Below are 60948 nucleotides of genomic sequence, written 5' to 3' on the forward strand. Positions count from 1 at the left end.
AGTGAATAACGAGGACACAGGGGTGCCGTCTCTTTACCTTTACTAAAGGCTTCAGCATCCACAGTCCAGGGTAGGAACCACGTGGTAGGCAGAGTCCGGACGGTCTGAAGGCAATATCCAGAGTCCCCTTATCCAGGAGGAATTCAAAAGCCTTCCCCTAGCGCACAGTAACTCAGTATGTCCCTAATGTCACGGGGAGCCCAGGTAGGCTAAAGCTAATAACCCGGGCCCCTGCGATATCCCTCAGACTAGGGAAACCCTGTCTGACCCTCTCCCAGAGATTACACTGATGGTGTGCTTGTCTGGGCCACCAGGCCTGATCCTGACTCCTGTTTCAGTACTAATCTGAAACCTCCACCCTCCACCCAGTGATAATTCCTCACACCAACCCCTACAGAAAGCACAGACAGGGAAAACCAAAAACACACCGCGCCGCAAACACACTCAGGAAAACACTATAATGTGCACAGGGCAAAACAAAACACAAATATAGGAAGGAGAAATATGACAATAATAGGATCATACACCACCAGATATGGTATTTCCACTCCAAGACCACCACTCCGAACCGAGATCACCAGGCACAAGACACAAGCTATAATCGGCGACGCCCAAAGTTCAGAACTATTTAAAGGCCGTGGGCGTGACCCAGCCTCCAATCCGAGTATCAGCTAGATTAACCGCGGACAACCTAGATAAAATCTAGCCGGCGCCACTGAGCGCATAGTGGACGAATGCAGAATTACCGCTGTCTGTTGGACGCCCTAGTGTGAATAGCGTCCGACATGACACCTACTTGCATAAGCTACCATAAGGTCATCACTGTTGTTACTCCTCTCTGTCCCCCAGATGGTACAGATAGGACAAAACCCGTATGACTGATGGCCTGAGGCTTGTTTATAGGGACCCTAGAGACGCCCCGACCCCCACAAGTTACTACCGTGTCTTCTTAGGTATAAAGGTCGGACAGCCAACTTGGAATTAACTGTCCTGCCAGTCTCTGAAGTAACGGCATAGAGCTCTTTACTCCCTCGGTATTCTGGCCAAGTGCTTGACAAAGGTCTTTTGACCGAAACGTTGCCGTAGGAGGCAGAATAAAATGTGAGCTGCTTTTTCACTATCTGGTGTGGTGCTGTCCCTTTCTTCAATTTGGGTCTGGACCTTTTATCTGGGATGGACCCCCTGGGAGGACGTGCGCCCTGATGTCCATAGAGACGATGTAATTATAGGGTGCGGCCTATTTTCTTTGATGCAGGATCCTATCATGTATCTCTGTATACAGGGAGCTCTCCCTAGTGGTGGCTGCAGACAGGATCTTATCATGTATCTCTGTATACAGGGAGCTCCCCCTAGTGGAGGCTGCAGACAGGATCTTATCATGTATCTCTGTATACAGGGAGCTCCCCCTAGTGGTGGCTGCAGACAGGATCTTATCATGTATCTCTGTATACAGGGAGCTCCCCCTAGTGGTGACTGCAGACAGGATCTTATCATGTATCTCTGTATACAGGGAGCTCCCCCTAGTGGTGGCTGCAGACAGGATCTTATCATGTATCTCTGTATACAGGGAGCTCCCCCTAGTGGTGGCTGCAGACAGAATCTTATCATGTATCTCTGTATACAGGGAGCTCCCCCTAGTGGTGACTGCAGACAGGATCTTATCATGTATCTCTGTATACACGGAGCTCCCCCTAGTGGTAACTGCAGACAGTATCTTATCATGTATCTCTGTATACAGGGAGCTCCCCCTAGTGGTGGCTGCAGACAATATCTTATCATGTATCTCTGTATACAGGTAGCTCCCCCTAGTGGTGGCTGCAGACATGATCTTACCATGTATCTCTGTATACAGGGATCTCCCCCTAGTGGTGACTGCAGACAGGATCTTATCATGTATCTCTGTATACAGGGAGCTCCCCCTAGTGGAGGCTGCAGGGAGAATCTTATCATGTATCTCTGTATACAGGGAGCTCCTCCTAGTGGTGGCTGCAGACAGGATCTTATCATGCATCTCTGTATACAGGGAGCTCCCCCTAGTGGTGGCTGCAGACAGGATCTTATCATGTATCTCTGTATACAGGGAGCTCCCCCTAGTGGTGGCTGCAGACAGGATCTTATCATGTATCTCTATATACAGGGAGCTCCCCCTAGTGGTGGCTGCAGACAGGATCTTATCATGTATCTCTGTATACAGGGAGCTCCCCCTAGTGGTGGCTGCAGACAGGATCTTATCATGTATCTCTGTATACAGGGAGCTCCCCCTAGTGGAGGCTGCAGAGAGAATCTTATCATGTATCTCTGTATACAGGGAGCTCCTCCTAGTGGTGGCTGCAGACAGGATCTTATCATGCATCTCTGTATACAGGGAGCTCCCCCTAGTGGAGGCTGCAGAGAGAATCTTATCATGTATCTCTGTATACAGGGAGCTCCCCCTAGTGGTGACTGCAGACAGGATCTTATCATGTATCTTTGTATACAGGGAGCTCCCCCTAGTGGTGGCTGCAGAGAGGATCTTATCATGTATCTTTGTATACAGGGAGCTCCCCCTAGTGGTGGCTGCAGACAGGATCTTATCATGTATCTCTATATACAGGGAGCTCCCCCTAGTGGTGGCTGCAGACAAGATTTATCATGTATCTCTATATACAGGGAGCTCCCCCTAGTGGTGGCTGCAGACAGGATCTTATCATGTATCTCTGTATACAGGGAGCTCCCCCTAGTGGAGGCTGCAGATAGAATCTTATGTATCTCTATATACAGGGAGCTCTCCCTAGTGGTGACTACAGACAGGATCTTATCATGTATCTCTGTATACAGGGAGCTCCCCCTAGTGGTGGCTGCAGACAAGATTTGTCATGTATCTCTGTATACAGGGAGCTCCCCCTAGTGGTGGCTGCAGACAGGATCTTATCATGTATCTCTGTATACAGGGAGCTCCCCCTAGTGGAGGCTGCAGAGAGAATCTTATCATGTATCTCTGTATACAGGGAGCTCCTCCTAGTGGTGGCTGCAGACAGGATCTTATCATGCATCTCTGTATACAGGGAGCTCCCCCTAGTGGTGGCTGCAGACAGGATCTTATCATGTATCTCTGTATACAGGGAGCTCCCCCTAGTGGTGGCTGCAGACAGGATCTTATCATGCATCTCTGTATACAGGGAGCTCCCCCTAGTGGTGGCTGCAGACAGGATCTTATCATGTATCTCTGTATACAGGGAGCTCCCCCTAGTGGTGGCTGCAGACAGGATCTTATCATGTATCTCTGTATACAGTGAGCTCCCCCTAGTGGTGACTACAGACAGGATCTTATCATGTATCTCTGTATACGGGGAGCTCTCCCTAGTGGTGACTACAGACAGGATCTTATCATGTATCTCTGTATACGGGGAGCTCCCCCTAGTGGTGACTACAGACAGGATCTTATCATGTATCTCTGTATACAGGGAGCTTCTCCTAGTGGTGGCTGCAGACAGGATCTTACCATGTATCTCTGTATACAGGGATCTCCCCCTAGTGGTGACTGCAGACAGGATCTTATCATGTATCTCTGTATACAGGGATCTCCCCCTAGCGGTGACTGTAGACAGGTATAACTTTATTGGAGTTCTCTGTAAAAAAAAAAAAAAGCAGTAACTACTGTAATGATATATATGTAAATTTATAAGGCCAGTCGGAGACCCTTTATGGGAAAGGTTTCTGTAAGCACTTATTCGGTTTAAGCACATACACTTATCGATTTTCTCGAGCTTTGCAATTTTAAGATACAGGCTGCCCAAGCTTTTCAAAAATTGTAAATCAGCAGTCTCAGCATCCATAGGATAAACAATAGTGCTGGTTACATGAGACTACCCATGTGAATGCTTCCTCGGCTATCCTTGGCTGCGTCAGATGCACTGGACATGTTTGGCTACAGTTCCCCATATGCCCAGAAGTGGACACCACCTTAGGAGCTAATGAATTCATCACATGGGTCATTAATGGAAACCAGGACACAGGAGGGAACATAGTCTATCTGGACAATGCTGCTTTTGTTGTAGTAATGAAAACTTGGGACATAATTACTTAACCTCTAAGCAACTGACGATACGCATTAAAAAGTTGGCTGATAAGGGTACTTATTCCCTCATTGCCAGGGGTGGCCGAGACCCAGGAGGACATGGTCAGGGCCGGATCACGTGATCGACGTTATTCAGTGAATAATGGCCAACTGTTTCATTGATTTCTCTCTCTTCTATCATGATATACATGTCAGAGGACAGAGAAATGATGCCCCCCGAGACACCCCGGTAACTTGGCCATCCCCGAGCCCTCCTGATCTGTCCCTCGACCCGTTGTCATCTTCCTGGGAAAAAAAATGTCGGGGACATGCGCAGTGCGCCCACCGAGATCTGCCGGCCGGTACCCAGCAACCATAGGAAATGTTTCCTATTGGTTCCTTTTGATCACTGTGATCGACCCTATCACAATGATCAAAATAAAAATAAATAGTAAATTAAACCCCCCCTTTGTCGCCCCCTTAGTTATATAAAAAATATAAAATGTTTTATATTTCCCATTCTTTGCAGGTGGGGTTAGGGTTCTGTTAGGGTTGGGGTTAGAAGAGTTTTTTCTCAAAATAAAGATATGACGGTTTTACGCACAAGTGCTCCCTACTCAAGTTTGCATCGGTGCTCGGGTATGGATGGAGTATCACATATCCCTTTATTTGGAGGGCATTTAACAGCTGCACACATGCGGGGCAGGGACTCGAGCGTGTCACTCAAGCACCCGCAATATTCGGTGCATACCCGAGCACCGGATGCAAACTGTAGTAGCGAGCACTTGCACTAATGACGACATATTCAATATGACGACCTAATATCAAATTCTGTGACGTACCTGTGGGTTAAAAATGCTCATTATACCCCTGGATAAGATTCTTGGAGGGTGTGGTTTACAAAATGGTGTCACTTGTGGAGGTTTCCACTGTTTAGGCACATCAGGGGCTCTCTGAACGCAACATGGCCTCTGCTAATTTTTCCAGCAAATTTTACATTCCGAAAGACAAACCGCGCTCCTTCCCTTTTGAGCTTTGCCGTGCGCCCAAACAGCAGACCTCCCTCACAAATAGGGTATCGGTACTCAGGAGAAAATGCACAACAAATTTTGGGATCCATTTTATCCTGTTACTGTTGTAAAAATAAAAAAAGTTTGACTCTAAAGTTAATTTTTTTGTGATAAAAATGAAAAGTTCATTTTTTCCTTCCACATTGCGTCAGTTCCTGTGACGGACCTGAAGGGTTAATAAACTTTTTGAATGTGGTTTTGAGCACCTTGAGGGGTGCAGTTTGTAGAATGGTGTCACTTTTGGGCATTTTCTGTCGTATAGACCTCTCAGAGTCACTACAAATGTGAGGTGGTCCCTAAAAAAAATGGTTCTTTTAACCCTTCTAACAAAAAAATATGTTCCAAAATTGTGTTGATGTAAAGTAGACATGTGGGAAACGTTATTTATTAACTACTTTGTGTGACACAACTCTCTGATTTAAGGGCATAAGAATTAAAATGTTGAAAATTGTGAAATTTTCAACATTTTCACCCAATTTCCATATTTTTTCACAAATAAACGCAAGTCATATCTAAGACGTTTTATCATTATCATGAAGTACAATGTATCATGAGAAAACAATCTCAGAATCAGTGGAATCCGTTGAAGCGTTCCAGAATTATGACCTTATAAAGTTGACAGTGGTAAAATTTGGCTTGGTCATTAGGGTCAAAATTGGTTTGGTCATTAAGGGGTTAAAAGAAATGACATCTACAACATAAACTACATGTTGTCATGATCCAGTTCGGAGTTTGTGTTCAGCTGTCTTATCTCTGGACTGGTCATGTGGGAGTTAATCCTCTCTGCCTCACTTTGAAGCTGGCTGAGCTATTTAAGTCCTCTGCAGCCTGTGGGCTAGGGTCAGCTATAGTTCATGCTGCACAGTTTGAGCACCTGACCTGGATACTTGTACTAGTGTTCCTTTTGCCTCTGACTGCCTGCACCCTTTATGACTTGTTCTGACCTCTGGCTTGTACCCCGTCTCCGTCTTATGTCTCACGTTTTGGTTACCACATTCCCGGTAGGCTCTGACTTCTTGCTTGGCCCTGACTATGCTCTGCTCGCCCCTTCTGTACCGCGCTGCTATCTCCGTGTATGACCTTGGCTTGTCTGACTTCTCTTTTATTACCTGTGACACCTGTGTTGTTGTTCAGTGTTGCTGCACTGTGTGTACAACCTCTTTTCCTTAACCAGAACCCCCTGGTGGAGGTTGCTCTATACTGCACTGCAGCAGCACATTAGACATGTGTAGCAAAAAAAAGCTGTGATCCAGAGAACCAAGAAGTTTTCAAACATATAATCTCTTTACCACAGACACAAATCCCATGAGATTCAGGACTTTATTATATCTTGTATTTTCATAATCATAGACTGTTGAGCATATGATACACAAGTCTAGAATCCCTCATCACTGTCACTTTGCTCCATCTCGTTGTCGGAGGAGAAGATAAGAGGTGGTGGATTATAATTGGGGAAGTTCTCCAGATTGACCTTCAGGAATACAATGTGTTCCATCCCCTCCATGACATCTGGTCGACGTTGAGTGTCTATGAAGTTCCGAGGAGCTTTAAAGACTGATTCTGCAAACACACTTGAAGGAGGACATGTCAGGTACATAATGGCCAATTTCGTTAGTGATGGCCAAACACATGAGCGTTTTTGCCAGTAGATCAAAGGGTCAACCTTTGCTCCAATGGTTTTATTGTCTTGGAAATATCTCTCCACCATGACGCATGCAGAATGGCTCTCGGTTGACAAGGAAGCCCCAGTGGACTTGGAGGCCAAGAGGCCAACACTCTCCAAATGTTCAATTAATGATTTCTCCTTGTGGATTAAAGGTGGAGACCCCATGTTTTTCCTCCACTGTGGAGCCATAGTCATCCCACTGGACTCCAAGTCAAAATGTTTACTGGTTAATAGATGAGACTGACTCTCTTCTCTACTTTGAGAGGCTGAGTGATTTACCTGGGAGGACGAGTAAATAGAAGATGAAGACATGACCTCTTTTACTTTCTTAACAAGAACTTGCTTCCAATGGTCAATATCTGAGTCGGGAGGCAATATCGCTTCAATTCTTCCCTTGAAACGTGGATCCAGCAAGGTGGCCAAAACAAACTCTTCCTTTTGGAACATTTCATTGATACCATAGTCCGTAGAGAGTTTAAAAGCAAAACTATCAGCAAGAACAACCCCGTTAGCATCTCCTTTGCTTTCAAAATGTCCTCTAATTTGTTTCAGAAAGATATGAAGATACCGAAGTTCTGGCAACACCTGACTGATTGACGAATGACTGGCATTGACTTCTCGTATGGCCATCTCGAAGGGTTGTAAAAGATCCACCAGTGATGCCATGAGGTTCCAGTGACAAGAACTTAGATGAATGTCAACAGTTTCCACTTTATGCATCACTAAGTATTCCTGGACAGTTCTCTGCTGCTCTAGGAGTCTCTGCAACATGTAGAAAGTAGAGGTCCAATTAGACAGAGTTTCAAATTTGAGAGAATGCTTGGGCAGATTATTTTGGAACTGGAGATCACTAAGAATTCTTCTTGCTCTGGATGAGTTGCTAAAGTGGCTGCACACTTTTCTGGCCATGGTGAGCATTCCTGCAATGTAGCGATTATTCTGTAGGAAATCCATAACCAACAGGTTTAGTGAATTGGTAAAGCAAGGTACATATGTGTAATTTGCTCCTATAATTGCATGGATAACACTAGAATCTCTGCTGGAGACAAAGAAACCGGGGCAGAGAGCATTGGGCGCAAGCCACAAACTAACTTGTCGAACTAATTCCTGTTGGATATTGCCCTCGGTATATTCCTTGGGAAAGCGTTTAATGCATATGACAGCATACATCCTCTCTGTAGACTGATCGGCATCTGGTCTTAAAATCACCCAGTGGGCTGTTAGGGCTAAATAATTCATGGTAAGGTCACTGGACCACACATGGGCTGTGATGTGGACTTGAGGACATCCTGACATCTTTAAATCACTAACTATCCTCTCACACACTGCCTCATAAAGCTGAGGAACGGCCTTTCCAGAGAAGAAGGATCTCATAGGAACTGAGTAGTGAGGGTCTGCCTGTGCCATAAACTTCTGAAAAGCTTTAGAGGTAATGAACGAATAGGGGAGGGTCATCTCACACATTAGTTCAGTGATATTCCTGTTCCAGGATTGTGCCTTGGGGTGATCGGAAGGGTATTTTCCATTTGCTTTCAGAATAATGCTAGTTGGTTCCAGAATTGTTTCCTTAAAAGAAATGCCATTACTACTTGACCTCTCGGCATCTTCGTTTTCATTGTCAAACACTATGGGCACAGTGTGGAGCATTGGGTTAAGGTCTCCCGACATCTCGGGAGGATACATACTGAAACTAGTTGACCCAAACTGACCAAAAGATGGTTGAGGATACACAACTGTATCATCCGCCTCTTCATCCTCATCTTCAATCACACTGAAGCTCTTAGGCTTATTAATTTTCCCTCGGCTCCACTCTAACGGATGTTTTCCTTCAAGATGTCTCATAAGAGCTGAAGTTCCAAAATGACCTCCTAGTTTTCCACGACCAACACTTGCTTGGCACATATTGCAAATAGCTCGGCAAATATTTGTACGGTCAAGGGAGAAGAACCGCCATACAGCGGAAGCAGACTTTCGTCGACGAGCTCCTGCTGGGACAGGAGAATAATCTGTAGAGCTGAAGGTCCGTGAAACTATGTGTTGTGTCTTCTCTAGCCCAGGTGAGGGGTTGGAAGGATTTCTGGTATCAATAAGAATATTGGAGTCAGAGTCAAAATTGTCAAAGCTGGTAACCTGCTCAGCCTTCCTCTTTTTACTGGTCATCTCTTCTCCAAATTCCACCATAGTGCTTTCTCCTCTTTCTTTCTCCTCTTCCTCATCGCTAGAGTCAATAATCTCATATGTTTTGGGGGAGCCATGAGCTTCAGGCCACACCAGAGGATTTTTCCCACTTGACATACGCCTTTGATAAAGTAATTGCGCAATGCCCACACTGAACAGGTTTTGGTAAGACTCTTCTTTTTCATCTTCATCCTCATAAACTTCCTCTTCTTCTTCTTCTCCATCCAACTTTTGGATTTTCATAGACCTTCGTTGTGCCCATTGTTGGGGATGTTTACTCTCCAAGTGGCGTTTTAGAGCAGTGGTGCCAAACCTGCCCCCAAGCTTACCCCGGCTGACACTCATACGACAGAGACTACAAATAGCCCTAGAGATAATGGTAGGGTCGCGGCAGAAAAATTGCCAGACTTCAGATGTGGACTTTCTCTTCCTGGTTGGCCGGACCACTAAAGGAGTAGAGTACTGAGAACTACTGATCATATTCAGAGACCTTTCATCCTCGCCATGACATTTCTCGGGATCAGCCCTCAAAACCAAAGCATTTAGGTTTGCTCCTTTTCTTTTCCTCGGAAAAGATATTGACCATGAAGAAACATCATCATCGCTGGATTCTAACTTGATTTCGATTTCAGAAACCGTTTCCGTTTGTGATTTTTTCATTTCACTTATTTCACACTCTGAATAATCTTTATCCAAAAACTCAACAGTGTCTGCATCCATTGCTTGAGGGAGCGGGTCTTGGACAGAGTCACGCTCTACAAGGCGTCCTCTAAGGTCTTCTGACATGACGACACTAACAGTGGATCTACTACACAGCTCTATATGGACTGCAGGTTTGTTGGGGTATCATTCCGGTTTTGTAAGTTCAAATATAGTTGTTCACGATGATTATTCTGGAAGACATGATTCCTCACACTCAGACGGACACTGGAATTTTCAGAATTATTTTGATGAAATGTTTAGAAGAACAAAGCTGTAAAAAGAGAAGCAACTGTAATAAATACCACTAATGTTATAATTAAAAGACACAATCACTTTTATACAAACAGTGGCGCAGTCACTGTGTACATACATGACATTACTGATCCTGAGTTACATCCTGTATTATACCCCAGAGATGCACTCACTATTCTGCTGGTGCAGTCACTGTGTACATACATGACATTACTGATCCTGAGTTACATCCTGTATTATACTCCAGAGCTGCACTCATTATTCTGCTGGTGCAATCACTGTGTACATACATGACATTACTGATCCTGAGTTACATCCTGTATTATACTCCAGAGCTACACTCACTATTCTGCTGGTGCAGTCACTGTGTACATACATTACATGACTGATCCCGAGTTACATCCTGTATTATACTCCAGAGCTGCACTCACTATTCTGCTGGTGCAGTCACTGTGTACATACATTACATTACTGATCCTGAGTTACATCCTGTATTATACCCCAGAGCTGTACTCACTATTCTGCTGGTGAAGTCACTGTGTACATACATTATGTAACTGATCCTGAGTTACCTCCTGTATTATACTCCAGAGCTGCACTCACTATTCTGCTGGTGCAGTCACTGTGTACATACATTACATTACTGATCCTGAGTTACATCCTTTATTATACCCCAGAGCTGCACTCACTATTCTGCTGGTGCAGTCACTGTGTACATACATTACATTACTGATCCTGAGTTGCCTCCTGTATTAAACTCCAGAGCTGCACTTACTATTCTGCTGGTGCAGTCACTGTGTACATACATTACATTACTGATCCTGAGTTACATCCTGAATTATACTCCAGAGCTGCACTCACTATTCTGCTGGTGCAGTCACTGTGTACATACATTACATTACTGATCCTGAGTTACATCCTGAATTATACTCCAGAGCTGCACTCACTATTCTGCTGGTGCAGTCACTGTGTACATACATTACATTACTGATCCTGAGTTACATCCTGTATTATACCCCAGAGCTGCACTCACTATTCTGCTGGTGCAGTCACTGTGTACATACATTACTGATCCTGAGTTACCTCCTGTATTATACCCCAGAGCTGCACTCACTATTCTGCTGGTGCAGTCACTGTGTACACACATTACATTACTGATCCTGAGTTACCTCCTGTATTATACCCCAGAGCTGCACTCACTATTCTGCTGGTGCAGTCACTGTGTGCATACATTACTGATCCTGAGTTACATCCTGTATTATACCCCAGAGCTGCACTCACTATTCTGCTGGTGCAGTCACTGTGTACTTTCATTACATTACTGATGCTGAGTTACATTCTGTATTATACCCAAGAGCTGCACTCACTATTCTGCTGGTGCAGTCACTGTGTACACACATTACATTACTGATCCTGAGTTACCTCCTGTATTATACCCCAGAGCTGCACTCACTATTCTGCTGGTGCAGTCACTGTATACATACATTACATTACTGATCCTGAGTTACATCCTGTATTATACCCCAGAGCTGCACTAACTATTCTGAAGGTGCAATCACTGTGTACATACATTACATTACTGATCCTGAGTTACATCCTGTATTATACTCCAGAGCTGCACTCACTATTCTGCTGGTGCAGTCACTGTGTACACACATTACATTACTGATCCTGAGTTACCTTCTGTATTATACCCCAGAGCTGCACTCACTATTCTGCTGGTGCAGTCACTGTGTACATACATTACTGATCCTGAGTTACATCCTGTATTATACCCCAGAGCTGCACTCACTGTTCTGCTGGTGCAGTCACTGTGTACATACATTACATTACTGATCCTGAGTTACCTCCTGTATAATAACCCAGAGCTGCACTCACTATTCTGCTGGTGCAGTCACTGTGTACATACATTACTGATCCTGAGTTACCTCCTGTATAATACCCCAGAGTTGCACTCACTATTCTGCTGGTGCAGTCACTGTGTACATACATTACATTTTCTGATCCTGAGTTACCTCCTGTATTATACCCCAGAGCTGCACTCACTATTCTGCTGGTGCAGTCACTGTGTACATACATTACATTACTGATCCTGAGTTACATCCTGTATTATACCCCAGAGCTGCACTCACTATTCTGCTGGTGCAGTCACTGTGTACATACATTACATTACTGATCCTGAGTTACATCCTGTATTATATCCCAGAGCTGCACTCACTATTCTGCTGATGCAGTCACTGTGTACATACATTACATTACTGATCCTGAGTTACATCCTGTATTATACCCCAGAGCTGCACTCACTATTCTGCTGGTGCAGTCACTGTGTACATACATTACATTACTGATCCTGAGTTACATCCTGTATTATATCCCAGAGCTGCACTCACTATTCTGCTGGTGCAGTCACTGTGTACATACATTACATTACTGATCCTGAGTTACATCCTGTATTATACCCCAGAGCTGTACTCACTATTCTGCTGGTGCAGTCACTGTGTACATACATTACATTACTGATCCTGAGTTACATCCTGTATTATACCCCAGAGCTGTACTCACTATTCTGCTGGTGCAGTCACTGTGTACATACATTACATTACTGATCCTGAGTTACATCCTGTATTATATCCCAGAGCTGCACTCACTATTCTGCTGGTGCAGTCACTGTGTACATACATTACATTACTGATCCTGAGTTACATCCTGTATTATACCCCAGAGCTGCACTCACTATTCTGCTGGTGCAGTCACTGTGTACATACATTACTGATCCTGAGTTACATCCTGTATTATCCTCCAGAGCTGCACTCACTATTCTGCTGGTGCAGTCACTGTGTACATACAGTACATTACTGATCCTGAGTTATATCCTGTATTATACTCCAGAGCTGCCCTCACTATTCTGCTGGTGCAGTCACTGTGTACATACATTACTGACCCTGAGTTACATCCTGTATTATACTCCAGAGCTGCACTCACTATTCTGCTGGTGCAGTCACTGTGTACATACATTACTGACTCCGAGTTACATCCTGTATTATACTCCAGAGCTGCACTCACTATTCTGCTGGTGCAGTCACTGTGTACATACATTACATTACTGATCCTGAGTTACATCCTGTATTATACCCCAAAGCTGCACTCACTATTCTGCTGGTGCAGTCACTGTGTACATACATACATTACTGATCCTGAGTTACATCCTGTATTATACCCCAGAGCTGCACTCACTATTCTGCTGGTGCAGTCACTGTGTACATACATACATTACTGATCCTGAGTTACATCCTGTATTATACCCCAGAGCTGCACTCACTATTCTGCTGGTGCAGTCACTGTGTACATACATTACTGATCCTGAGTTACATCCTGTATTATACTCCAGAGCTGCGCTCACTATTCTGCTGGTGCAGTCACTGTGTACATACATTACGTTACTGATCCTGAGTTACATCCTGTATTATACTCCAGAGCTGCACTCACTATTCTGCTGGTGCAGTCACTGTGTACATACATTACATTACTGATCCTGAGTTACCTCCTGTATTATACCCCAGAGCTGCACTCACTATTCTGCTGGTGCAGTCACTGTGTACATACATTACTGATCCTGAGTTACATCCTGTATTATACTCCAGAGCTGCACTCACTATTCTGCTGGTGCAGTCACTGTGTACATACATTACATTACTGATCCTGAGTTACCGCCTGCATTATCCTCCAGAGCTGCACTCACTATTCTGCTGGTGCAGTCACTGTGTACATACATTACTGATCCTGAGTTACCTCCTGTATTATACTCCAGAGCTGCACTCACTATTCTGCTGGTGCAGTTACTGTGTACATACCTTACATTACTGATCCTGAGTTACATCCTGTATTATACCCCAGAGCTGCACTCACTATTCTGCTGGTGCAGTCACTGTGTACATACATACATTACTGATCCTGAGTTACATCCTATATTATACCCCAGAGCTGCACTCACTATTCTGCCGGTGCAGTCACTGTGTACATACATTACTGATCCTGAGTTACATCCTGTATTATACCCCAGAGCTGCACTCACTATTCTGCTGGTGCAGTCACTGTGTACATACATTACTGATCCTGAGTTACATCCTGTATTATACCCCAGAGCTGCACTCACTATTCTGCTGGTGCAGTCACTGTGTACATACATTACATTACTGATCCTGAGTTACCTCCTGTATTATACTCCAGGCTGCACTCACTATTCTGCTGGTGCAGTCACTGTGTACATACATTACTGATCCTGAGTTACCTCCTGTATTATACTCCAGAGCTGCACTCACTATTCTGCTGGTGCAGTCACTGTGTACATACATTACATTACTGATCCTGAGTTACATCCTGTATTATACTCCAGAGCTGCACTCACTATTCTCCTGATGCAGTCACTGTGTACATACATTACATTACTGATCCTGAGTTACCTCCTGTATTATACCCCAGAGCTGCACTCACTATTCTGCTGGTGCAGTCACTGTGTACATACATTACTGATCCTGAGTTACCTCCTGTATTATACCCCAGAGCTGCACTCACTATTCTGCTGGTGCAGTCACTGTGTACATACATTACATTACTGATCCTGAGTTACATCCTGTATTATACCCCAGAGCTGCACTCACTATTCTGCTGGTGCAGTCACTGTGTACATACATTACATTACTGATCCTGTGTTACATCCTGTATTATACTCCAGAGCTGCACTCGCTATTCTGCTGGTGCAGTCACTGTGTACATATATTACATTACTGATCCTGAGTTACCTCCTGTATTATACCCCAGAGCTGCACTCACTATTCTGCTGCTGCAGTCACTGTGTACATACATTACATTACTGATCCTGAGTTACATCCTGTATTATACCCCAGAGCTGCACTCACTATTCTGCTGGTGCAGTCACTGTGTACATACATTACATTACTGATCCTGAGTTACCTCCTGTATTATATCCCAGAGCTGCACTCACTATTCTGCTGGTGCAGTCACTATGTACATACATTACATTACTGATCCTGAGTTACATCCTGTATTATACTCCAGAGCTGCACTCACTATTCTGCTGGTGTAGTCACTGTGTACATACATTACATTTCTGATCCTGAGTTACCTCCTGTATTATACCCCAGAGCTGCACTCACTATTCTGCTGGTGCAGTCACTGTGTACATACATTACATTACTGATCCTGAGTTACATCCTGTATTATACCCCAGAGCTGCACTCACTATTCTGCTGGTGCAGTCACTGTGTACATACATTACATTACTGATCCTGAGTTACATCCTGTATTATACTCCAGAGCTGCACTCACTATTCTGCTGGTGCAGTCACTGTGTGCATACATTACATTACTGATCCTGAGTTACATCCTGTATTATACTCCAGAGCTGCACTCACTATTCTGCTGGTGCAGTCACTGTGTACATACATTACATTACTAAACCTGAGTTACATCCTGTATTATACCCCAGAGCTGCACTCACTATTCTGCTGCTGCAGTCAGTGTACATACATTACATTACTGATCCTGAGTTACATCCTGTATTATACTCCAGAGCTGCACTCACTATTCTGCTGCTGCAGTCACTGTGTACATACATTACATTACTGATCCTGAGTTACATCCTGTATTATACTCCAGAGCTGCACTCACTATTCTGCTGCTGCAGTCACTGTGTACATACATTACTGATCCTGAGTTACATCCTGTATTATACCCCAGAGCTGCACTCACTATTCTGCTGCTGCAGTCACTGTGTACATACATTACATTACTGATCCTGAGTTACCTCCTGTATTATACCCCAGAGCTGCACTCACTATTCTGCTGCTGCAGTCACTGTGTTCATACATTACTCTATAGTTGAGCCCTGGTCTCCCCCTATTATCACCGCGGTTTATGATGACATGTTGTTGTTGTTGTTACCTGGGAGGCTCAGGGCTCAGTAAGCAGCCATTATCCTTCCTTCAGGCCACACCCTCCAGTGGATTGTACCATCTTCCGTGAGAAGATGGACGTTTTCATAATAGTTTGTGTGTTACATCAGCATTTCCTATTCCTCCCCTCACTGCTCGGTGTAATGGTATAACCCTTAACACTGAATGTAAGTAACCATTTCCTCTCCTCACTGTTGGGCTGTAATGATACGATCCTTTACCCTTACTGCAGACCTCCCTACACTGGTGGCAATAATGGTACAGCCCAGCAGCCTCATTTGTGGCTGTGCTCCGCATCTATCAGAACACCCCCATATCTAGGTATAGTGGCATATTCCTCCATTCTCTTATTAACCAGTTCCTCCCCAGCAGAGAATTAGGAAATAACTTGTACAGGTCCTTCTCAAAAAATTAGAATATAGTGTTAAATTTCATTATTTACCATAATGTAATGATTACAATTAAACTTTCATATATTATAGATTCATTATCCACCAACTGAAATTTGTCAGGTCTTTTATTGTTTAAATACTGATGATTTTGGCATACAACTCCTGATAACCCAAAAAACCTGTCTCAATAAATTAGCATATTTCACCCATCCAATCAAATAAAAGTGTTTTTTAATAACAAACAAAAAAACCATCAAATAATAATGTTCAGTTATGCACTCAATACTTGGTCGGGAATCCTTTGGCAGAAATGACTGCTTCAATGCGGCGTGGCATGGAGGCAATCAGCCTGTGACACTGCTGAGATGTTATGGAGGCCCAGGATGCTTCAATAGCGGCCTTAAGCTCATCCAGAGTGTTGGGTCTTGCGTCTCTCAACTTTCTCTTCACAATATCCCACAGATTCTCTCTGGGGTTCAGGTCAGGAGAGTTGGCAGGCCAATTGAGCACAGTAATACCATGGTCAGTAAACCATTTACCAGTGGTTTTGGCACTGTGAGCAGGTGCCAGGTCGTGCTGAAAAATGAAATCTTCATCTCCATAAAGCATTTCAGCCGATGGAAGCATGAAGTGCTCCAAAATCTCCTGATAGCTAGCTGCATTGACCCTGCCCTTGATGAAACACAGTGGACCAACACCAGCAGCTGACATGGCACCCCACACCATCACTGACTGTGGGTACTTGACACTGGACTTCAGGCATTTTGGCATTTCCTTCTCCCCAGTCTTCCTCCAGACTCTGGCACCTTGATTTCCGAATGACATGCAAAATTTGCTTTCATCAGAAAAAAGTACTTGGGACCACTTAGCAACAGTCCAGTGCTGCTTCTCTGTAGCCCAGGTCAGGCGCCTCTGCCGCTGTTTATGGTTCAAAAGTGGCTTTACCTGGGGAATGCGGCACCTGTAGCCCATTTCCTGCACACGCCTGTGCACGGTGGCTCTGGATGTGTCCACACCAGACTCAGTCCACTGCTTCCTCAGGTTCCCCAAGGTCTGGAATCGGTCCTTCTCCACAATCTTCCTCAGGGTCCGGTCTCCTCTTCTCGTTGTACAGCGTTTTCTGCCACATTGTTTCCTTCCAACAGACTTACCATTGAGGTGCCTTGATACAGCACTCTGGGAACAGCCTATTTGTTGAGAAATTTCTTTCTGGGTCTTACCCTCCTGCTTGAGGGTGTCAATGATGGCCTTCTTGACATCTGTCAGGTCGCTAGTCTTACCCATGATGGGGGTTTTGAGTAATGAACCAGGCAGGGAGTTTATAAAAGCCTCAGGTATCTTTTGCATGTGTTTAGAGTTAATTAGTTGATTCAGAAGATTAGGGTAATAGGTCGTTTAGAGAACCTTTTCTTGATATGCTAATTTATTGAGACAGGTTTTTTGGGTTATCAGGAGTTGTATGCCAAAATCATCAGTATTAAAACAATAAAAGACCTGACAAATTTCAGTTGGTGGATAATGAATCTATAATATATGAAAGTTTAATTGTAATCATTACATTATGGTAAATAATGAAATTTAACACTATATGCTAATTTTTTGAGAAGGACCTGTATTTGGAAAGTTGGTGTCTGAAAATGTGCAGACCGATGCGCAGTACGGCCCCCAGCATAGGGCCTGTCACCCAGCTTTCCTAGATCCTGAATGGTAAGCCTACACAGTGATAATATAGTCGCTCTTAGGCCTCTTTCACACTTGCGTCAGTACGGGTCTGTCGCTAAGCGTCGGTGCGACGTACTGACGCACGTTGTGAAATTTGTCACGACGTGCGCAGCGGATGCTTTTTTTCAACGCGTCCGCTGCCCATTCTGAAGTCCGGGGAGGAGAGGGCGGAGTTCCGGCCGCGCATGCGCGGTAGGAAATGGCGGATCCGACGTACGAAAAAACATTACATTGAATGTTTTTTCGTGAGAACGGTCCGTCACATACCGACGCATCCAGTGCACGATGGACGGCCATACGTCGCAATCCGTCAGCAATACAAGGCTATGGGAAAAAAACGCATCCTGCGGGCAAATTTGCAGGATCCGTTTTTTCCCCGAAACTATCGATTGCGACAGACGTCACACGACGCAAATGTGAAAGATGCCTCAGGCCTTCCATCTTTCAGCTCCCGTCACAATCCGTCGATTTCCCGCATTTTCCCATAGACTTGTGTTAGCCACGGATTGTGGCGGATGGCCGTCCGTTTCATCCGTCTTTCCCTGGATCCTGCATAAAAATAACGGTCCGTCAGGCGGAGACAACGTTCAGAGGAAAGTTTTTTCTGCGCGTCGGAAAATCGGTCCGCGACGCATCCTGCGCTGCCCGTCACTGGCTACAATGGAACCCTATGGGCGCAGGATGCGTCGCTGCCTGTGAAAAGCAGGAATCCGGCGATGGGTCCCGTCTTATCAAAGGGAGCATGCGCGGAAGAATTTCCCCTCAGGGAACTTCTCGCTCGCTCTCTTTATATTTATACTATTGATGCTGCCTATGCATCATCAATAGTAACAAGATAAAATGTGAAAAATAATAATAAAAAAAATCGCAATATTCTCGCCCGCCGGCCTTCCCACGCAGACCGTGACTTCTCGTGAGTTTTCGCAATGTAGTACTAGGAGTGCTAGCTGCCGGGAGCATCGCTGCGCGGGAACGCCGGTTGGTGAGACTACTGCGATTTTTTTAAATTTTTTTTTATCCTGGTTTGTGTTGTGTATGCGTTTTCGCAGGGGAAAACGGCTGGAAAGACGCATACACAACAGGTGCACATAGCCTCGACGGGTCCGTCAGAAAAACGGGCCCAGTGCACGCGTTTTCCACAATCTGCACAGGATCCGTCATTTCAACTTCTTGACGGATCCTGTGCAGATTTGGAAGACGGAAGTGTGAAAGTAGGCTAAGGCTCTGTGCACACGTAGAATTGATAAATCGGCAGTGCAAAAACACTGCGTTTTTACTGTGGATTTACCGCGGTTTTTGGGCGGTTTCCACTGCGGTTTTCTGTTATGGATCAGGTGTAAAACCGCTGCGGAATCCACAGAAAGAAGTGACACGCTGCAGAATATGTTGGCGCTATATAAATAAAAAATGATTATTATTACAGTGCCTGCAGACAGAGAAACAGCGCCCCCTGCCTTCATAGGGTCCTCACTGCTGATGGATCTATGAACTGTCTCACCTCGTCTTCAATTTATTGTCCGCATATGTCCTAATGGTAAAGAGCTGCGGAATATGATTAAAATGATCATCATTATTATTATTATGGGGTCAGTGCGCCGAGGATTCAGTCATCGGTCTGAGAATATAGAGCGGTCGCTGTTAGGCTATGTGCCCACGTTGCAGAATATATGCAGAATTTTCCTCATCAAAACCGGACTCCCTCGCCAGGAAATCCGCTTGCGTTTTTCTAGCCTTTTTTTGCGGTTTTCATGCATTTTTTTTCCATGCGTCCAAATACCATTCTAAAGCAGCAAAATCGCCGATTTTCCACAAAATTAACGAACATGCTACGTTTTTTCTGCAGAAAAAATATGCAGAATGGGCACAACAACTGCAAAATGCCATTAAAAATAATGGGATCCTTTATGTAAGCGTTAGTGATGAGCGAGTGAACTCATGCACGCTCAGGTGATCTCCGAGTATTTTTTAGTGGCCGAAGTTTTAGTTTTCATCGTCGCAGCTGAATGATTTACAGCTATTACCCCGGCAACCAGGCGACCCCCACATGTACTCAGCCTGGCTAATAGCTATAAATCAGCTGCTGGCAATGAAATCTAAATCTCCGAACACTAAAAAATACTCGGGAGATCACCTGAGCGTGCACTGAAAAACCCGAGGAACGAGTATACTCGCTCTTCACTAGTAAGCGTTTCCACAGCGGAAAAACACTGCAAAAACGCTTAAAAAACGCAACGTGGGCACATAGCCTAACCACACACCCGACCCAACTGACAGCCACAATGTTTGGGGAGTGTCAGGTTTTTTTGGTGACAGGTTCCCTTTAACATAGAATCTGACTATATGAATACATCCCCCTAGTGGTGGCTGCAGACAGGATCTTATCATGTATCTCTGTATACAGGGAGCTCCCCCTAGTGGTGGCTGCAGACAGGATCTTATCATGTATCTCTGTATACAGGGAGCTCCCCCTAGTGGTGACTGCAGACAGGATCTTATCATGTATCTCTGTATACAGGGAGCTCCCCCTAGTGGTGACTGCAGACAGGATCTTATCATGTATCTCTGTATACAGGGAGCTCCCCCCCCCCCCTAGTGGTGGCTGCAGACAGGATCTTATCATGTATCTCTGTATACAGGGAGCTCCCCCTAGTGGTGGCTGCAGACAGAATCTTATCATGTATCTCTGTATACAGGGAGCTCCCCCTAGTGGTGGCTGCAGACAGGATCTTATCATGTATCTCTGTATACAGGGAGCTCCCCCTAGTGGTGGCTACAGACAGGATCTTATCATGTATCTCTGTATACAGGGAGCTCCTCCTAGTGGTGGCTACAGACAGGATCTTATCATGTATCTCTGTATACAGGGAGCTCCCCCTAGTGGTGGCTGCAGACAGGATCTTATCATGTATCTCTGAATACAGGAAGCTCCCCCTAGTGGTGACTGCAGACAGGATCTTATCATGTATCTCTGTATACAGGGAGCTCCCCCTAGTGGTGACTGCAGATAGGATCTTATCATGTATCTCTGTATACAGGGAGCTCCCCCTAGTGGTGACTGCAGACAGGATCTTATCATGTATCTCTGTATGCAGGGAGCTCCCCCTTTTGGTGACTGCAGACAGGATCTTATCATGTATCTCTGTATACAGGCAGCTCCCCCTAGTGGTGACTGCAGACAGGATCTTATCATGTATCTCTGTATACAGGGAGCTCCCCCTAGTGGTGACTGCAGACAGGATCTTATCATGTATCTCTGTATACAGGCAGCTCCCCCTAGTGGTGACTGCAGACAGGATCTTATCATGTATCTCTGTATACAGGGAGCTCCCCCTAGTGGTGACTGCAGACAGGATCTTATCATGTATCTCTGTATACAGGGAGCTCCCCCTAGTGGTGGCTGCAGACAGGATCTTATCATGTATCTCTGTGTACAGGGAGCTCCCCCTAGTGGTGGCTGGAGACAAGATCTTATCATGTGTCTCTGTATACAGGGAGCTCCCCCTAGTGGTGACTGCAGACAGGATCTTATCATGTATCTCTGTATGCAGGGAGCTCCCCCTAGTGGTGGCTGCAGAGAGGATCTTATCATGTATCTCTGTATACAGGGAGCTCCCCCTAATGGTGGCTGCAGACAGGATCTTATCATGTATCTCTATATACAGGGAGCTCCCCCTAGTGGTGGCTGCAGACAGAATCTTATCATGTATCTCTGTATACAGGGAGCTCCCCCTAGTGGTGTCTGCAGACAGGATATTATCATTATCTCTGTATACAGGGAGCTCCCCCTAGTGGTGACTGCAGACAGGATCTTATCATGTATCTCTGTATACAGGGAGCTCCCCCTAGTGGTGGCTGCAGACAGGATCTTATCATGTATCTCTGTATACAGGGAGCTCCCCCTAGTGGTGACTGCAGACAGGATCTTATCATGTATCTCTGTATACAGGGAGCTCCCCCTAGTGGTGGCTGCAGACAGGATCTTATCATGTATCTCTGTATACAGGGAGCTCCCCCTAGTGGTGGCTGCAGACAGGATCTTATCATGTATCTCTGTATACAGGGAGCTCCCCCTAGTGGTGGCTGCAGACAGGATCTTATCATGTATCTCTGTATACAGGGAGCTCCCCCTAGTGGTGGCTGCAGACAGGATCTTATCATGTATCTCTGTATACAGGGAGCTCCCCCTAATGGTGGCTGCAGACAGGATCTTATCATGTATCTCTATATACAGGGAGCTCCCCCTAGTGGTGGCTGCAGACAGGATCTTATCATGTATCTCTATATACAGAGAGCTCCCCCTAGTGGTGGCTGCAGACAGGATCTTATCATGTATCTCTGTATACAGGGAGCTCTCCCTAGTGGTGGCTGCAGACAGGATCTTATCATGTATCTCTGTATACAAGGAGCTCCCCCTAGTGGTGGCTGCAGACAGGATCTTATCATGTATCTCTGTATACAGGGAGCTCCCCCCTAGTGGTGACTGCAGACAGAATCTTATCATGTATCTCTATATACAGAGAGCTCCCCCTAGTGGTGGCTGCAGACAGGATCTTATCATGTAATCCCCCTACTGGTGACTGCAGACAGGATCTTATCATGTATCTCTGTACACAGGGAGCTCCCCCTAGTGGTGGCTGCAGACAGGATCTTATCATGTATCTCTGTATACAGGGAGCTCCCCCTAGTGGTGGCTACAGACAGGATCTTATCATGTATCTCTGTATACAGGGAGCTCCCCCTAGTGGTGGCTGCAGACAGGATCTTATCATGTATCTCTGTATACAGGAAGCTCCCCCTAGTGGTGACTGCAGACAGGATCTTATCATGTATCTCTGTATACAGGGAGCTCCCCCTAGTGGTGACTGCAGACAGGATCTTATCATGTATCTCTGTATACAGGGAGCTCCCCCTTTTGGTGACTGCAGACAGGATCTTATCATGTATCTCTGTATACAGGGAGCTCCCCCTAGTGGTGACTGCAGACAGGATCTTATCATGTATCTCTGTATACAGGGAGCTCCCCCTAGTGGTGACTGCAGACAGGATCTTATCATGTATCTCTGTATACAGGGAGCTCCCCCTAGTGGTGACTGCAGACAGGATCTTATCATGTATCTCTGTATACAGGGAGCTCCCCCTAGTGGTGACTGCAGACAGGATCTTATCATGTATCTCTGTATACAGGGAGCTCCCCCTAGTGGTGGCTGCAGACAGGATCTTATCATGTATCTCTGTGTACAGGGAGCTCCCCCTAGTGGTGGCTGGAGACAAGATCTTATCATGTGTCTCTGTATACAGGGAGCTCCCCCTAGTGGTGACTGCAGACAGGATCTTATCATGTATCTCTGTATGCAGGGAGCTCCCCCTAGTGGTGGCTGCAGAGAGGATCTTATCATGTATCTCTGTATACAGGGAGCTCCCCCTAATGGTGGCTGCAGACAGGATCTTATCATGTATCTCTATATACAGGGAGCTCCCCCTAGTGGTGGCTGCAGACAGAATCTTATCATGTATCTCTGTATACAGGGAGCTCCCCCTAGTGGTGTCTGCAGACAGGATATTATCATTATCTCTGTATACAGGGAGCTCCCCCTAGTGGTGACTGCAGACAGGATCTTATCATGTATCTCTGTATACAGGGAGCTCCCCCTAGTGGTGGCTGCAGACAGGATCTTATCATGTATCTCTGTATACAGGGAGCTTCCCCTAGTGGTGACTGCAGACAGGATCTTATCATGTATCTCTGTATACAGGGAGCTCCCCCTAGTGGTGGCTGCAGACAGGATCTTATCATGTATCTCTGTATACAGGGAGCTCCCCCTAGTGGTGGCTGCAGACAGGATCCTATCATGTATCTCTGTATACAGGGAGCTCCCCCTAGTGGTGGCTGCAGACAGGATCTTATCATGTATCTCTCTATACAGGGAGCTCCCCCTAGTGGTGGCTGCAGACAGGATCCTATCATGTATCTCTCTATACAGGGAGCTCCCCCTAATGGTGGCTGCAGACAGGATCTTATCATGTATCTCTATATACAGGGAGCTCCCCCTAGTGGTGGCTGCAGACAGGATCTTATCATGTATCTCTATATACAGAGAGCTCCCCCTAGTGGTGGCTGCAGACAGGATCTTATCATGTATCTCTGTATACAGGGAGCTCTCCCTAGTGGTGGCTGCAGACAGGATCTTATCATGTATCTCTGTCTACAAGGAGCTCCCCCTAGTGGTGGCTGCAGACAGGATCTTATCATGTATCTCTGTATACAGGGAGCTCCCCCCTAGTGGTGACTGCAGACAGAATCTGATCATGTATCTCTATATACAGAGAGCTCCCCCTAGTGGTGGCTGCAGACAGGATCTTATCATGTAATCCCCCTACTTGTGACTGCAGACAGGATCTTATCATGTATCTCTGTATACAGGGAGCTCCCCCTAGTGGTGGCTGCAGACAGGATCTTATCATGTATCTCTGTATACAGGGAGCTCCCCCTAGTGGTGGCTGCAGACGGGATCTTATCATGTATCTCTGTATACAGGGAGCTCCCCCTATTGGTGGCTGCAGACGGGATCTTATCATGTATCTCTGTATACAGGGAGCTCCCCCTAGTGGTGGCTGCAGACAGGATCTTATCATGTATCTCTGTGTACAGGGAGCTCCCCCTAGTGGTGGCTGGAGACAAGATCTTATCATGTGTCTCTGTATACAGGGAGCTCCCCCTAGTGGTGACTGCAGACAGGATCTTATCATGTATCTCTGTATGCAGGGAGCTCCCCCTAGTGGTGGCTGCAGAGAGGATCTTATCATGTATCTCTGTATACAGGGAGCTCCCCCTAATGGTGGCTGCAGACAGGATCTTATCATGTATCTCTATATACAGGGAGCTCCCCCTAGTGGTGGCTGCAGACAGAATCTTATCATGTATCTCTGTATACAGGGAGCTCCCCCTAGTGGTGTCTGCAGACAGGATATTATCATTATCTCTGTATACAGGGAGCTCCCCCTAGTGGTGACTGCAGACAGGATCTTATCATGTATCTCTGTATACAGGGAGCTCCCCCTAGTGGTGGCTGCAGACAGGATCTTATCATGTATCTCTGTATACAGGGAGCTTCCCCTAGTGGTGACTGCAGACAGGATCTTATCATGTATCTCTGTATACAGGGAGCTCCCCCTAGTGGTGGCTGCAGACAGGATCTTATCATGTATCTCTGTATACAGGGAGCTCCCCCTAGTGGTGGCTGCAGACAGGATCCTATCATGTATCTCTGTATACAGGGAGCTCCCCCTAGTGGTGGCTGCAGACAGGATCTTATCATGTATCTCTCTATACAGGGAGCTCCCCCTAGTGGTGGCTGCAGACAGGATCTTATCATGTATCTCTGTATACAGGGAGCTCCCCCTAGTGGTGGCTGCAGACAGGATCTTATCATGTATCTCTATATACAGAGAGCTCCCCCTAGTGGTGGCTGCAGACAGGATCTTATCATGTATCTCTGTATACAGGGAGCTCTCCCTAGTGGTGGCTGCAGACAGGATCTTATCATGTATCTCTGTCTACAAGGAGCTCCCCCTAGTGGTGGCTGCAGACAGGATCTTATCATGTATCTCTGTATACAGGGAGCTCCCCCTAATGGTGGCTGCAGACAGGATCTTATCATGTATCTCTATATACAGGGAGCTCCCCCTAGTGGTGGCTGCAGACAGGATCTTATCATGTATCTCTATATACAGAGAGCTCCCCCTAGTGGTGGCTGCAGACAGGATCTTATCATGTATCTCTGTATACAGGGAGCTCTCCCTAGTGGTGGCTGCAGACAGGATCTTATCATGTATCTCTGTCTACAAGGAGCTCCCCCTAGTGGTGGCTGCAGACAGGATCTTATCATGTATCTCTGTATACAGGGAGCTCCCCCCTAGTGGTGACTGCAGACAGAATCTGATCATGTATCTCTATATACAGAGAGCTCCCCCTAGTGGTGGCTGCAGACAGGATCTTATCATGTAATCCCCCTACTGGTGACTGCAGACAGGATCTTATCATGTATCTCTGTATACAGGGAGCTCCCCCTAGTGGTGGCTGCAGACAGGATCTTATCATGTATCTCTGTATACAGGGAGCTCCCCCTAGTGGTGGCTGCAGACGGGATCTTATCATGTATCTCTGTATACAGGGAGCTCCCCCTATTGGTGGCTGCAGACGGGATCTTATCATGTATCTCTGTATACAGGGAGCTCCCCCTAGTGGTGACTGCAGACAGGATCTTATCATGTATCTCTGTATACAGGGAGCTCCCCCTAGTGGTGGCTGCAGACAGGATCTTATCATGTATCTCTGTATACAGGGAGCTCCCCCTAGTGGTGGCTGCAGACAGAATCTTATCATGTATCTCTGTATACAGGGAGCTCCCCCTAGTGGTGGCTGCAGACAGGATCTTATCATGTATCTCTGTATACAGGGAGCTCCCCCTAGTGGTGGCTGCAGACAGAATCTTATCATGTATCTCTGTATACAGGGAGCTCCTCCTAGTGGTGGCTGCAGACACGATCTTATCATGTATCTCTGTATACAGGGAGCTCCCCCTAGTGGTGGCTGCAGACAGGATCTTATCATGTATCACTGTATACAGGGAGCTCCCCCTAGTTGTGGCTGCAGACAGGATCTTATCATGTATCTCTGTATACAGGTAGCTCCCCCTAGTGGTGGCTGCAGACAGGATCTTATCATGTATCTCTGTATACAGGGAGCTCCCCCTAATGGTGGCTGCAGACAGGATATTATCATGTATCTCTATATACAGGGAGCTCCCACTAGTGGTGGCTGCAGACAGGATCTTATCATGTAACTCTGTATACAGGGAGCTCTCCCTAGTGGTGGCTGCAGACAGGATCTTATCATGTTTTTTTTGGTGACAGGTTCCCTTTAACATAGAATCTGACTATATGAATACATCCCCCTAGTGGTGGCTGCAGACAGGATCTTATCATGTAACTCTGTATACAGGGAGCTCTCCCTAGTGGTGGCTGCAGACAGGATCTTATCATGTTTTTTTTGGTGACAGGTTCCCTTTAACATAGAATCTGACTATATGAATACATCCCCCTAGTGGTGGCTGCAGACAGGATCTTATCATGTATCTCTGTATACAGGGAGCTCCCCCTAGTGGTGGCTGCAGACAGGATCTTATCATGTATCTCCGTATACAGGGAGCTCCCCCTAGTGGTGGCAGCAGACAGGATCTTATCATGTATCTCTGTATACAGGGATCTCCCCCTAGTGGTGGCTGCAGACAGGATCTTATCATGTAATCCCCCTACTGGTGACTGCAGACAGGATCTTATCATGTATCTCTGTATACAGGGAGCTCCCCCTAGTGGTGGCTGCAGACAGGATCTTATCATGTATCTCTGTATACAGGGAGCTCCCCCTAGTGGTGGCTGCAGACGGGATCTTATCATGTATCTCTGTATACAGGGAGCTCCCCCTAGTGGTGACTGCAGACAGGATCTTATCATGTATCTCTGTATACAGGGAGCTCCCCCTAGTGGTGGCTGCAGACGGGATCTTATCATGTATCTCTGTATACAGGGAGCTCCCCCTAGTGGTGGCTGCAGACGGGATCTTATCATGTATCTCTATATACAGGGAGCTGCCCCTAGTTGTGGCTGCAGACAGGATCTTATCATGTATCTCTATATACAGAGAGCTCCCCCTAGTGGTGGCTGCAGACGGGATCTTATCATGTATCTCTGTATACAGGGAGCTCCCCCTAGTGGTGACTGCAGACGGGATCTTGTCATGTATCTCTGTATACAGGGAGCTCCCCCTAGTGGTGGCTGCAGACGGGATCTTATCATGTATCTCTGTATACAGGGAGCTCCCCCTAGTGGTGGCTGCAGACGGGATCTTATCATGTATCTCTGTATACAGGGAGCTCCCCCTAGTGGTGACTGCAGACAGGATCTTATCATGTATCTCTGTATACAGGGAGCTTCCCCTAGTGGTGGCTGCAGACGGGATCTTATCATGTATCTCTGTATACAGGGAGCTCCCCCTAGTGGTGGCTGCAGACGGGATCTTATCATGTATCTCTGTATACAGGGAGCTCCCCCTAGTTGTGGCTGCAGACAGGATCTTATCATGTATCTCTATATACAGAGAGCTCCCCCTAGTGGTGGCTGCAGACAGGATCTTATCATTTATCTCTATATACAGGGAGCTCCCCCTAGTTGTGGCTGCAGACAGGATCTTATCATGTATGTCTATATACAGAGAGCTCCCCCTTGTGGTGGCTGCAGACAGGATCTTATCATGTAACTCTGTATACAGGGAGCTCTCCCTAGTGGTGGCTGCAGACAGGATCTTATCATGTTTTTTTTGGTGACAGGTTCCCTTTAACTTAGAATCTGACTATATGAATACATCCCCCTAGTGGTGGCTGCAGACAGGATCTTATCATGTGTCTCTGTATACAGGGAGCTCCCCCTAGTGGTGGCTGCAGACAGGATCTTATCATTTATCTCCGTATACAGGGAGCTCCCCCTAGTGGTGGCTGCAGACAGGATCTTATCATGTATCTCTGTATACAGGGATCTCCCCCTAGTGGTGGCTGCAGACAGGATCTTATCATGTATCTCTGTATACAGGGAGCTCCCCCTAGTGGTGGCTGCAGACAGGATCTTATCATGTATCTCTGTATACAGGGAGCTCTCCCTAGTGGTGGCTGCAGACAGGATCTTATCATGTATCTCTGTATACAAGGAGCTCCCCCTAGTGGTGGCTGCAGACAGGATCTTATCATGTACCTCTGTATACAAGGAGCTCCCCCTAGTGGTGGCTGCAGACAGGATCTTATCATGTATCTCTGTATACAGGGAGCTCCCCCCTAGTGGTGACTGCAGACAGAATCTTATCATGTATCTCTATATACAGAGAGCTCCCCCTAGTGGTGGCTGCAGACAGGATCTTATCATGTAATCCCCCTACTGGTGACTGCAGACAGGATCTTATCATGTATCTCTGTATACAGGGAGCTCCCCCTAGTGGTGGCTGCAGACAGGATCTTATCATGTATCTCTGTATACAGGGAGCTCCCCCTAGTGGTGGCTGCAGACGGGATCTTATCATGTATCTCTGTATACAGGGAGCTCCCCCTAGTGGTGGCTGCAGACGTGATCTTATCATGTATCTCTGTATACAGGGAGCTCCCCCTAGTGGTGACTGCAGACAGGATCTTATCATGTATCTCTGTATACAGGGAGCTTCCCCTAGTGGTGGCTGCAGACAGGATCTTATCATGTATCTCTGTATACAGGGAGCTCCCCCTAGTGGTGGCTGCAGACGGGATCTTATCATGTATCTCTGTATACAGGGAGCTCCCCCTAGTGGTGGCTGCAGACGGGATCTTATCATGTATCTCTGTATACAGGGAGCTCCCCCTAGTGGTGACTGCAGACAGGATCTTATCATGTATCTCTGTATACAGGGAGCTCCCCCTAGTTGTGGCTGCAGACAGAATCTTATCATGTATCTCTGTATACAGGGAGCTCCCCCTAGTGGTGGCTGCAGACGGGATCTTATCATGTATCTCTGTATACAGGGAGCTCCCCCTAGTGGTGGCTGCAGACAGAATCTTATCATGTATCTCTGTATACAGGGAGCTCCCTCTAGTGGTGACTGCAGACAGGATCTTAATAGGGCAGCACACTGCAGCGCCAAAACATGCAAACTTGAAAACACAAAATTTAAACTGCATTACTGCACTAGAAATATGAAAAATGAGAGCTTTTAGCGCATAAAAATGGCCAATTTTATGTGTACCTCGTAGCCACTTTACGGCATCTCTCTTATACGAGGTCCTACTCTAAACCTACCTCGCTGAGAATAAACGTCTCCATCTGAACGGGTACATGTGAAACCTCTCCTTGGACTCAAATTCTCTCTCACTGTGGAGGGGTATTGGACCTACTATAATTAAAACACCTGAAGCTAGGAGGCAGGGAGTGCACGATCAGAAGGCTAGAGAATACATTTCAAAAAACCTGATCTGCACATCCAAACATAGACTGAGTGTGAACAGGTGCTGAACCCAGAGTCGCCAACTCGTATATAGTTAAATAAATAGGGCAGCACACTGCAGCGCCAAAACATGCAAACTTGAAAACACGAAATTTAAACTGCATTACTGCACTAGAAATATGAAAAATGAGAGCTTTTAGCGCATAAAAATGGCCAATTTAATGTGTACCTCGTAGCCACTTTACGGCATCTCTCTTATACGAGGTCTTACTCTAAACCTACCTCGCTGAGAATAAACGTCTCCATCTGAATGGGTACATGTGAAACCTCTCCTTGGACTCAAATTCTCTCTCACTGTGGAGGGGTATTGGACCTACTATAATTAAAACACCTGAAGCTAGGAGGCAGGGAGTGCACGATCAGAAGGCTAGAGAATACATTTCAAAAAACCTGATCTGCACATCCAAACATAGACTGAGTGTGAACAGGTGCTGAACCCAGAGTCGCCAACTCGTATATAGTTAAATAAATAGGGCAGCACACTGCAGCGCCAAAACATGCAAACTTGAAAACACGAAATTTAAACTGCATTACTGCACTAGAAATATGAAAAATGAGAGCTTTTAGCGCATAAAAATGGCCAATTTTATGTGTACCTCGTAGCCACTTTACGGCATCTCTCTTATACGAGGTCCTACTCTAAACCTACCTCGCTGAGAATAAACGTCTCCATCTGAATGGGAGTTCGTGTTTTCAAGTTTGCATGTTTTGGCGCTGCAGTGTGCTGCCCTATTTATTTAACTATATACGAGTTGGCGACTCTGGGTTCAGCACCTGTTCACACTCAGTCTATGTTTGGATGTGCAGATCAGGTTTTTTGAAATGTATTCTCTAGCCTTCTGATCGTGCACTCCCCGCCTCCTAGCTTCAGGTGTTTTAATTATAGTAGGTCTAATACCCCTCCACAGTGAGAGAAAATTTGAGTCCAAGGAGAGGTTTCACATGTACCCATTCAGATGGAGACGTTTATTCTCAGCGAGGTAGGTTTAGAGTAGGACCTCGTATAAGAGAGATGCCGTAAAGTGGCTACGTGGTACACATAAAATTGGCCATTTTTATGCGCTAAAAGCTCTCATTTTTCATATTTCTAGTGCAGTAATGCAGTTTAAATTTCGTGTTTTCAAGTTTGCATGTTTTGGCGCTGCAGTGTGCTGCCCTATTTATTTAACTATATACGAGTTGGCGACTCTGGGTTCAGCACCTGTTCACACTCAGTCTATGTTTGGATGTGCAGATCAGGTTTTTTGAAATGCAGACAGGATCTTATCATGTATCTCTGTATACAGCGAGCTCCCCCTAGTGGTGGCTGCAGACAGGATCTTATCATGTATCTCTGTATACAGGGAGCTCCCCCTAGTGGTGGCTGCAGACAGAATCTTATCATGTATCTCTGTATACAGGGAGCTCCTCCTAGTGGTGGCTGCAGACACGATCTTATCATGTATCTCTGTATACAGGGAGCTCCCCCTAGTGGTGGCTGCCGACAGGATCTTATCATGTATCTCTGTATACAGGGAGCTCCCCCTAGTGGTGGCTGCAGACAGAATCTTATCATGTATCTCTGTATACAGGGAGCTCCCACTAGTGGTGACTGCAGACAGGATCTTATCATGTATCTCTGTATACAGGGAGCTCCCCCTAGTGGTGGCTGCAGACAGAATCTTATCATGTATCTCTGTATACAGGGAGCTCCCCCTAGTGGTGACTGCAGACAGGATCTTATCATGTATCTCTGTATACAGGGATCTCCCCCTAGTGGTGGCTGCAGACAGGATCTTATCATGTATCTCTGTATACAGGGAGCTCCCCCTAGTGGTGGCTGCAGACAGAATCTTATCATGTATCTCTGCATACAGGGAGCTCCCCCTAGTGGTGGCTGCAGACAGGATCTTATCATGTATCTGTATACAGGGAGCTCCCCCTAGTGGTGGCTGCAGACACGATCTTATCATGTATCTCTGTATACAGGGAGCTCCCCCTAGTGGTGACTGCAGACAGGATCTTATCATGTATCTCTGTATACAGGGAGCTCCCTCTAGTGGTGGCTGCAGACAGGATCTTATCATGTATCTGTATACAGGGAGCTCCCCCTAGTGGTGGCTGCAGACACGATCTTATCATGTATCTCTGTATACAGGGAGCTCCCCCTAGTGGTGACTGCAGACAGGATCTTATCATGTATCTCTGTACACAGGGAGCTCCCCCTAGTGGTGGCTGCAGACATATCATATCATGTACCTCTGTATACATGGAGCTCCCCCTCGTGATGGCTGCAGACAGGATCTTATTATGTATCTCTGTATACAGGGAGCTCCCCCTAGTGGTGGCTGCAGACAGGATCTTATGTATCTCTGTATACAGGGAGCTCCCCCTAGTGGTGACTGTAGACAGGATCTTATCATGTATCTCTGTATACAGGGAGCTCCCTCTAGTGGTGACTGCAGACAAGATCTTATCATGTATCTCTGTATACAGGGAGCTCCCCCTAGTGGTGGCTGCAGACAGAATCTTATCATGTATCTCTGTATACAGGGAGCTCCCCCTAGTGGTGACTGCAGACAGGATCTTATCATGTATCTCTGTATACAGGGAGCTCCCCCTAGTGGCGACTGCAGACAGAATCTTATCATGTATCTCTGTATACAGGGAGCTCCTCCTAGTGGTGGCTGCAGACACGATCTTATCATGTATCTCTGTATACAGGGAGCTCCCCCTAGTGGTGGCTGCAGACAGGATCTTATCATGTATCTCTGTATACAGGGAGCTCCCCCTAGTGGTGGCTGCAGACAGGATCTTATCATGTATCTCTGTATACAGGGAGCTCCCCCTAGTGGTGACTGCAGACAGGATCTTATCATGTATCTCTGTATACAGGGAGCTCCCCCTAGTGGTGGCTGCAGAGTTAGAAGTAAACTTTACATTCAAAAATATACTCATTACATTATCTCATTAATTCTTTGTTATGACAGATGATATACAAAGCTGTATGGGTAGGGAAATGAACTAACTAACATTTTATACAGAACTCTTCGGTACTATTTTCATTGAAATTACTTTGCAGGTAAAATTTTTAAAGCGCGCACTCAGGAGATTATTGTGACACTGAGTTTACAATGCGGATTATAGAGTTCTCTGATGTCACTGCTGTTACAGTGGAAGTGATGGCGGCTGGCAGCTCTGCGTACAAGCTCCTTCGTTTCTCTCAGGCTTCTGATCTGGGGAGATTCGCGGTGGAGGAAACATCATTTGAACTTTTATCAGTTGCACATGCACAAAACAACAAATCAAAGTTGATATACTGACTTTATTTACTACAAGTTCCTAATTAATCTCAGCTGTGTATTCTTCTCTGCCGCCTGAGCCGACCGGTGCAGCAGAAGGAGCCATTAGTTCTGCTGTGGTGAGACTATAGAGATACATTGTGTCCTATGGACTAAACATTCATTACTGTGAGACTAAATACTACAAAGGGCACAGAGTGAAGAAGTCCTGCATCTCTCCACAGCGCTACTAATGATCACCGGACAATGGGATGATGGATTCTCAGTGGAATCATCTTCATTCTGTCATATCCTGCAATATGAGTAGAGAAGCAAACAACAATAACACAGTAATCAGTCATATGATAATGATGACATACGACATTTTTAAAATTCCATTATTTTATTCTTTTTGGTGCTCTAACCCCGTCATGGAGCACAGACTTCATCTTGCAGGAGCTCACTACTCATATGTACAACAATATAACTACTATAATACTGCCCCCTATGTACGAGAATATAACTACTATAATACTGTCCCTATGTACAAGAATATAACTACTATAATACTGCCCCTATGTACAAGAATATAACTACTATAATACTGCCCCTATGTACAAGAATATAACTACTATAATACTGCCCCTATGTACAAGAATATAACTACTATAATACTGCCCCTATGTACGAGAATATAACTACTATAATACTGCCCCTATGTACAAGAATATAACTACTATAATACGCCCCCTATGTACGAGAATATAACTACTATAATACTGCTCCTATGTACAAGAATATAACTACTATAATACTGCCCCTATGTACAAGAATATAACTACTATAATACTACCCTCTATGTACAAGAATATAACTACTATAATACTCCCCCTATGTACGAGAATATAACTACTATAATACTGTCCCTATGTACGAGAATATAACTACTATAATACTGCCCCTATGTACAAGAATATAACTACTATAATACGCCCCCTATGTACGAGAATATAACTACTATAATACTGTCCCTATGTACGAGAACATAACTACTATAATACTGCTCCTATGTACAAGAATATAACTACTATAATACTGCTCCTATGTACAAGAATATAACTACTATAATACTGCCCCTATGTACAAGGATATAACTACTATAATACTGCCCCCTATGTACAGGAATATAACTACTATAATACTGCCCCTATGTACAAGAATATAACTACTATAATACTGCCCCCTATGTACAAGAATATAACTACTATAATACTCCCCCTATGTACGAGAATATAACTACTATAATACTGTCCCTATGTACAAGAATATAACTACTATAATACTGCTCCTATGTACAAGAATATAACTACTATAATACTGCCCCCTATGTACAAGAATATAACTACTATAATACTCCCCCTATGTACGAGAATATAACTACTATAATACTGTCCCTATGTACAAGAATATAACTACTATAATACTGCCCCTATGTACAAGAATATAACTACTATAATACTGCCCCTATGTACAAGAATATAACTACTATAATACTGCCCCTATGTACAAGAATATAACTACTATAATACTGCCCCTATGTACGAGAATATAACTACTATAATACTGCCCCTATGTACAAGAATATAACTACTATAATACGCCCCCTATGTACGAGAATATAACTACTATAATACTGCTCCTATGTACAAGAATATAACTACTATAATACTGCCCCTATGTACAAGAATATAACTACTATAATACTACCCTCTATGTACAAGAATATAACTACTATAATACTCCCCCTATGTACGAGAATATAACTACTATAATACTGTCCCTATGTACGAGAATATAACTACTATAATACTGCCCCTATGTACAAGAATATAACTACTATAATACGCCCCCTATGTACGAGAATATAACTACTATAATACTGTCCCTATGTACGAGAACATAACTACTATAATACTGCTCCTATGTACAAGAATATAACTACTATAATACTGCTCCTATGTACAAGAATATAACTACTATAATACTGCCCCTATGTACAAGGATATAACTACTATAATACTGCCCCCTATGTACAGGAATATAACTACTATAATACTGCCCCTATGTACAAGAATATAACTACTATAATACTGCCCCCTATGTACAAGAATATAACTACTATAATACTCCCCCTATGTACGAGAATATAACTACTATAATACTGTCCCTATGTACAAGAATATAACTACTATAATACTGCTCCTATGTACAAGAATATAACTACTATAATACTGCCCCCTATGTACAAGAATATAACTACTATAATACTCCCCCTATGTACGAGAATATAACTACTATAATACTGTCCCTATGTACAAGAATATAACTATTATAATACTGCTCCTATGTACAAGAATATAACTACTATAATACTGCTCCTATGTACAAGAATATAACCACTATAATACTGCCCCTATGTACAAGAATATAACTACTATAATACTGCTCCTGTGTACAAGAATATAACTACTATAATACTGCTCCTATGTACAAGAATATAACCACTATAATACTGCCCCTATGTACAAGAATATAACTACTATAATACTGCTCCTATGTACAAGAATATAACTACTATAATACTGCCCCTATGTACAAGAATATAACTACTATAATACTGCCCCTATGTACAAGAATATAACTACTATAATACTGCTCCTATGTACAAGAATATAACTACTATAATACTGCTCCTGTGTACAAGAATATAACTACTATAATACTGCTCCTGTGTACAAGAATATAACTACTATAATACTGCTCCTATGTACAAGAATATAACTACTATAATACTGCCCCTATGTACAAGAATATAACTACTATAATACTGCTCCTATGTACAAGAATATAACTACTATAATACTGCTCCTATGTACAAGAATATAACCACTATAATACTGCCCCTATGTACAAGAATATAACTACTATAATACTGCTCCTGTGTACAAGAATATAACTACTATAATACTGCTCCTATGTACAAGAATATAACCACTATAATACTGCCCCTATGTACAAGAATATAACTACTATAATACTGCCCCTATGTACAAGAATATAACTACTATAATACTGCCCCTATGTACAAGAATATAACTACTATAATACTGCTCCTGTGTACAAGAATATAACTACTATAATACTGCTCCTGTGTACAAGAATATAACTACTATAATACTGCTCCTATGTACAAGAATATAACTACTATAATACTGCCCTATGTACAAGAATATAACTACTATAATACTGCCCCTATGTACAAGAATATAACTACTATAATACTGCCCCCATGTACAAGAATATAACTACTATAATACTGCTCCCATGTACAAGAATATAACTACTATAATACTGCCCCCTATGTACAAGAATATAACTACTATAATACTGCTCCTATGTACAAGAATATAACTACTATAATACTGCTCCTATGTACAAGAATATAACTACTATAATACTGCTCCTATGTACAAGAATATAACTACTATAATATTGCTCTTATGTACAAGAATATAACTACTATAATACTGCTCCCATGTACAAGAATATAACTACTATAATACTGCCCCCTATGTACAAGAATATAACTACTATAATACTGCTCCTATGTACAAGAATATAACTACTATAATACTGCCCCCTATGTACAAGAATATAACTACTATAATACCGCTCCTATGTACAAGAATATAACTACTATAATACTGCTCGTATGTACAAGAATATAACTACTATAATACTGCCCCCTATGTACAAGAATATAACTACTATAATACTGCCCCTATGTACAAGAATATAACTGCTATAATACTGCCCCTATGTACAAGAATATAACTACTATAATACTGCCCCTATGTACAAGAATATAACTACTATAATACTGCTCCTATGTACAAGAATATAACTACTATAATACTGCTCCTATGTACAAGAATATAACTACGATAATACTGCCCCTATGTACAAGAATATAACTGCTATAATACTGCCCCTATGTACAAGAATATAACTACTATAAAACTGCCCCTATGTACAAGAATATAACTACTATAATACTGCTCCTATGTACAAGAATATAACTACTACTAGATGGCAGCCCGATTCTAAAGAATCGGGAGTCTAGAATCCATATATACTTTATTTATTCAAATGTAAGAATAATACAATTAATAAATAATAGTAAGAAAGAACAAAAAATGGCTGCACTTACCAGCTCTTGACAATTCTTGTTATTTAAGAAATTGCTGGGCAATAATGGACAATGTCCTTATGTGGCAAATAATAGAGCAATATACCCAATGTGGCAAAGAAGAGGTTAATAAACGGCAGTCTCTCAGTATAAACAGTCAGTGAATAATAGGCAGTATATGGAGAAAACACCAAACAAAAGTTCAAAATTGGTGTGAAAATGTCACTGAACCACTTCACAACTAAATATATATAGTTTTGGTAAATGGTATTATCATTTTTTTGACGAAATTCGGCAGGAGCTTGAAGAGCAACGTCACTGGGCCCGCCTCCATGCAGTAGAAACTTGCTGTGAGGTAAAAATTCAAAAATCACACCAAAATGGCGGGCGGAGTGTGTCACAGTACGGCACGTTTCTGATTGGTCGCTCGCAGCAGGCGGCAACCAATCAGACACTGGACACTGTTGACGTCACTTATCTCCGGACATTAGCTCCGGACATTAGCTCCGGACATTAGCTCCGGACAGGAAGTTGGCACAAATTGCAGGAGGTAGTATTCTAGGCAATTATATATTAGATAATACTGCCCTATGTACAAGAATATAACTACTATAATACTGCCCCTATGTACAAGAATATAACTACTATAATACTGCCCCTATGTACAAGAATATAACTACTATAATACTGCCCCTATGTACAAAAATATAACTACTATAATACTGCTCCTATGTACAAGAATATAACTACTATAATACTGCCCCTATGTACAAAAATATAACTACTATAATACTGCCCCTATGTACAAGAATATAACTACTATAATACTGCCCCTATGTACAAGAATATAACTACTATAATACTGCCCCTATGTACAAGAATATAACTACTATAATACTGCCCCTATGTACAAGAATATAACTACTATAATACTGCTCCTATGTACAAGAATATAACTACTATAATACTGCCCCCTATGTACAAGAATATAACTACTATAATACTGCCCCTATGTACAAGAATATAACTACTATAATACTGCTCCTATGTACAAGAATATAACTACTATAATACTGCCCCCTATGTACAAGAATATAACTACTATAATACTGCCCCTATGTACAAGAATATAACTACTATAATACTGCTCCTATGTACAAAAATATAACTACTATAATACTGCCCCTATGTACAAGAATATAACTACTATAATACTGCCCCTATGTACAGGAATATAACTACTATAATACTGCCCCTATGTACAAGAATATAACTACTATAATACTGCTCCTATGTACAAGAATATAACTACTATAATACTGCCCCTATGTACAAAAATATAACTACTATAATACTCCCCCTATGTACAAGAATATAACTACTATAATACTGTCCCTATGTACAAGAATATAACTACTATAATACTGCCCCTATGTACAGGAATATAACTACTATAATACTGCCCCTATGTACAAGAATATAACTACTATAATACTGCCCCTATGTACAAGAATATAACTACTATAATACTGCTCCTATGTACAAGAATATAACTAATATAATACTGCTCCTATGTACAAGAATATAACTACTATAATACTGCCCCTATGTACAAAAATATAACTACTATAATACTCCCCCTATGTTTACTGTTTTTACACTTGATGTCTTCTACGATGTTCTATGTTTTATATTCCTCCCTTATGTGGACTGTTACCTGTGGGTTACCATTGTCCGGGCGCATTTTCTCCATGTTAGGTGAGATTCCTCCAAGACCAGTGAAAGCCCCGTTGCGGACACGATCTCTTTCCTTCTTCCCTCTGTGATGTTTGCGTCTCTTGTTGTGTCCGATCTCTGGATCCTCGGTCTGTGTTGACAATAAATAGGTGGTTTTGCGCATTAACTCTGTATTGCCATTTCTTGCTGCATATAAACCTTGCACTACTGTGAGTGTACAGCAGGGGGCGCACAGTGGAGACAGTCAGATGTGGACACTCTGGAGAGCTGATTTGGCCTCTACTGCTCCCGGCGATCATTAGATCACTGATGATTGCTGTCTGTTATCTCTAGATTTACTTTTAATGAATCAAAAGGGGGGTGAATTTATCTTTTGTATTTTTTTTATAGTTTTAAAAACCTTTTTTTTCGCTTTTAACTGTATTTAGCTTGAACCTGTGATCGTCTGATCGCTCGCACTATACACAGCGATTCCATAATAGAGCTATGTACAGAAAACGTTATGGTCTAATGCTAAACGCTGGCTTCCACAAGAGGAATGTAATGAGTCATGGTGGTCTTCAGCAGACCCCCAGCTGAGGTTATGGAATGATGGGAAAGATCAGAAACATGACATAGAACGTTACTGTATATTATATGTTGTGAAGGGGTTAAAAAAACGCAAATAAATGACTGGCTGAAAACATTTAGAAACCCCAAAGAAAAACTAAAAAAGAAATCCGGTGAACACAAAGGACGAACATGTGAAAACCAGACAAGGAAAGGCAAAAATGCAAAGTTACAGAACGTTTGATTGCAAAGTGGAATCATTAACCCTTTGTGATCCTGCCTGAGATTCTACTGCAGGGGGCGTGCATGACCGGAGAGTGGGCGTGCATGACCAGATAGTGGGCGTGCAGGACCGGATAGTGGGCGTGCAGGACCGGATAGTGGGCGTGCAGGACCGGATCGTGGGCGTGCAGGACCGGATCGTTGGCGTCCAGGACCGGATCGTGGGCGTGCATTACCGGATAGTGGGCGTGCAGGACCGGATCGTGGGCGTGCAGGACCGGATCGTGGGCGTGCAGGACCGAATAGTGGACGTGCATTACCGGATAGTGGGCGTGCAGGACCGAATAGTGGGCGTGCAGGACCGAATAGTGGGCGTGCAGGACCGGATAGTGGGCGTGCATTACCGGATAGTGGGCGTGCAGGACCGGAGAGTGGGCGTGCATTACCGGATAGTGGGCGTGCAGGACCGGAGAGTGGGCGTGCATTACCGGATAGTGGGCGTGCAGGACCGGAGAGTGGGCGTGCATTACCGGATAGTGGGCGTGCTTGTGCTTGTGGCCCTTGTTTCTTCTCCTCTTTTCTTTATTCTTTGACTTCAGATACTTCTTTATTTTCACATGTTCTTCTGTGTCCTGTACAAGAAAAATGAGTGATCTATAGTAACACTGCGACAGTATTTCAGGAGAGGAGTGTGCTGATCTCATGTGAGGTCACAGTGTCAGTCCAGCAGCACAGAGTATTTCAGGAGAGGTGTGTGCTGATCTCGTGTGAGGTCACAGTGTCGCAGAGTCAGTCCAGTAGCACAGAGTATTTCAGGAGAGGAGTGTGCTGATCTCGTGTGAGGTCACAGTGTCGTAGAGTCAGTCCAGTAGCACAGAGTATTTCAGGAGAGGAGCGTGCTGATCTCGTGTGAGGTCACAGTGTCGCAGCGTCAGTCCAGTAGCACAGAGTATTTCAGGAGAGGAATGGTGTGATCTTGTGTGAGGTCACAGTGTCGCAGAGTCAGTCCAGCAGCACAGAGTATTTCAGGAGAGGAGTGTGCTGATCTCGTGTGAGGTCACAGTGTCAGTCCAGCAGCACAGAGTATTTCAGGAGAGGAGTGGGCTGATCTCGTGTGAGGTCACAGTGTCGCAGAGTCAGTCCAGTAGCACAGAGTATTTCAGGAGAGGAGTGTGCTGATCTCGTGTGAGGTAACAGTGTCGCAACGTCAGTCCAGTAGCACAGAGTATTTCAGGAGAGGAATGGTGTGATCTTGTGTGAGGTCACAGTGTCGCAGAGTCAGTCCAGCAGCACAGAGTATTTCAGAAGGAGTGTGCTGATCTCGTGTGAGGTCACAGTGTTGCAGAGTCAGTCCAGCAGCACAGAGTATTTCAGGAGAGGAGTGTGCTGATCTCGTGTGAGGTCACAGTGTCAGTCCAGCAGCACAGAGTATTTCAGGAGAGGAGTGGGCTGATCTCGTGTGAGGTCACAGTGTCGCAGAGTCAGTCCAGCAGCACAGAGTATTTCAGAAGGAGTGTGCTGATCTCATGTGAGGTCACAGTGTTGCAGAGTCAGTCCAGCAGCACAGAGTATTTCAGGAGAGGAGTGGGCTGATCTCGTGTGAGGTCACAGTGTCAGTCCTGCAGCACAGAGTATTTCAGAAGGAGTGTGCTGATCTCATGTGAGGTCAGTGTTGCAGAGTCAGTCCAGCAGCACAGAGTATTTCAGGAGAGGAGTGTGCTGATCTCGTGTGAGGTCACAGTGTCAGTCCAGCAGCACAGAGTATTTCAGGAGAGGTGTGTGCTGATCTCGTGTGAGGTCACAGTGTCGCAGAGTCAGTCCAGTAGCACAGAGTATTTCAGGAGAGGAGTGTGCTGATCTCGTGTGAGGTCACAGTGTCGTAGAGTCAGTCCAGTAGCACAGAGTATTTCAGGAGAGGAGCGTGCTGATCTCGTGTGAGGTCACAGTGTCGCAGCGTCAGTCCAGTAGCACAGAGTATTTCAGGAGAGGAATGGTGTGATCTTGTGTGAGGTCACAGTGTCGCAGAGTCAGTCCAGCAGCACAGAGTATTTCAGGAGAGGAGTGTGCTGATCTCGTGTGAGGTCACAGTGTCGCAGAGTATTTCAGGAGAGGAGTGTGCTGATCTCGTGTGAGGTCACAGTGTCGCAGAATATTTCTGGAGAGGAGTGTGCTGATCTTGTGTGAGGTCACAGTGTTGCAGTCAGTCTAGCAGCACAGAGTATTTCAGGAGAGGAGTGTGCTGATCTCGTGTGAGGTCACAGTGTCAGTCCAGCAGCACAGAGTATTTCAGGAGAGGAGTATGCTGATCTTGTGTGAGGTCACAGTGTTGCACAGTCAGTCCAGCAGCACAGAGTATTTCAGGAGAGGAGTGGGCTGATCTCGTGTGAGGTCACAGTGTCACAGAGTCAGTCCAGTAGCACAGAGTATTTCAGGAGAGGAGTGTGCTGATCTCGTGTGAGGTCACAGTGTGAGTCCAGCAGCACAGAGTATTTCAGGAGAGGAGTGTGCTGATCTTGTGTGAGGTCACAGTGTTGCACAGTCAGTCCAGCAGCACAGAGTATTTCAGGAGAGGAGTGTGCTGATCTTGGGTGAGGTCACAGTGTTGCAGAGTCAGTCCAGCAGCACAGAGTATTTCAGGAGAGGAGTGGGCTGATCTCATGTGAGGTCACAGTGTTGCAGAGTCAGTCCAGCAGCACAGAGTATTTCAGGAGAGGAGTGTGCTGATCTCGTGTGAGGTCACAGTGTCAGTCCAGCAGCACAGAGTATTTCAGGAGAGGAGTGTGCTGATCTTGTGTGAGGTCACAGTGTCGCAGAGTCAGTCCAGCAGCACAGAGTATTTCAGGAGAGGAGTGTGCTGATCTCGTGTGAGGTCACAGTGTCAGTCCAGCAGCACAGAGTATTTCAGGAGAGGAGTGGGCTGATCTCGTGTGAGGTCACAGTGTCACAGAGTCAGTCCAGTAGCACAGAGTATTTCAGGAGAGGAGTGTGCTGATCTCGTGTGAGGTCACAGTGTGAGTCCAGCAGCACAGAGTATTTCAGGAGAGGAGTGGGCTGATCTCGTGTGAGGTCACAGTGTCACAGAGTCAGTCCAGTAGCACAGAGTATTTCAGGAGAGGAGTGTGCTGATCTTGTGTGAGGTCACAGTGTTGCACAGTCAGTCCAGCAGCACAGAGTATTTCAGGAGAGGAGTGTGCTGATCTTGTGTGAGGTCACAGTGTCGCAGAGTCAGTCCAGCAGCACAGAGTATTTCAGGAGAGGAGTGTGCTGATCTTGTGTGAGGTCACAGTGTCAGTCCAGCAGCACAGAGTATTTCAGGAGAGGAGTGTGCTGATCTCGTGTGAGGTCACCGTGTTGTAGAGTCAGTCCAGCAGCACAGAGTATTTCAGGAGGGGAGTGTGCTGATCTTGTGTGAGGTCACAGTGTCGCAGATTCAGTCCAGCAGCACAGAGTATTTCAGGAGAGGAGTGTGCTCATCTCGTGTGAGGTTGCAGTGTCGCAGAGTCAGTCCAGCAGCACAGAGTATTTCAGAAGGAGTGTGCTGATCTCGTGTCAGGTCAGTGTCGCAGAGTCAGTCCAGCAGCACAGAGTATTTCAGGAGAGGAGTGTGCTGATCTCCTGTGAGGTCACAGTGTTGCAGAGTCAGTCTAGCAGCACAGAGCATTTCAGGAGATGAGTGTGGTGATCTCGTGTGAGGTCACAGTGTCGCAGAGTAAGTCCAGTAGCAGAGTATTTCAGGAGGGGAGTGTGCTGATCTCGTGTGAGGTCAGTGTCGCAGAGTCAGTCCAGCAGCACAGAGTATTTCAGGAGAGGAGTGTGCTGATCTCGTGTGAGGTCACAGTGTCGCAGAGTCAGTCCAGCAGCACAGAGTACTTAAGGAGAGGAGTGTGCTGATCTCGTGTGAGGTCACAGTGTCGCAGAGTCAGTCCAGCAGCACAGAGTACTTCAGAAGAGGAGTGTGCTGATCTCGTGTGATGTCAGTGTCGCAGAGTCAGTCCAGCAGCACAGAGTATTTCAGGAGAGGAGTGTGCTGATCTCTTGTGAGGTCATAGTGTCGCAGAGTCTGTCCAGCAGCACAGAGTATTTCAGAAGAGGAGTGTGCTGATCTCGTGTGAGGTCAGTGTCGCAGAGTCAGGCCAGCAGCACAGAGTATTTCAGGAGAGGAGTGTGCTGATCTCGTGTGAGGTCACAGTGTCGCAGAGTCAGTCCAGTAGCAGAGTATTTCAGGAGGGGAGTGTGCTGATCTCGTGTGAGGTCACAGTGTCGCAGAGTCAGTCCAGCAGCACAAAGTATTTCAGGAGGGGAGTGTGCTGATCTCGTGTGAGGTCACAGTGTTGCTGAGTCAGTCCAGCAGCACAGAGTATTTCAGGAGGGGAGTGTGCTGATCTCGTGTGAGGTCACAGTGTTGCTGAGTCAGTCCAGCAGCACAGAGTATTTCAGGAGAGGAGTGTGCTGATCTCGTGTGAGGTCACAGTGTCGCAGAGTCAGTCCAGCAGCACAGAGTAGTTCAGGAGAGGAGTTTAACAGATAAAGGGATGATGTTTCTAGGAGGCTTTATATGGCAGAGCCTGTGTCTTATGTTGGATGTTAAATGGAAGGGTACAATTTGGATATTATACATTACAAGGTCCCCAGCGGCACAGAGCATGTCAGGACTGTTGTGTTCTGATGAGGACCTGTCATTTCTGGGATTTGCTGCATCTAAATCTGCAATTTTCAGATACTTCCATGAGGTGCAGTACCATTTCTCACCACTCATCCCAACAAGTTTTTCAATAGACACTAGTGGAACAGCGCCCCCAGAGGATAATTTAGCAGAAACCTAACGCAATCACTGGACTGATCCATGTGAAGGATATTTTCACTTTTAACATCTTTATTTTCTCTATGTTCAGTCTGTTTTATCCCCAGATTCAGTTTCACTGGATTCCAGATACGTGACGGCTCGCAGGATGCGGTGAAGGCAAAGATAGAAATTCCCTATTAGTAAGAACACAAGTCTGCAGATGTTTAATGTCCTATTTCCTCTCATTAATCTTAGATGCTCTTGTGTGTTTCTCGCTTTGTTTACAGACTTTTTGTTAAATCCAGATGTCGCCCTTCAAGAACCAGCTGGGGCCTGTCGCCTGCTCACTTCATGTTCTGCAAATATGAAGGAGGAATTTCCCTGTGGGCGTTGGTCCTATTGCTCAAGAGCCAGAGACCCCGACAGTATTAGGCTCCATATATGAGGGTTTATATACCCCTATGTAGCAGCAATATGGGGGGGGCACTAAATTATTGGTGCACTGCACACCTGGCTTTTAAAGGGGGTCTCCGCCTGCTAATCGTGGTGCTTCCAGCTCTTGTAGGAAAAGTAACATATCCAGATCTCGCCAGGATCTGCAGAGAACCCTTTTGCCATTTTAAACCAGCAACCTAATGATTTTAATAGTTTCCCTTTAAATATCATGGAAGAGCGCCATGTCTATTCCTCTCCAAAGGAGAAGTGACTGAGGGGTGTGGCTTCAGCTCTCACTTCTGATTGGTCAGGTCACTTACAGTGTCCTGAAGTCATGATCTGTCCCTTTAAGAGCAAGAATTAGAACCTCAGGGCCACAGCTATAGGGGCAGCACTGAGCCCTCCACTAAGGGGGCAAAGGTCGGTGTTGTGTAATGGCACATAATATGTGGGGGCCCCAGATTTAGAATTAGGGCCCCTGGGTCACGTGTTTCCCCTCCTGTCTGCTTCTCGTCTTCACATCAGCAGGCTTTCAGTCTTACTTACCCGATTATGTCGCACAGTCGGGTTGAACTTATTCAATTCCTCCTGAAACATCAAGATAAATATAAAAGTAACAACGATTAACAGCCGGGTCCATTTTGATACAGGAGAGATATATATCTATGTACCGTGTTAGCCAGTGGTTAGGAAAATATTTAGAATTGAGAATCCTCAGTGGTTGATACCTTTTTAATGGCGAACTGAAAAGATGGTAACAAATTGCAGTTTTCGAGACTCCTCAGGTCTCTTCATCAGAGACTCCCCCCACTAGGAGCCAAAGTCAGAGGTACAGAAAGTTACAAAAAGTTACAGGAAGTTATATAAAGTGAAACAGTGACAGAACTAAGATCCGGTCACTTGCCCCTCGTGGCCGCACACGTGCACAGCCCCTGCCGTACCGCCATGTGGGGAGTGAGAAGTTACCATGTACTTGGAGGATTTTTAGGAAGCTTGTGTGAAAGGATGGTTGTGATTGGCTGCATGCTGGGAATTGTAGTCTCACAATAGAAAAGTTGGAGGTTGAGGACGTTACTTACCCTTTTAATCAAAGCCGTGAAACATCCGTTACATCTCTTCGGTTTCCCTTGTCGACTGGAGGATTCTTTAGCGCCCTGTAAGAGATGATGGGAGTATTACAGATCGGTTGCCCGCGACGTTCCGCCTGTGCGCTGCTGCACACTGACCCTTTTCTCCCTCGGCTTGGACGGTCTCGCCAGGGTGCTCCATACTCCCGTTTTCCTGGGTGGTTTACTTTTCTTTCCTCCCGTTGATCGGATGTCTCTGTTCTTCGCAAAATCATCCTGAAAAAAATCAAATTATATCACTCCCATCATCTCTGGATCTCACACAACGTATCACTCCCATCATCCACAGACAGCAGCAATGTATCACTCCCATCATCCACAGACAGCACACAATGTATCACTCCCATCATCCACAGACAGCACGCAATGTATCACTCCCATCATCTCTGGATCTCACACAACGTATCACTCCCATCATCCACAGACAGCAGCAATGTATCACTCCCATCATCCACAGACAGCACGCAATGTATCACTCCCATCATCTCTGGATCTCACACAACGTATCACTCCCATCATCCACAGACAGCAGCAATGTATCACTCCCATCATCCACAGACAGCACACAATGTATCACTCCCATCATCTCTGGATCTCACACAACGTATCACTCCCATCATCCACAGACAGCACGCAATGTATCACTCCCATCATCCACAGACAGCACACAATGTATCACTCCCATCATCTCTGGATCTCACACAACGTATCACTCCCATCATCCACAGACAGCAGCAATGTATCACTCCCATCATCCACAGACAGCACACAATGTATCACTCCCATCATCTCTGGATCTTACACAACGTATCACTCCCATCATCCACAGACAGCACACAATGTATCACTCCCATCATCTCTGGATCTCACACAATGTATCACTCCCATCATCCACAGACAGCACGCAATGTATCACTCCCATCATCCACAGACAGCACACAATGTATCACTCCCATCATCTCTGGATCTCACACAACGTATCACTCCCATCATCCACAGACAGCACACAATGTATCACTCCCATCATCTCTGGATCTCACACAATGTATCACTCCCATCATCCACAGACAGCACACAATGTATCACTCCCATCATCTCTGGATCTCACACAACGTATCACTCCCATCATCCACAGACAGCACACAATGTATCACTCCCATCATCTCTGGATCTCACACAATGTATCACTCCCATCATCCACAGACAGCACACAATGTATCACTCCCATCATCTCTGGATCTCACACAATGTATCACTCCCATCATCCACAGACAGCACACAATGTATCACTCCCATCATCTCTGGATCTCACACAATGTATCACTCCCATCATCCACAGACAGCACACAATGTATCACTCCCATCATCTCTGGATCTCACACAATGTATCACTCCCATCATCCACAGACAGCACACAATGTATCACTCCCATCATCTCTGGATCTCACACAACGTATCACTCCCATCATCCACAGACAGCACACAATGTATCACTCCCATCATCTCTGGATCTCACACAACGTATCACTCCCATCATCCACAGACAGCACGCAATGTATCACTCCCATCATCCACAAACAGCACACAATGTATCACTCCCATCATCTCTGGATCTTACACAACGTATCACTCCCATCATCCACAGACAGCACACAATGTATCACTCCCATCATCTCTGGATCTCACACAATGTATCACTCCCATCATCCACAGACAGCACACAATGTATCACTCCCATCATCTCTGGATCTCACACAATGTATCACTCCCATCATCCACAGACAGCACACAATGTATCACTCCCATCATCTCTGGATCTCACACAATGTATCACTCCCATCATCCACAGACAGCACACAATGTATCACTCCCATCATCTCTGGATCTCACACAACGTATCACTCCCATCATCCACAGACAGCACACAATGTATCACTCCCATCATCTCTGGATCTCACACAACGTATCACTCCCATCATCCACAGACAGCACGCAATGTATCACTCCCATCATCCACAGACAGCACACAATGTATCACTCCCATCATCTCTGGATCTCACGCAATGTATCACTCCCATCATCTCTGGATCTCACACAACGTATCACTCCCATCATCCACAGACAGCACGCAATGTATCACTCCCATCATCCACAGACAGCACACAATGTATCACTCCCATCATCTCTGGATCTCACGCAATGTATCACTCCCATCATCTCTGGATCTCACACAACGTATCACTCCCATCATCCACAGACAGCAGCAATGTATCACTCCTATCATCCACAGACAGCACACAATGTATCACTCCCATCATCTCTGGATCTCACACAATGTATCACTCCCATCATCCACAGACAGCACACAATGTATCACTCCCATCATCTCTGGATCTCACACAATGTATCACTCCCATCATCTCTGGATCTCACACAACGTATCACTCCCATCATCCACAGACAGCACGCAATGTATCACTCCCATCATCCACAGACGGCACGCAATGTATCACTCCCATCATCTCTGGATCTCACGCAATGTATCACTCCCATCATCCACAGACAGCACACAATGTATCACTCCCATCATCCACAGACTGCACGCAATGTATCACTCTCATCATCCACAGACAGCACAAAATGTATCACTCCTATCATCCACAGACAGCACACAATGTATCACTCCCATCATCTCTGGATCTCACACAATGTATCACTCCCATCATCCACAGACAGCACACAATGTATCACTCCCATCATCTCTGGATCTCACGCAATGTATCACTCCCATCATCTCTGGATCTCACACAACGTATCACTCCCATCATCCACAGACAGCAGCAATGTATCACTCCCATCATCCACAGACAGCACGCAATGTATCACTCCCATCATCTCTGGATCTCACGCAATGTATCACTCCCATCATCCACAGACAGCACACAATGTATCACTCCCATCATCCACAGACAGCACGCAATGTATCACTCCCATCATCTCTGGATCTCACACAACGTATCACTCCCATCATCCACAGACAGCAGCAATGTATCACTCCCATCATCTTTGGATCTCACACAACGTATCACTCTCATCATCCACAGACAGCACACAATGTATCACTCCCATCATCTCTGGATCTCACACAACGTATCACTCCCATCATCCACAGACAGCACGCAATGTATCACTCCCATCATCTCTGGATCTCACACAATGTATCACTCCCATCATCCCTGATCATGCAAAATGTAAATCTGTCTCTGTTGACCCTAGCGACCAATCACGGCACAGTTTTCATTTAGCAGAGAAATTTGTAAGATATAAGTTGCATTGTGATTGGTCGCTTTGGGCAATAGAGGCACAACTTCTTTTTGACACTTTTCATTGAGACACTGTCCCTCTCTCCGAGTCCTCATCCCTCCTTGTGTCTGTATCATGTCACGCTCTCTCTATATCATCTCTCTCTTTCCCTCTCCATCCAAGACTTATAATAAGGCTGCGCTCTCTCTGTTCCTCTCTATCCAGGACTCATAATAAGGCTGCGCTCTCTCTTTCCCTCTCTATCCAGGACCTCTAATAAGGCTGCACTCTCTATCCAGGACCTCTAATAAGGCTGTGCTCTCTCTGTCGCTCTCTATCCAGGACCTAAGGCTGTGCTCTCTGTCGCTCTCTATCCAGGACCTGTACTAAGGCTGCACTCTCTTTTTCCCTCTCTATCCAGGACCAATAAGGCTGCACTCTCTGTCGCTCTCTATCCAGGACCTATAAAGCTGCACTCTGTCGCTCTCTATCCAGGACCTATAGGGCTGCGCTCTCTCTCCAGGACCTATAAGGCTGCGGTCTCTCTGTTGCTCTCTCTCCAGGACCTATAAGGCTGCGCTCTGTCGCTCTCTATCCAGGACCTATAAGGCTGCACTCTGTCGCTCTCTATCCAGGACCTATAAGGCTGCGCTCTCTCTCCAGGACCTATAAGGCTGCGGTCTCTCTGTTGCTCTCTCTCCAGGACCTATAAGGCTGCGCTCTGTCGCTCTCTATCCAGGACCTATAGGGCTGCGCTCTCTATCCAGAACCTATAAGGCTGCACTCTCTATCCAGGACCTATAAGGCTGCGCGCTCTCTGTTGCTCTCTATCCAGGACCTATAAGGCTGCGCGCTCTCTGTTGCTCTCTATCCAGGACCTATAAGGCTGCGCTCTCTCTCCAGGACCTATAAGGCTGCGGTCTCTCTGTTGCTCTCTCTCCAGGACCTATAAGGCTGCGCTCTCTCTGTCGCTCTCTATCCAGGACATATAAGGCTGCACTCTCTATCCAGGACCTATAAGGCTACGGTCTCTCTGTTGCTCTCTATCCAGGACCTATAAGGCTGCACTCTCTATCCAGGACCTATAAGGCTGCGCTCTCTATCCAGGACCTATAAGGCTGCGCTCTCTATCCAGGACCTATAAGGCTGCGGTCTCTGTTGCTCTCTATCCAGGACCTATAAGGCTGCACTCTCTATCCAGGACCTATAAGGCTGCGGTCTCTCTGTTGCTCTCTATCCAGGACCTATAAGGCTGCACTCTCTATCCAGGACCTATAAGGCTGCGCTCTCTCTCCAGGACCTATAAGGCTGCGGTCTCTCTGTTGCTCTCTATCCAGGACCTATAAGGCTGCACTCTCTATCCAGGACCTATAAGGCTGCACTCTCTATCCAGGACCTATAAGGCTGCGCTCTCTATCCAGGACCTATAAGGCTGCACTCTCTCTGTCGCTCTCTATCCAGGACCTATAAGGCTGCACTCTCTATCCAGGACCTATAAGGCTGCGCTCTCTATCCAGGACCTATAAGGCTGCACTCTCTCTGTCGCTCTCTATCCAGGACCTATAAGGCTGCACTCTCTATCCAGGACCTATAAGGCTGCGCTCTCTATCCAGGACCTATAAGGCTGCGGTCTCTCTGTTGCTCTCTCCAGGACCTATAAGGCTGCGCGCTCTCTGTTGCTCTCTCCAGGACCTATAAGGCTGCGCTCTCTGTCGCTCTCTATCCAGGACCTATAAGGCTGCACTCTCTATCCAGGACCTATAAGGCTGCGCTCTCTATCCAGGACCTAAAAGGCTGCGGTCTCTCTGTTGCTCTCTCCAGGACCTATAAGGCTGCATTCTCTATCCAGGACCTATAAGGCTGCGCTCTCTTTCCAGGACCTATAAGGCTGCGGTCTCTCTGTTGCTCTCTATTCAGGACCTATAAGGCTGCGCTCTCTCTCCAGGACCTATAAGGCTGCGCTCTGTCACTCTCTATCAAGGACCTATAAGGCTGCGCTCTCTCTGTTGCTCTCTATCCAGGACCTATAAGGCTGCGCTCTCTCTGTTGCTCTCTATCCAGGACCTATAAGGCTGCGCTCTGTCGCTCTCTATCCAGGACCTATAAGGCTGCGCTCTGTCGCTCTCTATCCAGGACATATAAGGCTGCGCTCTGTCGCTCTCTATCCAGGACATATAAGGCTGTGCTCTCTGTCGCTCTCTATCCAGGACCTATAAGGCTGCGCCCTCTATCCAGGACCTATAAGGCTGCGCTCTCTGTCCCTCTCTATCCAGGACCTCTAATAAGGCTGCGCTTTCTGTCGCTCTCTATCCAGGACATATAAGGCTGCGCTCTCTGTCGCTCTCTATCCAGGACCTATAAGGCCGGCGTCACACACAGCGTAAAACAATACGGTCCGTATATTACGGCCGTAATACGCTGAAAAGTCCCGAAAAAAGTGGTCCGTAGCTCCTCCGTAGGCAGGGTGTGTCAGCGTTTTTTGCGCATGGCATCCTCCGTATGTAATCCGTATGGCATCCGTACTGCGTGGTTTTCTCGCAGGCTAGCAAAACCAACATACCGCTATAGAAGTGATCCATGTGTCCCAAAAAGAAAAGAAAATATATATATACTGTCTATATATATATATATATATATATATATATATATATATATATATATATATATATATATATATATATGTGTGTGTGTGTCAGTAGACACATATATTAGAGAGAAAAGCCGGTAATTCAGTGCGGTGTACAGTAAAATCACACTGACAGCTTACAGTAGAATAGGTAGAATAAATGTGTACACATAGAATAGGTATATATATATATATATGTCAGTGAGACACATATATGTATATATATTAATATTTATTCCAGCGCTAGACAGCTTGAAAGCCGGTAATTCAATTACCGGCTTTTTCCTTCTCCTTCCTAAAACCCGACATGATTTGAGACATGGTTTACATACAGTAAACCATGTCTTCTCTCCATTTTTTTTGCAGATTCCACAGTACTAATGTCAGTAGAGTGTATCTGCAAAATTTGGCCGTTCTAGCTCTTAAAATAAAGGGTTAAATGGCGGAAAAAATTGGCGTGGGCTCCCGCGCAATTTTCTCCGCCAGAGTAGTAAAGCCAGTGACTGAGGGCAGATATTAATAGCCTGGAGAGGGTCCACGGTTATTGGCCCCCCCCTGGCTACAAATATCTGCCCCCAGCCACCCCAGAAAAGGCACATCTGGAAGATGCGCCTATTCTGGCACTTGGCCACTCTCTTCCCATTCCCGTGTAGCGGTGGGATATGGGGTAATGAAGGGTTAATGCCACCTTGCTATTGTAAGGTGACATTAAGCCTAATTAATAATGGAGAGGCGTCAATTATGACACCTATCCATTATTAATCCAATTGTAGTGAAGGGTTAAATAAAACACAAACACATTTTTTAAAATTATTTTAATGAAATAAAAACAATGGTTGTTGCAGTATTTTATTCATCGCCCAATCCAGTCACTGAAGACCCTCGTTCTGTGAGTAAAAAAACATAATAAACCAACAATATACTTACCCTCCGCAGATCTGTAACGTCCAACGATGTAAATCCTTCTGAAGGGGTTAAAACATTTTGCAGCAAGGAGCTGTGCTAATGCAGGCTGCTCCTCGCTGCAAAACCCCAGGGAATGAGGCTAAAAATAGATCAATGATCTATATTTAGCTTCATTTGCGGTGAGGCGCCCTCTGCTGGATGTTTATAGATCGTGGGAACTTGCCTAGAAAGCCTGGGAGCTTTCTAGGTAATTTCCCACGATCTATGAACATCCAGCAGAGGGCGCCTCACCGCAAATGAAGCTAAATATAGATCATTGATCTATTTTTAGCCTCATTCCCTGGGGTTTTGCAGCGAGGAGCAGCCTGCATTAGCACAGCTCCTTGCTGCAAAATGTTTTAACCCCTTCAGAAGGATTTACATCGTTGGACGTTACAGATCTGCGGAGGGTAAGTATATTGTTGGTTTATTATGTTTTTTTACTCACAGAACGAGGGTCTTCAGTGACTGGATTGGGCGATGAATAAAATACTGCAACAACCATTGTTTTTATTTCATTAAAATAATTTTAAAAAATGTGTTTGTGTTTTATTTAACCCTTCACTACAATTGGATTAATAATGGATAGGTGTCATAATTGACGCCTCTCCATTATTAATTAGGCTTAATGTCACCTTACAATAGCAAGGTGGCATTAACCCTTCATTACCCCATATCCCACCGCTACACGGGAATGGGAAGAGAGTGGCCAAGTGCCAGAATAGGCGCATCTTCCAGATGTGCCTTTTCTGGGGTGGCTGGGGGCAGATATTTGTAGCCAGGGGGGGGGCCAATAACCGTGGACCCTCTCCAGGCTATTAATATCTGCCCTCAGTCACTGGCTTTACTACTCTGGCGGAGAAAATTGCGCGGGAGCCCACGCCAATTTTTTCCGCCATTTAACCCTTTATTTTAAGAGCTAGAACGGCCAAATTTTGCAGATACACACTACTGACATTAGTAGTGTGGAATCTGCAAAAAAAATGGAGAGAAGACATGGTTTACTGTATGTAAACCATGTCTCAAATCATGTCGGGTTTTAGGAAGGAGAAAGAAAAAGCCGGTAATTGAATTACCGTCTTTCAAGCTGTATAGCGCTGGAATAAATATTAATATATATACATATATGTGTCTCACTGACATATATATATATATATACCTATTCTATGTGTACACATTTATTCTACCTATTGGACTGTAAGCTGTCAGTGTGATTTTACTGTACACCGCACTGAATTGCCGGCTTTTCTCTCTAACAGCGCTGCGTATTTCTCGCAAGTCACACTGCTTGTCCGTGTGTAATCCGTATTTTTCACGCTTCCATAGACTTTCATTGGCGTATTTCTTGCGCAGTACGGTGACAAACGCAGCATGCTGCGATTTTGTACGGCCGTAGAAAGCCGTATAATACTGATCAGTAAAATACGGCAAATAGGAGCAGGGGCATAGAGAATAATTGTGCCGTATTTTTTGCGAGTTTTACGGACGTAGATTCTGCGCTCTTACGTCCGTAAAACTCGCAAGTGTGACGCCGGCCTAAGGCTGTGCTGTCTCTGTCGCTCTCTATCCAGGACCTATAAGGCTGCGCTCTCTATCCAGGACCTATAAGGCTGCTCTCTCTGTTCCTCTCTATCCAGGACTTATAAGGCTGTGCTCTCTGTTGCTCTCTATCCAGGACCTATAAGGCTGCGCTCTCTGTTGCTCTCTATCCAGGACCTATAAGGCTGCGCTCTCTATCCAGGACCTATAAGGCTGCACTCTCTCTATCCCGCTCTATCCAGGACCTCTAATAAGGCTGCACTCTCTCTGTCGCTCTCTATCCTGGACCTATAAGGCTGTGCTCTCTCTGTCCCTCTCTATCCAGGACCTATAAGGCTGCTCGCTCTGTCGCTCTCTATCCAGGACCTATAAGGCTGCGCTCTCTGTTTCTCTCTATCCAGGACCTATAAGACTGCGCTCTCTCTGTTCCTCTCTATCCAGTACCTCTAATAAGGCTGCACTCTCTGTCCCTCTCTATCCAGGACCTATAAGACTGCGCTCTCTCTGTCCCTCTCTATCCAGGACCTATAAGGCTGCTCGCTCTGTCGCTCTCTATCCTGGACCTATAAGGCTGCACTCTCTCTGTCCCTCTCTATCCAGGACCTATAAGGCTGCTCGCTCTGTCGCTCTCTATCCAGGACCTATAAGGCTGCGCTCTCTGTTTCTCTCTATCCAGGACCTATAAGACTGCGCTCTCTCTGTTCCTCTCTATCCAGTACCTCTAATAAGGCTGCACTCTCTGTCCCTCTCTATCCAGGACCTATAAGACTGCGCTCTCTGTCGCTCTCTATCCAGGACCTCTAATGAGGCTGCGCTCTGTCGCTCTCTATCCAGGACCTCTAATGAGGCTGCGCTCTCTGTCGCTCTCTATCCAGGACCTATAAGGCTGCGCTCTGCCACTCTCTATCCAGGACCTATAAGGCTGCGCTCTCTGTCCCTCTCTATCCAGGACCTATAAGGCTGCGCTCTCTGTCGCTCTCTATCCAGGACCTCTAAGGCTGCGCTCTCTGTTTCTCTCTATCCAGGACCTAAAAGACTGCGCTCTCTCTGTTCCTCTCTATCCAGGACCTATAAGGCTGCGCTCTCTCTGTCGCTCTCTATCCAGGACCTCTAAGGCTGCGCTCTCTGTCGCTCTCTATCCAGGACCTATAAGGCTGCGCTCTCTATCCAGGACCTCTAAGGCTGCGCTCTCTGTCGCTCTCTATCCAGGACCTATAAGGCTGCTCTCTCTGTTCCTCTCTATCCAGGACCTATAAGACTGCGCTCTCTCTGTCGCTCTCTATCCAGGACCTCTAATGAGGCTGCACTCTCTCTCTGTCGCTCTAGATCCAGGACCTATAAGGCTGCGCTCTCTCTTTTCCTCTCTATCCAGGACCTCTAACGAGGCTGCGCTCTCTCTTTTCCTCTCTATCCAGGACCTCTAACGAGGCTGCGCTCTCTCTTTTCCTCTCTATCCAGGACCTCTAACGAGGCTGCGCTCTCTCTGTCCCTCTCTATCCAGGACCTCTAATGAGGTTGCACCCTCTCTGTCCCTCTCTATCCAGGACCTCTAATAAGGCTGCGCTCTCTCTGTCCCTCTCTATCCAGGACCTCTAATGAGGCTGCGCTCTCTCTGTTGCCCCTCCATCCTGTCCTGTGGCCATTGTGGTTACTTACCTGGACTCTCTCATTTGCAGCTTCTTTCTCGGACTCCTCCAGGTCCTGATGAGACGCCGCCACCAAGAAGAGGCCCAAAGCGACACAGGCGAGAACCAGCAGCGCCCTCATCTCTGCGGACTCTGCGCTCCCCGCTAAAAACAATGCAAAAGTCTGAGCCGCAGCCCCTCCCCCTCTTCCTGTGAATGAGCCGCGGGCACCAGACCCCTGACCCCTCCCCCTCTGCACTAACGGGGGCAAACATCTGTGGGAAATGCAGTGTACCCCCAACAGAGCAAGGAGGGCAGTATCACACAGGACAGGATTAGATACACAGCAGACAGTATCACACAGGAGAGGATTAGATACACGGCTCAGCAGTCAGTATCACACAGGATAGGATTAGATACACGGCTCAGCAGACAGTATCACACAGGATAGGATTAGATACACGGCTCAGCAGACAGTATCACACAGGAGAGGATTAGATACACGGCTCAGCAGACAGTATCACACAGGATAGGATTAGATACACGGCTCAGCAGACAGTATCACACAGGAGAGGATTAGATACACGGCTCAGCAGACAGTATCACACAGGAGAGGATTAGATACACAGCTCAGCAGTCAGTATCACACAGGAGAGGATTAGATACACAGCTCAGCAGACAGTATCACACAGGATAGGATTAGATACACGGCTCAGCAGGCAGTATCACACAGGATAGGATTAGATACACAGCTCAGCAGTCAGTATCACACAGGAGAGGATTAGATACACAGCTCAGCAGACAGTATCACACAGGATAGGATTAGATACACGGCTCAGCAGACAGTATCACACAGGATAGGATTAGATACACGGCTCAGCAGACAGTATCACACAGGATAGGATTAGATACACAGCTCAGCAGTCAGTATAACACAGGAGAGGATTAGATACACAGCTCAGCAGACAGTATCACACAGGATAGGATTAGATACACGGCTCAGCAGACAGTATCACACAGGATAGGATTAGATACACGGCTCAGCAGACAGTATCACACAGGAGAGGATTAGATACACGGCTCAGCAGTCAGTATCACACAGGATAGGATTAGATACACGGCTCAGCAGACAGTATCACACAGGATAGGATTAGATACACGGCTCAGCAGACAGTATCACACAGGAGAGGATTAGATACACGGCTCAGCAGACAGTATCACACAGGATAGGATTAGATACACGGCTCAGCAGGCAGTATCACACAGGATAGGATTAGATACACAGCTCAGCAGACAGTATCACACAGGATAGGATTAGATACACGGCTCAGCAGGCAGTATCACACAGGATAGGATTAGATACACAGCTCAGCAGTCAGTATCACACAGGAGAGGATTAGATACACAGCTCAGCAGACAGTATCACACAGGATAGGATTAGATACACGGCTCAGCAGACAGTATCACACAGGATAGGATTAGATACACGGCTCAGCAGACAGTATCACACAGGAGAGGATTAGATACACGGCTCAGCAGTCAGTATCACACAGGATAGGATTAGATACACGGCTCAGCAGACAGTATCACACAGGATAGGATTAGATACACGGCTCAGCAGACAGTATCACACAGGAGAGGATTAGATACACGGCTCAGCAGACAGTATCACACAGGATAGGATTAGATACACGGCTCAGCAGACAGTATCACACAGGATAGGATTAGATACACGGCTCAGCAGTCAGTATCACACAGGAGAGGATTAGATACACGGCTCAGCAGACAGTATCACACAGGATAGGATTAGATACACGGCTCAGCAGTCAGTATCACACAGGAGAGGATTAGATACACGGCTCAGCAGACAGTATCACACAGGATAGGATTAGATACACGGCTCAGCAGACAGTATCACACAGGATAGGATTAGATACACGGCTCAGCAGGCAGTATCACACAGGATAGGATTAGATACACAGCTCAGCAGTCAGTATCACACAGGAGAGGATTAGATACACAGCTCAGCAGACAGTATCACACAGGATAGGATTAGATACACGGCTCAGCAGACAGTATCACACAGGATAGGATTAGATACACAGCTCAGCAGTCAGTATCACACAGGATAGGATTAGATACACGGCTCAGCAGTCAGTATCACACAGGATGGGATTAGATACACCGCTCAGCAGTCAGTATCACACAGGATAGGATTAGATACACAGCTCAGCAGACAGTATCACACAGGATAGGATTAGATACACAGCTCAGCAGACAGTATCACACAGGATAGGATTAGATACACAGCTCAGCAGACAGTATCACACAGGACAGGATTAGATACACAGCTCAGCAGACAGTATCACACAGGACAGGATTAGATACACAGCTAAGCAGACAGTATCACACAGGACAGGATTAGATACACGGTTCAGCAGACAGTATCACATAGGATAGGATTAGATACACGGCTCAGCAGACAGTATCACACAGGATAGGATTAGATACACGGCGCAGCAGTCAGTATCACACAGGATGGGATTAGATACACCGCTTATCAGTCAGTATCACACAGGATAGGATTAGATACACAGCTCAGCAGACAGTATCACACAGGTGAGGATTAGATACACGGCTCAGCAGACAGTATCACACAGGATAGGATTAGATACACAGCTCAGCAGACAGTATCACACAGGATGGGATTAGATACACGGCTCAGTAGACAGTATCACACAGGATAGGATTAGATACAGCTCAGCAGTCAGTATCACACAGGATAGGATTAGATACATGGCTCAGCAGACAGTATCACACAGGATAGGATTAGATACACGGCTCAGCAGACAGTATCACACAGGATAGGATTAGATACACAGCTCAGCAGTCAGTATCACACAGGATAGGATTAGATACACGGCTCAGCAGTCAGTATCACACAGGATGGGATTAGATACACCGCTCAGCAGTCAGTATCACACAGGATAGGATTAGATACACAGCTCAGCAGACAGTATCACACAGGATAGGATTAGATACACAGCTCAGCAGACAGTATCACACAGGATAGGATTAGATACACAGCTCAGCAGACAGTATCACACAGGACAGGATTAGATACACAGCTCAGCAGACAGTATCACACAGGACAGGATTAGATACACAGCTAAGCAGACAGTATCACACAGGACAGGATTAGATACACGGCTCAGCAGACAGTATCACATAGGATAGGATTAGATACACGGCTCAGCAGACAGTATCACACAGGATAGGATTAGATACACGGCGCAGCAGTCAGTATCACACAGGATGGGATTAGATACACCGCTTATCAGTCAGTATCACACAGGATAGGATTAGATACACAGCTCAGCAGACAGTATCACACAGGTGAGGATTAGATACACGGCTCAGCAGACAGTATCACACAGGATAGGATTAGATACACAGCTCAGCAGACAGTATCACACAGGATAGGATTAGATACATGGCACAGCAGTCAGTATCACACAGGATGGGATTAGATACACAGCTCAGCAGTCAGTATCACACAGGATAGGATTAGATACACGGCTCAGTAGACAGTATCACACAGGATAGGATTAGATACACAGCTCAGTAGACAGTATCACACAGGATAGGATTAGATACACGGCTCAGCAGTCAGTATCACACAGGATAGGATTAGATACACGGCTCAGCAGTCAGTATCACACAGGATAGGATTAGATACATGGCTCAGCAGACAGTATCACACAGGATAGGATTAGATACACGGCTCAGCAGACAGTATCACACAGGATAGGATTAGATACACGGCTCAGCAGACAGTATCACACAGGATGGGATTAGATACACGGCTCAGTAGACAGTACACGGCTCAGCAGACAGTATCACACAGGATGGGATTAGATACACGGCTCAGCAGACAGTATCACACAGGATGGGATTAGATACACGGCTCAGCAGACAGTATCACACAGGATGGGATTAGATACACGGCTCAGTAGACAGTATCACACAGGATAGGATTAGATACAGCTCAGCAGTCAGTATCACACAGGATAGGATTAGATACATGGCTCAGCAGACAGTATCACACAGGATAGGATTAGATACACGGCTCAGCAGACAGTATCACACAGGATAGGATTAGATACACAGCTCAGCAGACAGTATCACACAGGATAGGATTAGATACACGGCTCAGCAGTCAGTATCACACAGGATAGGATTAGATACACAGCTCAGCAGACAGTATCACACAGGACAGGATTAGATACACGGCTCAGCAGACAGTATCACACAGGATAGGATTAGATACACAGCTCAGCAGTCAGTATCACACAGGATAGGATTAGATACACGGCTCAGCAGTCAGTATCACACAGGATGGGATTAGATACACCGCTCAGCAGTCAGTATCACACAGGATAGGATTAGATACACAGCTCAGCAGACAGTATCACACAGGAT

The 60948-nt window shown here is 45.5% G+C and overlaps 2 protein-coding genes across 3 annotated transcripts; both read right to left on the reverse strand.

Annotated features, from left to right (window-relative positions):
- Positions 1-6412: 6412 nt before the first annotated feature.
- LOC138641645 (zinc finger BED domain-containing protein 6-like) lies at positions 6413-15929 on the reverse strand. Its single transcript, XM_069729196.1, has 2 exons — positions 15866-15929; positions 6413-9923 (listed from the first exon to the last, which is right to left on the reverse strand). The coding sequence occupies exon 2, from the start codon at positions 9734-9736 to the stop codon at positions 6482-6484; it is 3255 nt and encodes a 1084-aa protein (XP_069585297.1). The 5' UTR covers positions 9737-9923; positions 15866-15929; the 3' UTR covers positions 6413-6481.
- Positions 15930-33350: 17421 nt separating this feature from the next.
- On the reverse strand, positions 33351-56679 carry LOC138641647 (uncharacterized). Of its 2 annotated transcripts, none has more exons than XM_069729204.1 (7): positions 56498-56679; positions 46528-46644; positions 46381-46455; positions 45848-45889; positions 40614-40715; positions 39293-39442; positions 33351-33639 (listed from the first exon to the last, which is right to left on the reverse strand). In XM_069729204.1, the coding sequence occupies exons 1-7, from the start codon at positions 56606-56608 to the stop codon at positions 33625-33627; spliced, it is 612 nt and encodes a 203-aa protein (XP_069585305.1). In that variant the 5' UTR covers positions 56609-56679; the 3' UTR covers positions 33351-33624. The 2 variants fall into 2 exon arrangements, with proteins under 2 accessions (XP_069585305.1, XP_069585304.1); XM_069729203.1 differs by having other exon boundaries at positions 40593-40715.
- Positions 56680-60948: the final 4269 nt, after the last annotated feature.

The sequence above is a fragment of the Ranitomeya imitator genome, chromosome 6 (genome assembly GCF_032444005.1).
Source record: "Ranitomeya imitator isolate aRanImi1 chromosome 6, aRanImi1.pri, whole genome shotgun sequence".
NCBI classification, from domain to species: domain Eukaryota; kingdom Metazoa; phylum Chordata; class Amphibia; order Anura; family Dendrobatidae; genus Ranitomeya; species Ranitomeya imitator.

Bases quoted from the DNA above. Each gene is read 5' to 3' on its own strand.
- LOC138641647 (XM_069729203.1), bottom strand. From the start codon at position 56,608: ATGAGGGCGCTGCTGGTTCTCGCCTGTGTCGCTTTGGGCCTCTTCTTG. The intron at 46,645-56,497 runs GTAAGTAACCAC...GATTTTTTTCAG, and splicing joins CTGCAAATGAGAGAGTCCAG to GATGATTTTGCGAAGAACAG. The intron at 39,443-40,592 runs GTCCTGCACGCC...TTGTCAACACAG, and splicing joins TAATGCACGCCCACTCTCCG to ACCGAGGATCCAGAGATCGG.
- LOC138641645 (XM_069729196.1), bottom strand. From the start codon at position 9,736: ATGTCAGAAGACCTTAGAGGACGCCTTGTAGAGCGTGACTCTGTCCAA.